Raw genomic sequence first — 72,089 nt, 5'->3', positions numbered from 1 at the left:
TTAGACTCCTTAGAATAAAATGTTTACTAAAACATTTGTTATGTGTTCCTTGCTTATTATTGCTTATGTTGTTTGTAATTTTATACTTAGTATTTGTTCCCATTGTATATATTTTTGTACTGGGTTTGGATTGCTCTTGTTTAGAGAAAAATGGAGATGATGGGAAAAACCTTGTTAGCCAATTAACTTTAAGAAGCCCAGATAAGGTGTGGTTTTTCTGGGACCTGAGGAAAAACCTGTGCACCTCTCAGGTGTGCTCTCTTTGCGCCATTTCTAAGAGACACTGTCGTGCCTGGATTTCTCGTTTTCTGCTTCATTAGTTTCATCCTTATAATAAATGAAAATATAATTGTTGTATCCTTTAGCTAGCCTGGTTATTTCAACACTAAGAAATCTAAAAGTCTCTATTTATTAGTATATCTCTGTTTATAAGAGGTAAATAAATAGTTTTGTGTTACAGAGATTTGTGTTTGAGATATGGCACTGGCTGCATTATTGGGAGATTTGAGATTAGTTATTTTAATTAGCTATTTTCAACTATAAATGTTCAAATAAGTTTTTTTCTGAGTAATTTAATTTCTGGTCATGGTGGAATTACTAATACAAGATGAGTTCTTTTCCTATATAATTATGTTGATAAATGGACAACATATATAATGTTACTGTAGAAAATTTTTGGATAATATGAATAGCAGGGTGGTTTAACCATTTGGGGTAGAAAAATATATCAAGAATTATCTTTTTTTTTCTAATTCTCTGCCTGGATCTATATCCTAGGGAACTAAGCAAGAAAAGGAACTCATGTAAGGATGAAATTATTGATTTTCTGAGAACTCAGAAAGCAAACACAAGAGAAGCAAAAGCTACTTTTGCTTCTAAGACTAGAGAATAGACTAGAAGAAAGATTATAAGCCCAAGAGGACAAAGTCCTCTTCCTTGCAGAGCTGCCACATGAGGTAAGACTGAGCCATGAGGAGGATAACAAGCAGGAGAGTGATACTTCCTTAAGCAACTGGCTTATATTGTCAATATTACCACTACTCACAAAGGGATGAAAAAATATTTGAGCTTCAATTGACTGGAGTAGAAATTTCTAGTTGAACACTGAAAACATTCACTAGAGACTCTAAAAAAGATACCCTTTAACAGTATAGCAAAGGTATACTAAAGTAAAATCTACTTAAAACTTGTCAATTTAGAATGATGTCTTTAAAATGACCAACAAAATGGGAGGTAGTAAAGTGTTTGCCATAAAAACATAAGAACCTGACTTATATTTCAGGACCTTTATAAAAGTCAGTTGTAGTGACACTTTTAATTAAATCCCTTTGATAGAAGGCGAGAGAAGGAGATTATCTTGTCTCACAGATTAGGCTAATCATTGCGATGTAGGAATATATGAGAGTCAAATAAAAAAAAAAAACATGCAAAGTGGCCAGTAGCTGAGACCAACACCAGAGAATCTCCTCTGGCTCCCACATGCACTTGAACACGTATGTGTACTAACCAACACATGAGCATGCAAACACACATATAAAACACATAGTCAACAAATGACTCTACTATGAATTAAATCAAACATAGTAAAAATTATTAATCCCCACCACCTATTCTATCAGATATGCATTGCAATGCTTAATTTCCAAAGTCAGTATGCTTTAACATCAAATCATGTTCATCATCCTTAGAACCAAACAGTGGATTTTACAAGGTGAATTGTAGCAATGCAAACCATTTCTTTTTACTAAGCAGGACCTAAAAGAAGCAGACTTCAGTGAGTTTGTCCAGTCACATTAAGACATTGGGAATAACTCAAAGTTGTCTGATGTTATTCACTAATTTTCTTATATATCTGAATGCTTCCAAGACCCAAAGATATAAAATAATTCATATATTTATAACACATATATTCATAAGTGCATATATATGCAGTTATAAAGATACAAGAACAGTAAAACATTTGTTGAACAAGTCTATAGGCTTCAGGGAGATCAATGGCATGTCCTTCAACTCTGTACTAGTGTATTGGTTTCTTTGCTGGATATTTGTTCAAAGACTAAGATTCCATGATTTTTCAAAGGCATAACAAACCAGAAATCATTACAGAACACACATAATTTCATGAGAAAAACAAAAACTTTAACTAGAATTAAAATTGAATGATCTGAATGATCACCAGTTCCTGGGATTCACACAACAACATAACTTAATTTTTCTTATAATAAAAGCACGTCTAAAATCTACTGTGCAACTTTTGGGGTATATGGTTTTAGCTTCTTTACTGTATGTTAAATTTAAAGAACACTAAATTTAATATATGGGTTCTGCTTAAGACAGTCATGCAAAATTATCTTGAAAAGGTATATATTTTAATTTAAATTTCTTTCTTTCTTTACAATTTGTGCTTAAATCTACCTTAAGAATTTTTTTTAGTTAACTCCAGTTCTTCCATAAATTGGTTCAGGTTCAGGAATTCTTTTTTGCCATAAGGTCAGGAACCTTAGCTTTATCTATGTAGAGGTTTCTGAAAATAATTCTTTAAGCTCATAGGCATCTCAAGACTTGTTTATGTTACATAGTAAACTGAATGTACTACAGGGTAAAACCTTATCATGATAAAAGAAAAAAAAAGACAAGGGTTAAAAAAAAAAAACAGAACACACATGTACAAACGCACAGATTCCTGAGGAAATTACTGCATGGATAAGACCTCTAAAAACTTTGTTGTTCACTACAGAAACTATTAGCCACAAAGCCTTTCACAGCGCTCCTAATTGTAACTGCTGCTTTATGGGGATTCAAATACAACAGCGTTGCAATTGATTAGACGCTGGGATTCCAGTGGAAAGCAAGACTCAAACCACCTGTAAGGGCAGCCTGAAATAACAAAGGGAGGCACTGAGATGAGCTTTGGAGGGACAAGCTGAACAGGGTAGATTTGCGTATTCAATAAAAGCAATGGCACTGTCCTAGTTCCAGCTCTATGGCAGGGATAAATTATCCTAATGAAAAAGCAACTTAGGAAAAACAAATCTTTACATCTGCTTACAGTTCTGTGTTATAGAAATTTTCTTGATTGATGTTAGACCCAGGAATGCCCAGCCTATTTTGGGTGGTACAACACCTGGACAGGTAGTGCTGGGTACTGTAAGAAGGCAAGCTGAACAAGCCATGAGAACCAAGTTAAAAACCTGCACTCCTCCATGGCTTCTGTATCGTCAGTCCCTGCTTTTATGTTTCTACTCTGATGTCCTTGGATAATAGCTTATGAGCTGTAAACAAAATGTATATCATTTCCTCACCAAGTTGGTCATGGTGTTTCAGCACAGCAATAGTAAACCTAACTTAATCAGAACATAATAAGAAAAGAGAAAACAAAACAAAGGAATATATTTCATGTGTGTGATAGAATTCAGCATATATTTTGAAAGTCATTTACTTATATGTAACACTAGACACTTTGAAAGGGTATTAACAAAGAACCTGACAGCAAGGGAAAAAAAAAAAACAGTATAAAATTTGGAGGAATGATGATAGACAAACTTTCCAAATAGAGTGGGGGAGGTAACAGAAAAGTGAGATTTTCAGTGTGGAGTGATGGAGGATAGGGGCTGGGGAGATGACTCAAAGATTAAGAGCACTGGCTGCTTCTAGAGGACCTGGCTTGGTCACCAGCATGCACATAGTGTCTCTCAAACACCTGCAACTCCAGTTCCAGGATATCTAATGCTCTCTTCTGACCCCTCTGGCAACAGAGGTACACATAGCAGAAAATAAACCTATTTAAGAAAAGAGCACAATGAAAATATATTCAATTAATCACAAAATGATGAAAAAAACTTAAACCTGTGATGAAATTACAGGATAGAAAAATAGCAATTAAAGTGTTTAGAACTGGGTAATTGAATGAACCAGGGAGATAAGTGGGAGGAATGGGTAAGATTGAAGTTTAAAGATTTAATGGCTTTTCAGTAATAGAGAGATCTTGATTTTTTTTTTCATGCATTTAGGTGTTTGTGGAGGCTGGAAAGATGTGTTAAGAGGGAAATGGATGTGGAGCTCGACTGGCAGTCTCTTTGCAGTGGAGGAGAAGATGCACTTAGCAGTTGCTTTCAGCCTACAGAGAAAACAAAAGAACAAGCCCATCTTCGAAGACTGCAGTTTCCTCCTTAATGGGAGAGTAAGGGAATGGCCACAGTGGCAACTGAGTGATGGAAAAGCACACAGAGAGAATGCTGGTATTGAGTGAGTTCAACAATAAGAAGCGATGAGAGACTGAAGGTGAGATTATTTTCAGTTATATTTGGTCTGAATATGAGCAAAATAACAGAAGCAAAACGTGACACCATGAACTTCAAAGTTTTGGTGAGTGATGAAACGTCGATGAAGAATGGGTAGGAAGGAAACAAAATGAGGCAGGTGAAATTTGCAGTCTTTTCTACTTTTTCTATATTTAGTTTGCTCTAACTTCGTTACTGTTGCTGTTCGGGTCAATTAACTATCAAGAGCAAAGAGGCTGCTTTAATTCTGAAAATATTCTTTATATTAGAATTCTCTGACTGGTTTTCATTATGAATTTCAATTACAAATTTTAGTAGTTTCAATATATACAGCCTCAGGAAAATTAATGTTTATGGTGAACATCTTAATATCTCCTACAAAAATAAAAACAGATTAAAAGGATTAATTCTGATGTATCTTGTGTGTCAGAGAATACAAAATTATCTGAAGATACAAAATACCACAGTGCATGGAAACCATTGTCGTAAAAATAAATTATATTCACTAATATGCATTCAGAATGTAGTAAATAAAGCTACTTATACAGAAAAGCACACTTTAAACTGAGGAAAAAAATCACAGTCATGCCCCCATTAAAAACAATACCCTCTTATGTTTTTGTAATGTAGAGACGCTAAGTAGTGTAAAATTACCACACAGTCAGCAAGTCTGAAAAGGCAGAGATCATGTTGGCATAAGATTCTAGTTGAATCCAACGTCATAAACTAGTTTATCAATAGGCTGATTTCAAAGAGTGATTTCAAGGACAGGCCAGGCTATCAAGTTTCATACACACACACACACACACACACACACAGAGAGAGAGAGAGAGAGAGAGAGAGAGAGAGAGAGAGAGAGAGAGAGAGAGAAACAAAAAGAATTCCCATACAGCAAGAAAAAAATCTTGTAGAAGTCTTGTTCTATCTACTATCATTCTTATGAAAACAATGTAAAAAAACTCACAGGAAGCCGATTTGACCACTGGAGTCAGAAAACTAGTATGTAAGCCTCCTGTTCACTGAGATAAGCACACACAGCAGGGCCACTCACCCCTCTCAGTGACGTTCAGCAGAACAGTGTGTAATCCATTTATTCTCCTTATCTCATGCTCCCTCAGAAGCATTTTCCTAAATGGGTAACTGGGTAAGAATACTAAATATATCTAATCTAGAAGTCTTTCTTTCAGGTTGGAACAAATAATATTGGACCATTCTTTAAATAATTTTTATCTCTGAGATAAAGTTTTGCTTGCATTTTGTTTTGTTTTGTTTTAATTTCAAGCTGTAGTTACAGCACATGGAAGACAGAGACAAAACAACGGCTATGAGCTTAAGGAAGCCTCTGACTTTTAGTTAGCTCCATGCCAACCTAGGTACAGAGCTAGAACCTGTCTTAAAACAGAATAGAATAGTAAGATTTTAATATCAGATTTCTCTCTTCCTTTTAGAAGTGGGCAATGGCATATACAGCATCCTTTTAGCATCAGAGTCATGCAGTGTCCTGGGTAGCATTCGTGTGAACAACGCAGCTGCTTAGCTACAGAATATATTTTCATTGGGTATTAGGAGGGAAGTAGTTACTGAGATGGTGACTACAGGCACTTTCCCTAGGCATTGGGGCTCTGACCTTTACTAGTCTGTAGTTTATAGTGCCTCTTTCACTTCTGTGTTCCTATATCAAGTAAGAATTCAAATTTTATGTCATGGTGATATGATAAGATACATGAGGTTATTTCAATTTTTTGTATCTGGTGAGGTTTTCTTTGTTACCTAGTATGTCATCAGTTTTTGAGAAGGTTCCATGAGGTGCTGAGAAGAAAGTATATTCTTTTATGTTTGAATGGAATATTCTATAGATGTCTGCTAAGGCCATTTGAGTCATAACATCTGTCCATTCCTTTATTTGTCTGGTAAGTTTCTGTCTGGCAGACCTGTCCAGTGGTGAGAGTGGGGTGATATGTCTCCCACTATTAGTGTGTAGAGTTTAATGTGTGATTTAAACTTTAATGGTATTTTATTATTTTGATAGGTGTTTCTTGTGAGGAAGTGCTAGAGTTTTAAATCATGTTTTGCAAATTCTTCTGCTTTTCCTTATCTTAAGACTTGTACCTTAATTGCACTCACCTTTAAAATGTGAACTGTGTTTAGTTCATATAATGACCAACAAAACACATAGAATATACAAAAATGATAGTGGGTCTTTGTGCTTTTGAGTTGGAATTCTTTCCCTTCTTCTATCCCTATTATTCTTAGGTTTGATCTTTTAATGGTGTCCCATATTTCTTGGATATTTTGTGCTAAGCCCTTATTAGATTTAGCATTTTTTTTTGACTGACGAGTCTACTTCCTCTATGGTATCTTCAACACTTGAGATTCTTTCTTCCATCTCTTATATTCTGGTGTTTATGCTTACATTTTTGGTTCCTGATCGTTTTCCCATATTTTGCATTTCCAGAATTCCCTCTGTGTTTTATTTATTGTCTCTATTTTGGTTTTCAAGTCTTGAATTATTTCTTTCACTTTTTTGTTTGCTTTTTCTTGGTTTTTCTTTAAGGGATTTATTGATTTCTTTCGATTTTTTTGTTTTCCTCCATTTCTTTGAGAGAATTTTTCATTTCCTCTTTAAGGACCTCAAACATTCTCCTAAAATCATTTTTAGGTCATTTTCGTCTGCTTCATATGCATTGGGGTGTTTAAGTATTGCTATTTTAGAGCCAATAGTTTGTGTTGGTGTTGTGTTGCTCTTAATAGCCAGGTTGCCTTTCCAGCATCAAACATTGTCAGTACAGAAAACTGGCAAAGAGAACACGTAAACTAAGTCAGAGTTGTACAAGGGGTATTATAGAGAAGTATTAGGGATAAATACTATGCTTAGGAGCTTTTTCTGTTGGGTTTTTTTTGGGGGGGGGTGGAGCCTGTCCTGGAACTAGCTCTTGTATACCATGCTGGGTCAAGATCCCAGAACCCACATAGCAACTCACTAAGAGCTATATTCCAGTTTTAAGGAATCCTGACCTTTAAAAGCACTGCATGCACAAGATGCACATATATACATACAGGCAAATACCTATAAGCACATTTACACAGAGAATATCTTACTGCTTCTCCTAATCTGCATATGCTTTCAGCTCCACTTGGACTTTGTCCATTGCCGTGGTCACAGCTTCATAGAAATTGACTCTCTCAATCTCTCCTTTAGGTGTTCCCGTTACGCTTTCACCTTCCCTACCAAAGGGCAACTTCGGGATCCAATTTGGTGATTCACAACTTGGAAATATGAGATAGCCAATGCCCTGATGGCAACTCTTGGGCAGGGTCACAGAGACTGCCATGTTCTTACTGCTTCTGCCCCTTGGATAGAGAAGTACCGGTAAACAGCATGCATGACTCAAAAGCTCAAGTAAACATTATCTGTAAACATAATCAAGAAAATGAATACTGTAAACTATTTTGAGTGCTAAGACCTGTAAACTTCAGAGGACAAAGTGGAAAGGCGGTCACTTTATAATTCCCAGTGTCCCCCCAAAATGAGAGAGGTCCCGAATTCAAAGCCACAAAAGATGAAACTATCAGATAACTAGGGGAATTTCAGCTATCTCCTTTTTTTTTGTCTATTTGGTTGTTCAGAAGACTGATCATCTATACCGAGTAATAAGGAAGGATCTTGTTGCTAAAATTACTTTTTAAAATACTACTAATATTCCCAAAAAATATCCTTAGTCATTTTCTAAAGTAAGGTTTTCCTAGTGATCTTTCCAACACTTAGGCTTCACAGTCTTTTCACAATAGCTCAATTACCTTAGCAGTATGTGTTTATGATTTTGTTTATGCACATGTATAACTTGAAAGATCATTTCACTCAATGAAATCCCATTTTATATATATGCATATATAAATATATTCATTTATATTTATACATTTATAATTTATATTTACATATTATTTATATATTTAAATATATATATAAATATGGATATTTCATTTCACTTTTTAGGGAACAATAACTGGTGTGTCCAGCTTTTTGCAACTATAAATTTACTTGCTATAGAAATTTGCATGCAAAAGTTTGTGTAGGCATATGTTTTAAGCCACTTAGTAAATACCTTGCAGTATGTAAACTATAGTTATTGTTAGCTTTATAAGAAACTGTCAAGCTGTCTTTTGATGCGCTATACCATTTTCTCACTATGAATGAATAATAATCTTTTGGCTCCTCCTTGGCAACATTTAAAATAATCAATTTGGGAAATGTATAGAGAATGATTTATAGATTCATTTTAATTTGAATTTCCTTAACTCTAGTAATGCTAATTTGAGTTTAATTAAAGGTTTGGAACATATTTTACACATTTATTTGCTATCTATAAAGAATAAATTTTGATGCATTATATTGCGTAGTTTTATACCAACTTGACACAAGCTAAAGTCATCTGAGAGGAGTGGACCTCAATTGAGAAAATGTTTCCATAAGATCAGGATAGCAAGACTGTGAAGCATTTTTTAAAATTAGTAATTGATAAGGATGTCCCAGCCCATTGTGAGTGGTACCATCTCTTGGCTGGTGGTCCTGTTTTCTACAGGAAATTAGACTGAGCAAGCCACGGGGAGCAAAACAGTAAGCAGCAACCCTCCATGGCCTCTGCCTCAGCTACTGCCTCCAAGTCCCTGCTGTGTTTGAGTTTCTGCTCTGACTTTCTTAAATGATCAAGAGTGATATGGGAATGGAAGGCAAATAAACTCTTCCCGAACTTGCTTTATGTACATGGTGTTTCATTGTGGCCCTAGAAACCTAGAAACATTCATCTATTCATGTTTTTTATATTTTTAATTTTTAATTGTTTTTACTGAGCTATATATTTTCCCCACTTCCCTTTCTTTCTCTCTTCTCCCTTTCCACGCTCTCCACCCCCTGCCCAACATGCTCCTGATTCTCTGGAGCTATGGATTGCAATCTGGTTATCTTATGCTTTGTTTTATATCTTTTATCCACTGTGAGTGAGTATATACCATGTTTGTCTTTCTGAGTCTGGTTTATCTCACTCTGCATGTTATTTTATAGTTCCATCCATTTTTCTGCAAATTTCATGATGTCATTCTTACAGCTTTTAATACTCTATTGCGTAAATGTATCACATTTTCTTTAGCCATTCTTCAGTTGATGGCATCCATTCTTCAGTTGTACCATAAAGGTACAATGGAAAAAGGTAAGCATCTTTAACAAGTGGTGCTGGCATAACTGGATGTTACCATGCAGAAGATTGCAAATAGATCCAATCTATCACCTTGCACAAAACTAAAGTCCAATTGGATCCAGGACCTCCAGATTGAACCAGGTCATTGAACCTGATAGAAGAAAAGTTGGAAGTAGCCATGAATACATTGACACAGGAGATCACTTCCTAAATAGAAGACCAGTAGCACAGATACAGAGAACAAGAATCAATAAATGGGACTTACTGAAACTAAAAAGCTTCTGTAAGACAAAAGACATGGTAAATATGACAAAATGGCATCCTATAGAGTTGAAAATGATTTTCACCAACCCCACATTTGACAAAAGGCTCATATCTAAAATATATAAAGAATGCAAGAAACTAGACAAGTAATACCAAATAATCCAACTAAAAAACCTAGACAAGTAATACCAAATAATCCAACTAAAAAAACAAGGTACAAATATAAACAGAGAATTCTTAACAGAAGAAACTCAAGTGGCTAAAAAGCATTTAAGGAACTGCTCAACAGCCTTAATCATCAGGGAAATGAAAATCAAAACATCTCTGAGATACCATCTTACACCTGTTAGAATGGCTAAGATAAAAAATACTAAGGACAGCTTATGCTGGAGAGGATGTGAATTCAGAACAGTCTTCCACTGTGGGTGAGAGTGCAATCTTGTACAGCCATTCTGGAAATCAGTACGGTGCTTTCTCAGAAAATTGGGAATCAATCTACCTCAAGACCCAGTGATATCACTCTTGGGCATATACCCAAAGGATACTCAATCATAACAAAAGGACACTTGCTCAAAAATATCAATAGCAGCATTATTCATAATTGCCAGAACCTGGAAACAATCTACATTCCCCTTAACTGAAGGATGAATAAAAAAATTAAAATCACAAATTAATAAATTATCTTTTATCTTAAGCGTTTCTTGAATACTTTGTTATAAATTCCTTGTCAAATATATGTGGGGGTTGTAAAATTTTTCTTTCTGTCTGTGATTAGTTTTTCATTGTTTTAATAATGTCTTTCATAGATCTGAAAAAAAATACTTAAAGTGGCTTTAGTTTTGAATCTGAAATTTAATCACCAAAGTCAAAATTAAATCAATTTTCTTGTGCATTTTCTTCTAAAATGCTTTAACATTTTAATTCACATTTTCAGATGTTTATTTTTATGACAGTCATACATGAGTTTGTTGGTAGGATTTCTTTCCTAGCTTTTGTTTTGTTTTACTAATTTCTCAGCCCCACAGATTCATCTGGCAGGAAATGAGATATTCTCTGTTATTTCTAGACTCTATTAATCAATGGAAGATTAAAACTAGAATATTTCCACTTTTTCAGTACATCTGAGAACTTCTAGGACCAAGCCTCATCTTAGTAATTTTGGGCCCTATAATTCCTCTGTCATGTACTTCCCATGTTTCAGGGTACAGTGATCCCTGGATCCCTAGAGAAATTCAAGAATCCTGTGGTCTTATATTGGTTTTTGAAAAGGCATCATGGTATGTGGTAGGGGGGTGGGAGGTGTAAGGTGGGGTTTGCAGGACATGCTTACTTTCTACTCTTTAATTGCCTTAATATTTGCAACTTAATAATGTACTTTGGTTTGGGGCTATATTTCTTGACTTTTATAAAGTAGGTTGTTTTTTTCTTATCAAGTGCAGTTGCTTTGTTCTTGGGAAAATTTTACATTAGCAGTTGAAACCGGCAGGAAAAATTGATTCCTTGACAACCAAAGCACACTTATCAGAGATACAGGTGGGTGGGCAGAACTGACATTTTAAAACCAGATTTATCATAGAGCCAATTTTAAGGTTGAAATGCTCTCCCTTGGGTTGGAATTGGGTCTTGTTAATTAAAAAGCCATTTATCTAAATTGCTTCAAGTTTCTCACAGTTCTAAAATGTGAACATCTGCAAATGATACTGACATTCTAAAGCCTGGGCTGCATAGGAATTTAGAAGAAATATGTATTATTTGCTATGCCGTTGGTCCAGATTTTCATGGGTTGAAATAACTGTTTAATATAGACAAAATGAAGCCCACACTCTCCTCTCAGAAGATGGGATGAATTTTTCGTAAAATAGGATGCTAAAGGATGGAAAAATCTTCATCCTAAATTATTTTGCTATAATATCTGTATGTGGTAGAATATTTTTGATGAATGAAAGCTCTGATTGTGGTTTATATGTACTTGTATCCAGTTCAAAACTGATTGGATCATTGATTGTGGATTACTAACTTAATTTTTCTGCTTTTTATGCTCACTTTCCTAACTTTTCTTTAATTGTTGTGGGCTTAACGCTTCTTCTACTCACAGGAAAATATCTTATTGGTTTTATTAAGTATTATCTTTGTAAAAGGAAGTGACTTCATTTAGCCTGAAGTCTTCTATATCTTTTCAAAGGAGAAATGTGGACTACTGAAGACCTGGCATTTGCCATTCATGTCTTGGAAGAGGAGACTCATGTCTCATCTCAGAAGTAGCTCCAAACCATACAGTGTCTTTGGTTAAGCTTTCGATGTCACATCCTTTGTTGTATCATTTCCCAGGTCTGCTTTATCTAAGTAAAATCTGTATATGGAAAGACATCCCTATCTTTCCTGTGGTAAAACAAACAGAATGAATTTGTTTTTCCATTTTGCTTTGTATTTCACTGTCAGAAGGAAAGAGAAAGAGTGTGCTTTGAACTATAAAATGTAAGCAAAGACTAGGGAGTACTGCCACACATGCTTTGGCAATAACCAACAATCTTTAATTGGCTTTAAGACCCACTCAACAAGAATGATACTGTGCCTGTACTGGAAAACCTAGCCTAATAACCAGAGCTAGTGATGTCATGGATCTTGGAGGAGCTCCTACAAGTTCCACTTTATTAAATCAGCATATTCTCTAACCACATTCTAAATATTTGTTCTTATATGCACAAATGAGTGTAGTTCTGACCCTTCATCAAGGATATTTCATTTTACAAAGATGGAGACCATTACAGAAAACCACAACTGATCAAATTGCTTAGTTATAGAACCCAGTACCAGTGGATACATCCACAATATATCCCCTGTTCCTAAGACTTAAAAACCATTGCAGAAAAAGGGATGTAAAGATTATAACAAACCTGAGCTAAATGCAGAAAACACTAATATGTTAATATGCTAATATGGATAAGGGAAAGCACACTATGCCTCAGGTATCAACCCTACACACACAAATCAAACAAACAAACAAACAAAAAGAAACAACAGAAAAGCAAGCAAGCAAAGAAAAAACAAACAAAAATACTAAGAAATGCTGAGATTGGGAGAAATAGTCTTATGTAGGGAATAGCACATCAACTGGCTATCCAATACTAAATTTTTAGACTTAAAAACGTGTGAGTTACATTATACAAAACAGACACCAAAAGATATCTGAAATTCTATAAGAATATTTCAAGGTCCCACTTTTTAAAAGGAGCAGTGACAATATGGAGGGCTCAAGCAAACAGACAAAAAAAATAGAATACCGTAAGACTCAGAGAAAAAGGTTAGAAAATTAGATGAAATAGTGAAGTTCATTAGATCATGAAAAAACCCTTCCAAATAATACTTTAAATACGAATATTCTCAACATACTATGTAAGGGAGCATAGAAGCAGACAGGATTAAAACTCGAGTCAACTATCCCTTGTTTCAAAAAGCCTACCTCTAAGGCAAAACCTACCACTAACTGGGAATCAAAGAATGGAGACAATCCTACAATGCTCTGTGAGGTATTGAAGAAATCAGGGAGAAAATCAACAAATTCATAGCTCAGGCAATTCTAGGGGGAAAATATAAGTATTGATACATACATTAACAATCAGGAAGGTTTCCTGGGGCTGGTGAAATTGTTCAGTAGGTATATTGCTTGCTGCACATTCTTGAGGAACAGAATTTGGATACCCAGAGTCCATGTAAAAAATTGGCATGTTGGCATGCACCTGTAACCCCAGTTGTGGGGGGATCAAAGAAGATCCTGGAGATATATTGCCTAGCTTTTATAGCTGAAATGGTAAACTTTAAATTCAGTAAAACTCTGACTCAAAATGTAAGATGAAGAGATATAGAGAAAGTTATCTAACACTGACATCTAACCTCCACACACTCATTCATAACTAAATGCAGCTGCATGCATATATGTATACACATGTATACAACACACATGCCCACAAACATGCAAGCCATAAATATTCCCAATAAATAATCCAACAAAATGTCTAAAATCCAAGAAAATCAAGAACAAATCAAATGCAACCTCAGTAGATGCCAGGGAAGAATAAAGATTAGAAATTAGTGAAGTAGGAGTTGAAACAACATCATTCAGTACAAATCTAAATGTTGCTTCTTTTTAAAGAGATAAGTGTGATTGAAAACTCCTACTGAAACTGCCAAAACAAAGAGAAGATCCAAGTAATAAAGCTTGAGGTAAAAAGGGAAATCTACAACAAAATACAATGAAATCCAAACAAGTATTAGCAAATATATTGAAAGCTAACATTTCATAAAACTGAAAAACCTAGGACCTATAAGATCCCCAAACACACACTTCATATCAAGTTAGTTTATGATAATATGAACAGTTTGAAAGACCCATAACACGCAGTGTCTGAAACAGTAATTAAAAATACCATCACACAGAAAAGTCAGGACCTAATGATCTAAGTAATTCTACCAAATTTTAATGAAGAGCTAACAACAATACATAGTCCACGAACTACAAAGAGAAGGAATACAACCAAACTCAGTCCATGAAACCAATAACTACCATAAGATCAAAAGTAGATAAGGTTCCAACAAGGATTAAGTTCCTTGATGAACATAGATCCAACATATATCCCGAATGCTCAAAAACCAAAAGGAAAGAAAAACCTTGCCAGCCTAATTTTAAAAACACATTAAGATTATATGTCACATCAACTTGTTCAGAAACACAAATAAATAAAAGTGACACTATGATGCTAATTATAGCTCTGTTGCTAATTATCAACTTGATAGAATCTGAAATTTCCAAGGATTTTGAATTTGGCATGTCTGTGGCAGATTTTCTTAGTTTAGTTAATTGATATGGGAAGAAATATCTTGATGATGGATAAATGAAATTAGATCCTTATCACTCACTCTGCATACAATTCTAAAGAGATCAAAGACCTCAATGGACTATTTGAAATATTGAATGTTCTAGAAAAGAAACTATGGGAAGTACTTAAACATTGGAGCACCGGACTGAAATCTCAAGGTCCAAATCAAGAGCAGGAGACAGAGCACGAGCAAGGAACTCAGGACCGCGAGGGGTGCAACCGCACACTGAGACAATGGGGATGTTCTATCAGGAACTCACCAAGGCCAGCTGGCCTGGGTCTGAAAAAGCATGGGATAAAACCGGACTTGCTGAACATAATGGACAATGAGGACTACTGAGAACTCAAGAACGATGGCGATGGGTTTTTGATCCTACTGCACGTACTGGCTTTGTGAGAGCCTAGGCAGTTTGGATGCTCACCTTACTAGACCTGGATGGAGGAGGGTGGTCCTTGGACTTCCCACAGGGCAGGGAACCCGGATTACTCTTAGGGATGATGAGGGAGAGGGACTTGATGGGGGAGGGGGAGGGAAATGGGATGTGGTGGCGGAGAGAAGGCAGAAATCTTTAATAAATAAATAAATAACCATATGTCATAAACAAGAGCTTTCTGAAAAGTGCTCCTATAGCACAGAAATAACTGCCCCCAATAGAATAATAGAATCCTATTAGTCTATGAAATTAAAAGGCTTGGAAAAGCAAAGGAAATCATCACCAAGGAAAAGGACTACTTATAAAATAGGAGACCATCTTTGTCAACTATACTTTAGAAGATTGATTAATATCTGGACTATAAAAGAACCACAAAAGTTAAATATCAAACCCCACACATTTCTAATCACTGAATGGGATGATAATCCAAACCCCACTCTACTACTTCCTGTGTCTCTCTCTTCCATATGCCCCCTGAGGCTTTATGATTATTGTCTGTCAACTAGTTGCCAACAGAGCCTCCTGATCCAAGTTTAATTTACGTAACTAATGTGAATGCAAACTCAGGATCCACGGTGTACTCAAATATCCCCCAACATTAGTATACTTGCCATGAAATCACAAGCTCCACAATAAATTAAAAATATAATTATATTATGATATACAAATATATCCCTTTGGTAACTACTTGAAGGACTCTAATTCTATCACAGAGATAATAGTAATTCCACATTTATTGAGGTATTAATCACAATCACTAAGATATGAAATAAGACTAAATGCCCATCACCAGGTGAATATAAATAAAATATGGTATGTATGCACAATGGACCTTTATTTAGACCTATAAAAGATGAAATCATGACACTCACTATATTAAATAAGACTAGCCAGACTCAGAAAGACAAATGCAAATGTTTTCTTTCAGACAGATCCCAGATTTATCAGGCACTATGTGCATTTGTTTTTGTGGTGGGCCAAATAAGTAGCAAATATAGTAAATGGAGAGAAGAAAAGTTCTTAAAATGGGTAGAAAGAAAACAGATAGGGTTGTAGTAGTCTTTCTTGATAACTCGCCCCCAACTCTATACACAGAGACTTGCTAATATGAAAGCTCAGCCTCTAACTTGGGCTTGTCCCACTAGCTCTTATGACTTAAATTAACCCATTTATATTAATATCCATTTTGCCTTGCAACTTTTTACCTTGCTACAAGCTTGCACATCCTGTTGCCTCTCTGTGTCCTCTGGTATCTCTTGTGTACCTAGATTATCTCTTTTTCTTCTTCCTCTGTCTGGAGTTCTACCTAACTTCTTCTTGACTAGCTGTTGGTCATTCAGCTCTTTATTAAACCAATCAGAAGGCAGCTTGGCAAAGACAAATCTTCACAGAGTACAAAAAAGACTATTCAACATTTCCCACTTTTTTCTAAATAAAAAGAAAATGTTTTAATTCTAATAAAATAAACTATAAACAATAAGAACAATTATCAGGTAAGAATTAAATTCACAATGCCAGTTCATTTGTATTTTGCCTAGTCAGAGACACTATTCTATCATTTGTCCTATCTTGGTGAGTCCAAAGTTTTGTACCTAATTCTTTTTGCATTCTAACTTGCATTTCCAACCCAAAATTAATATTTTTTTAGACCTCAAAACATTTTCTTTGATAAACAATTTAAGCTTTTGTGTCTCCCAACTTTATATACTTTACACCTTTTTTGTGAGTACCTTTAGGGTACCTGAGAAAATTAAAATAATAGTAAAGTCATGGGAAAACTAGCCATTATATTTATTGTCCAGTCTCTGTGTAATGGGAAAACATGAGATTTATAAATAAGGGCTGCTAGAATAGTCTGTGAGGCTAGACTATGTCAGCCAACAGCAACAACTTGAATTTGTTCTGGGTATAGAATTCTGAGGAAACTGCAGCAGAAGCACTCTGAGAAGCTGGATCACCTGGGTCACCCATTTTCATTGAAGTCTGGTTCCCTTGCTCTGAAAACACAAAAACATTTGAAGGTAACATAACTATCTGAATTAGCTCACATCTGTGTTGTACATACTCCAGCCATAGATGATAATTTTTGTTTTATGTTTGAGCAGGTAAAATATATTTCACCTGTCTTGTAGGTTTTGTAGGTTTATTTCTTTATGCCTATAGCCAGGATTCTCAGCGGTCTCCCCAATCAAACCTTATCTCTATCAACCTTCAATAAATCCACAGACTTTTGTTTCTATGGAAACAAAGGCCTAACCTCTTCCCCCAAAGAAATAACATTTTCTGACTTCCATTTTAAGCACTCCTAAATAATTTTTAGGCTGGCTTAATTCAGTAGTCCCTCTTACGATTCCATGTTTCTCAATTCATATGTTCATGTCATTCATATGTTCATCAGCAATAAAAAATTCTAATTCAATAAGACAACATATAAGTTCCAGATTTTATACTTTCCAACTTTATGTGGCTTACGCTTTATATATTATTTTATCCCTCTTTAAATACTTCATTTTATTATTTATAAACTATTTTCTATGACTGCTCATTTTCTTTTTCTTTTTAAGCCTATGCCCATTTTTTTCAAACTTCACTGTAATCTGCTCAGAGGTTTTTTTTCATTGTAGATCTGTCTTTACTGAATATATGCAGCATTTTCTTACCATGTGAGACAAATCTTACACTGCAATATCAGCTGCTACATGACTCAGCTAAGAACATGGTACTGGGAGCTACGTGAAGCATTGACCCATCTAAGACCATAGGTCTAGAAAGTCACATCTGGTTCCTTGTTCAGAATATTTCTAAGCTTTCTCAAGGTCTGTGTTTGGATATTCAAGCCATCATATTGGATGCCGCATATAACAGATTTTCTTGGACAGCCTCCAATTATGACATAGACTTATCGATGTCTCTTATCAAATTATGAAAGTTCTCCTGATTGCTTAAGCTTGACCCACTGTTTCTCATAACTGAAATTAACCCATTTAAATTAATTTTATCTTGCCTCGTGGTTTTTTACTTCTCTTCCTTTTTGCAGAGAGTATTAAGGCACATGAAGGCAGAACGGTATTGACTGGGTGGAGAAGGAGATCAACCAGAATTGGGATGGAGAAGAGAGCTGGCAAGGTCGAGGAATAATGAATCATATAAGAAAAAACGATAATGAAGCAAGTCCATTGCTCTGCATGATAATCTTAAAATCTGATTATTCAAAAAATTGATGTCTGGACAATGATCTCTCTTCAAAGACCAGAACTAGCTACCTCTGGAGATTTTAGAGTTTGCCATATTAAGGGCTTGTTTCAGGTGCCCTGTGCAGGACCCCTAAAAGGTTTCCCATTGCTAAAGTTGTCAGCCATCATTCTAACAAACAGGTGCAAATCCTCTCCCATTGTTACCTAATGCTGCTAATGAGAAAAACAATGTTGCTAAAAAGATGATCTCCATTTAAAGATATAATAAAATTGGAAGTGATTCATTTTATTTTGCAACCCATGGATCATTTTTTACATGCCCTATGGTTTGGAGTTAAGCACAGTGATGAAATTTTTACAAATTAGTAAGCTATAACCCTTTTTTATGTTTCACCAAAGCAAATTTCAACCAATATGTATTCTTTCAGTGTCTCAGTACAGTAGATTATCAACTTGGGACACCTTGAAGTACACTGGCATAATTATATATTTTTAATTTGTTTGCGCTAACTATACAGATTTTTACCAGTGAATCTTAGCTTGTCTTTTATATAATAATAGCATATATCCATATGCTTTACATGTTAATTTTGAATCTTTTACTCTCTTTGCTATAATTAAGGTTAGAACTTCATTATAAAAATCCCATTCCCTAAGTTTTACAGCATTACAGAAATTATTCCCTAAAGTCACAGTAAACTACCTAGCCATTCAAATTTCTATATTAAAATATTCATGTGCTTTTTTATACACATATGTGTGCTTTATCCAAACATGAACATGATTAAGAAATTCAGAAAGTTTTATATTATTATTTTATTGCTTAGTATCATTTAGAAATTTATTCCAAGTCTACAATTTCTAACCATGTCCAGTTACTTTATCCTTGCTGCAAGTAGCTTGGGTTATTTATAGCCAAAACAATGCTGTCTATGACAGAGACATGTTGAATCATATCTCCCAAATTTGACTTGTGTGATTTGTATGTATTTTCACTAGTTTGATCTTCTCACAGTAGAAGCACTCACCAGAACTTTGCTCAAGGGCTATGTTTGGTAAATCAATCAGAAACTTTAAAGACTTAAGGAGGTAGCTTCAAAATATTAAAAGCAATTTTCATTAAAAGTGTAAACCATATGTTCCTTCTTTTTCAACATTTATTTCTTTTTTTCTTTTTTTTATGTAGGAGTGTGTCTGTGAATTCACATGCATTCAGTGTCTGCAGAGGCCAGATAAGGTATTAGATCCCTTGGAAGTGGAGATGGCTGTGAGACAACACATGAGTGCTCAGAATTGAACCACAGACCTTCTGGAAGAGTAGCCAATGCTCTTAACCACTGAGCCATCTTTCTAGCTCATCATCCTTGTGCATTTATTCCATTTTTTCTTAATGTTGATGGAAATAGTCTAAAAATTTAAGGTTATTTGAATTTGTTGTCAAGAAACATAACTCCTAACTGGCATTCTGATCATGAACAGTCTAGTCTATTTATTTCTTTTAAATTCAGTTCAAAATATGAGAGTTCAGTGAAATGACTTCCAGGATGTTATATTATCTTAAACTTCTGAAATTCTTGGAATTAGAATTTCAGTATCACAATGCCATCATCTAAATCCCAAACACATTCAGATTAGTACTCTCAAATAACCAATTAAATCTTTAGAGTTATATTTTTTTCATGTATGAAATGAAAGGTTATTTGACCTTTATTGGTATTTCTTTTATAACCCAGAGGAATTATAAGTTGTAAGATTTGTATGTAGCCCTGAACAAAATGAAGAATAACACCTACAGTGATGATGTTGTGAAAAATATCTATACATGTGTGCATGTATGTATGCGTAATGCTTTGAGATCTTCTAGAAACTCAATAAATGATGCATAATATGACGTTATGAGGGTGAAAGATGAAAGCAGCAGATAAAAATAAAATTTGAAAGCTGAAAAGTGAAAGTACAGGTGTTACTAATTTGGTACGTCAAAGGAAAAACCTTTAATCAACAATAGGTATAGCAAAGAAACACTATACAACAAGCCCTGCCATATTGTCTGTTAACAGCTATTCTTGGAGATGTGGATCAACATCAAACTGCATGGTCCTAGTGAAAGTCATAGGTGGCTTCCTACAAATATACTTGTTCTACTTCTGCATCTGGTTGAAAGTTCTATCTCCTGCTAGACAATGAATAAGATTCTAAATTTCTGGATTAGCTAAAACTATAATGTATGCTCTAGGGTAAAACAGGACGAGGTCAAGGATAGATGAAAAGTCAATAATAAAAGCTTTTGCACTGATTGACAACTCACCAAACCTTCTCACCTGGCATTAAGGAATTCTTAGTTCTTTCCAAGATACTCTGACATCTGAAAGATGTATTTAAAATGAGAAACAGGGTAACAATTAACTTATAGGAAATAGATTCCAGATGAAAATATTCAAAATGGCTAGGATGAACTTTGTCAATTTTGTCAAAACTCTCTGGAGACAGAGAGAGAGAGAGAGAGAGAGAGAGAGAGAGAGAGAGAGAGAGAGAGAGAGAGAGAGAGAATAAAGTGAAGAAACAATGGAGCAAGACATCCAATGTCCTTTTGTGGCCTCTGGGCCTATGTACAGTACACACCACAGCAAAGTGACTAAGTTACCAAAAAGATTAAAAATATGAAGGGAAATGGAGCGATTGAGGAGTGTGAAGGGTGGTAGATAATGAAGTATCACTGCAAGGGAAGGAGGCTTGTAAATTCTTCTGGTAAATATTAAGTAAACTGGGGCCCATTTCCAGCAATTAATGGTTTCAAAAGAAAATTGTTCTATATTTTTTTGAGTTCTGGAAGCTATTTCATTTGTTTAATGTGGAGAAATCAATTGATGCATGTAATGGAAACGGTAAATTTCAGATGTAAGGGATATGCAGTGAAATCCTAACCAAAGACTTTGCCTTTTACTGGAAAGACCATTCTGCTTTGACCTTTTTGGCTCCACAGCCTCATTTGGTTGCTCAAAATTTCCATTATAGTAACTCAAATATACTGAAATCTTTCATTTTTTCTTGTTTGGTGACTAATGCCATTAAATTACTTTCTAATGTTTTTGTTTGTTTGTTTTTCTTTTATAATTTTTATTTTATGTGCATGGTTACTTTGTCTGCATGTATGTGTAACTTGTTGTGTCATGCCAATAGAGGCCAGAAGAGGGAGTCAAATCCCACAGATAAAGTTACAGGCAATCATGTCATGAGCTGGTGTGTGTGTGTGTGTGTGTGTGTATCAAGTTGTCTGGAAGAGTAGCCAATACTGCACACTACTGGGCCATCTCCCCAGCCCCTTGCAAAAAAATTAAGCAAGTTTGTATCAAGAATATTTCAGAAGGCTTTGCAGACTGTTCCCCAAGGGATGGTCCACATCTATATTTAAGGACACCTTATTTATTCCTTGTCATTCACCAATGTTATGGTGAGGAGAAAACCTGAGTGTTGGAAATGTGAAGTCAGTAGTGATCATACTACATGAGTGGTAATACCACACTCTCAGTTGTAAACAGTGAGGACAGCCACATTCTGTTGATGCTCTGGTACCCAAGCAGAAAGCAACTAACAGAGTTCATGAAAAGGAGTACATACACACAGCATGGAAGGCTCTCTTCCAGGTTTTACAAAACAGCCCTGTGCTTGATCTCATGTACCATGGAGTGTAGAGCCATGAAAACAAGACACAGGTCCAGCTTATTACTTTCCATCCTACCTCCAACAGGAGCCCTGGCTAAGTTAAGAAATGTAGTCACAAATCTGGTGGTCAATATTCCTATTTATTTACATAATGCTACTTCACAACTTCACCTAAGGTCTTATGGAGGTGCTAGAATACACCTCCCTGGCCATGGTGCAGTGGGGCTAACAGAAGAGGGAAGTGACACATATTAAAATATTCTCAAGGACATTGTGGAAAGGGAATCACTTTGTGTTCTTCATAAGTCTCCCTGATACTGCATTTTTATTCATACATAGGAGGGTGATGAATCTGCTGTAATCAATGGGCTTCTTGTTTCCCAGTTTTAAAGGGAGAAATATGATTTAACCATACAGTTAGCTATGATGATGTTTCTTCTTGCTCTAAAATTTTCTACTTTGCAGTGGTTGAGATGATTGTCACAGTTCAGTGAAGGATCCTTCATAAATTGCAAGAGCTCGTTTGAGAAAGCTGACATTTGAGGATCCATGCTGCGTTTCCATGGAAACCACTTGCAGTTATAAGAACAAATCTTAGTGCCAGATTTTAATCTGAGATGCAGGAAGCACAGAACTTCACCTTCTAAATGAAGACTAGGAATGGGGTACTGGAGCACATGCCAAGAGGAAGGCAGAGAGCGGGTTTCTAAAGTTCTTGCATTTTCATATACAGGTGTGCACATCTTAGGCATAACATTCATGTTTGATTTTGTTATGTTCCCAGGTGTTTTGGAAAAGCCATTCATAATGACTTACTGACTTTCATTTCTTAGAGGGAATCCAACAAAGCCATTAACAAGCAGGACAATTTTGTTTTCAGTACAAATTGTGAGGTTATGATACATTGGATTAGACTCAAAGATTCATTCTTTTGAAAGCATGACAGCAATTCCAAAATAGAATGAAGTACTGGCTGTGTTTACAATTATGTGGAAACTGCCGGTATTTGAGAAATATGTTAAAGACTCAGAGTAAGTACATAGAATTATTCTGTAATAATTTTGTGTTAATTACATATTAATTATATGTTATATATAAAAACAGTGGAAGACAAAGGGAAACTTTTTTGATCGTCTCAAAATCAAACATGGTAAGGTCAAAGGAAGTAGAAGGCATTGCCAATTAGACAAAGCCAAGTGCTTTTAAAAATATATGAAAAATCTTTTCTATGTATTTCAATCTTGTAAATATTAAAATTAATCAAAGGATTACTATGAGGTAACAAATTTATAAAATTTTCTAACAAATTATTTTTTCTTATAGAAAGTCCTGGAATACAAAATAATCAATTGATAATTTGAGACAGACAGAGATGATGTGGGAGCGATTTCTTTCTAATCTGTTGCTTTCATTGGTTAATTAATAAAGAAACTGCCTAGGCCCATTTGATAGGCCAATCCTTAGGTGGGTGGAGTAAACAGAACAGAATGCTGGGAGAAAGAAGCAGAGTCAGTGAGTCGCCATGATTCTCCCACTCCAGACAGACACAGGTTAAGATCTTTCCTGGTAAGCCAGCTCATGGTGCTACACAAAATATTAAAAATGGGTTAGATCAATATGTAAGAGCTAGCCAATAAGAGGCTAGAACTAATGGGCCAAGCAGTGTTTAAAAAAATACAGTTTTCATGTAATTATTTTGGGTAAAGCCATGAGGGCGGCCGGGTGCTGGGGATGCAGCCTGCCGCCACTCCTATTACAACACAGAGAGTGGGGGAGGGGGAAAACAGGGCATAGACCATTGTGAAAGATCCAATAGATAGAGGATGAATTATTTTAAGAAAGTCATGGCATTTAGAAATAAACTATTTGAATAGGAAAAAAAGCACCAAAAATTTTGAACATAAGAATGGAAGTGGGATATGAAATCAAGATGAATTCTAAAGATTTTGTCACAAGGAACAGAAAGTATATGAATCTACTCCTTTGTCGGGAGGTGGTGAAGAAATGTAGCTGGTTATTTTTCTCCTATTAACAGGTTCCCAAAATAACCACTCTGAGGCTTAATATTAATTACAAACTGTTTGGACTCTTAGCTCGGGCTTATTATTAGCTGGTTCTTACAATTTAAATTTAGCTCATTTCTCTTATTCTGTATTTAATAGGAGGCTCCTATTTTTTTTAACCCACATCTTACTTTTATAGCAGCTGCTAATATCTCCCAGATACTGCCTTCTTTTTCCCTGTATCTTTGCTTAGATTATCCAACTGGCTCGATTCTACCCCATTATTGGTGAAATCAGCTTCGTTGTTAACCAATGGTGATAGAATATATTAACAACATACAGATGGGAAAGCCACATCATCTTCCCTTTTCTATTTAATTAAAAAGGAAGTTTTTAACTTCAACAGAGTAAAATTACATATAACAAAACAGTTATAAAATAAGAAATACATTTACAAACATTAGTCTACTTGTATTTGACAAAATTAAAGAAAATATTCCATCATCTATTTTATCTTGGTGAGTCTAAGGTTTCATATCTAATTTATTTGTTTTTTCATCACTAAGGAAAGCTATAACTATCTATTCTTCAACTCCATCAAAGACCTCAGAGAATATAGTATTACCTAAGTAACCGGGAGGTCCATTGTAAGCAACTTCCAAGACTCTAAAATCACAGAGATATTTTGCTGCCTGGACAGTCTCCCCAAGTTCTGTAATGTTGGAGCATCCATCTTCAGCCTATAGGCTCATAGTATCTAACAGATATTTCAGTGAAGCAGGAGATTTGAAGAATTGTCTCCTCCTTTTTGGCAAAATTCATCACTTGCTTTTTTGTGTGTACTCAAGAATGTCTGGCAGACTCTTTCATGAAGTAGGAACCTAAAAAATGGTCTCACCTTGTTTTATAAAGTTCAGCAGTCATTTTCCTTTCAGTCTTGCATGTCCAGTTTTTACAGCACATTTTCAAGAATCAAGAATAGTTTCTTGCCCAAATGGATAGCCTTGCCACACTAAAAGCAAACTCAATAAGGAACTTCTTTGATACCCATCATCCTCTTGAAGAAATTGATGCTGCCAGGAGCAGACAAGTCTCACTGTTGAGAAAAGTCTAAGTTCTTAAAACATTTTTAATGCCATATTCTGTAGGTCTTAGAAGTGTTTGAAGATTACCTATCCATCTGAAATGTATCTTTCTTTGCATTTCTATAAAACCTAACTAACATGGCTATAAGTTTGACTATTATAAATAACTATTAATTTGTATTTCTTAACTATATATTATATTACATTTTAAATGAGTTGTATAAACATAATACCTTAAACAAGAGTAGAAGAATAAAAGACTTAACCTTAAGTTTATATCAATATACAAAAATCCTTTAAACAAGAATAGAAAAATATATAGTGTAATAAAATTAAATTTGTATCACCATACCAAAATCCATGTAACGTGAAATATCTGAGATTAATAGTTGTCTGTTTATCCTATATTCCTATATTTTTCCTAAATATAACAAACATTCATAACCTACCAAATACCCAAAGACCCTGCATACCCCTAAATACTCTTGGAAATATGGATATCATTTTCTTCATTCTGCTTACTGCTGTTTGTGGGCTAAATATCTTTAGGATCCCTGATAAAATTTTGATATAATGACCACATCCTGTGAGGGCCAATGGTAACCTTTATTGATAGATATCACCCATCGAGTTTCAGAAATTGTCCCTTGATCAATGCTTGGTCCATATTAACCTGGAATGAATCCCTATGACACTTAAAGAAGGACACTTAGAAGAAAGCCCACATGAGCTCAGAATTGAGTATAATAAAGGGTTATTTATTTAGGGGTAGACTCACAGATCACAATCCTCTGCTAGAATGTAGAACAGCAACCAAATCCCACAGCAGGAAAAGAGAGACTGGATGTGCTCATAGCATACAGAGGGAAATCCCACTCACTTCCTCTTTTCGGTTTAAATAAAAAGAAATGTTTTAATTTAGCATAGTAAAATTACATATAACAAAACAGTTATCAAGCAAGAATTACACTTACAACATTTATATCTACTTTATCTTTTATCATAACAAAGGAAAACTATAATAATGACTATTCTTTAACTCCATCAAAGACTCCAGAGGATATAATATTACCTAAGTAAACAGGAAGTGCATTGTAAGCTGTCTTCAACTTCTTCAGGATTACTGGAACTTAGTCCAGTTCTTGGCTATGAACCTCTCCTCATCTGCTTTCATCAGTTACTAGATATAGGCTCTCTGATGACAATTAGGGCAATTAACAATCTGATTGCAGGAGATGGTAAGTTCAGGCACCCTCTACACTATTGCTAGAAGTCTTAGCTGGGATCATCCTGTAGATTCCTGGGGATTTCCTTGGTACCCCTCATCACGACAGCTTTTTTATTACTCTCCCACTTTGTACTGCTGCCAACCCATCCAACCTTCATTGATTTATGATTGCAATGTTACTCATGCTTTACACAAATGAGAATTATCCCACAGAAAAATATAAATGGTGGTGGGAATTAATCTGAGTGACATTAATTCCAGAAACAAAGCCTTTGAGGAGGCATGGAAGGGAATCAAATCACAAGCACTTTGTTAGTCTTAAGTATATAGAATGCTATTTTATAGAAATAGACAGAAGAAGTATAGTTAAGAAAATTAAAGCTAGAAGTTTGGAATACTTATTAATGGAACATTAGAATGATTCTCTTCTAGTGAACTCTGTTCTCTCAATGAGTTCAAGAAAACAAAATTCTGAGGATTCAGAAACACATGAGTTTTATATTACTGGATAACCATATTATCACCAAATTTTATTCATTAAAATAATACATTTTATATCCCAACTTTATAAGACATTAGTCCATATTGTGCTTACATTACCCTCTAGAATTCTGAAATAAAGATGCCATACAAACTATGTTCAAGACTTAATTCAGCAAGTATTAATTTTCAAACCTATGGGGCTATAACAAGACTCAAGTCTTTGTGTAGTGATACACTAAGGACAGTAGCCTCCTGTTATCTGTTAATTTCAAATTAGTAGGAATTCTTTGTTACTGAAGTATCCCCAATAAAACTGTTCATTTCATTAAGAACAGCAAAGCTCTGTACATCTATAAGCTCTGCATTACTTAGCAAAAGTGTTTTACAGGAGAGATCAAAACAAAATGAAAAGGGGGAATGGGTTGTTCAATATCCTTAAGGATGGTTGAGGAAAGCAGTAGGAGTTCAGGTATCATTTAAGGGGACAGAAACAAACAGGATTATAGGAGCTCTTCCCATCAGCACCTGACTTTTATTACATCATCACCCACAGCAGATAATATCAACATTCAGGCAAAGTATATATGGAGATCCTGAGTAAGCTAGCTCTGCAGCCTTAAATGGGTTACCATAGAGTTTTTAATTCAATGAATATTACATAAATCCATTGTTTATTTCCCCTTAACAGATAAAAGAATAAAAATAATCTTAAAGATAATTCCACAGGGGGCTGGAGAGATGGCTCAGCGGTTAAGAGCATTGCCTGCTCTTCCAAAGGTCTTGAGTTCAATTCCCAGCAACCACATGGTGGCTCACAACCATCTGTAATGAGGTCTGGAGCCCTCTTCTGGCCTGCAGGCATACACAGAACATTGTATACATAATAAATAAATATTAAAAAAAGATAATTCCCCAGCTCTGCAAGGAGAGTTTGAAGGCATAGTTGGCAGGCAGTCAACACATACTAGCTATGCTTTCATCTTCATCCATGGTTAGTAACCAATCCACGTGCAACCAAAGTCAAATGAGCTCTTATTTCATTGATGTTTTCTAATTTGTGAGAACAGGGTAATGCATTTCAGCTCAAGTCAATTTTCAAAACTAACAGCTCAGGACAGACTAAAATGATAGTGTATATAAGAATTGAGCAGAAAATTTGAAAGATATGACATGCTTCTTGTATTTTACTTGTTCCCCCTGTAATATAAATTTGGTCTGGAGAAAGATTGCAATGGACTCTTTTTGGGAAAAGTGGAAGGGAATTAAAAGAAATATAGGGAAAGGGAAGAATGGGAAAGTAAAGTCCATGAATGAGGGGGAAAATAAAGAAAGCTTATAAAATAATGGAATTTATAATGAAAAATTAAAACCTGAAATAAAATGCATACAAACAAAGATACATACTAAATTCTTAGCAAATTGCCACTTATGAATGATCACCTCCCATGCAGCTAGTGATATCTATAAGTTTTTCCAATTCACAGTTGGAAAGATTCTAGCCTTGAACATCAATTACCTGTCAGGGTACACAATGTTTCCAAATGGTAAATGCAAACTTTAGAATTTTTAGAAAACTGGGTGCAGTAAAGAAGAAATGTTTCATCTGATATATGATTGGATTTGTGGTTATACAAGTAAAAGTTGGTAAAAGTATAAAATTTTGCAGGGCATCATTAGAGATGATCAATGCTTTCTGTGTTATGTTAATAATGTATGATGTCAGAAGCTGAACACAAAGGAGAATCTGCCAATTAATGAGAGATGCCTTAATTAAAGAAAAAAGACCTCCAGGCATTTCTTTAATGATAAAAGGATGACTGAGCAGCCTATGGAAATATAACCACATTGCAGAAATCAGATATTTGAATAAAATAAATGGCTTACTCTATAGGCAGAATATTTACTGCAGTAAAAAATATTTAGCATATTGAAAAAAATCTACATCAACTGGTATGAGGTGCTATTGGTGTTTGGAAGCAAGTAAACATGCTCTAAAATTCTCTCAATGTTGTCAGATTTTACAAAAGTACCTCAACATTTGCTGTATGTCCTTATAAAAATTAACATAGTATTTGTAAAAAAATCCCCTTATTATGCAAAGTCAAACTACTGAAGAAACGTCACTTAAAATGTTTCTCCATTATTTTTTATTTGTTTAAGCTGACATTATGAAAATATCCAAGTTCTGGCTCCATATTTCAGAAACTACAAAAAGAAATACTGATTCCCATAAGTATTTGTACATTCTTGTACTGCTCCATTCAGGAGTTACAAGCCCACTGAATCCAGTTAGAGTTTTCAATATATGTTTGTATCTGACTTCTTGGGACTGGATAACAAGTCAGGTGATTTGTCCATGGAGAAAACTAATTCTTCGTTTCAGCAGCTGTTGACAAAAATCCTATTTAATATTGACTATGTCTCTTAAGTACGTATCCTAATCTCCATCCACAGGTTCTATGATGAAATCCATGACACGATATTATTGTGTCTATAATAACTCAATAATTTCATATTACCTACATTATTGTCTAATTCAAAGTGATCTCTAACTCAGAATCAATGTCAAGATCCTTTAGTGACTATGGTAGTACACATATACCAATCTTCTTCCTCTTCAACCTTTACACAACAATAGTATCTGATTCTGCATGACTCACCAACATGTTCATGTCACAACACTATGAAGATCTTATGTATAGCCTCATTGTATCTTTACCACTGCTCACTGCTTTGTTTATTTCTGTTACAAAGATGAAATTTGTGAGATATGAGCCAAGGGAAGAAATGAAATAAAAACTTTACACATACATTTAATATATATCCAACAGTCCACTAGGTGTCTGTCATACATATTGTCTCACTGTAAAGGCTTTTCTGTTTGTTTTACAACCAAGGAAACCACACATAGTTACCATACAAAGTACCATGGCTCAGAAATATTCAAACAAACTATATTCTTCCACCACAGGATTAGTTTATAAAGAACTGCATTTCTACAGGTTCCCTCTTCTGATGCCCTTACAGACAAGCAGAGTAAACCATGTTCTAAAGCTCAGTACTTTGCAGTGAGATAGGCATTATTTATGGGCATAGCTATCTCAACTCTAAACAATAAGATCATTCATTTTGGTCCATACTTCTTGTGTTAGGGGAGGGTTAAAGTGTGTGTGTGTGTGTGTGTGTGTGTGTGTGTGAAGGCACAAAGGTATGGCAGTGCTCGTGTGGAAGTCAGAGGACAACTTGAGGAAGTTAGATCTCTCCTTTCTACGATATGGGCTCCAGTAATCAAACTCAGGTCATTTGGCTTGTAAGCAAGTGGCTCTACCCACTGCACCATCTTTTGATCCTATACATTTATAAAAAGATATGTACCCAATAATAATATTAATGGACTATACTTTGAAGACCTGTCTCCAACTAGTGACTATGTCCTCTACCTGGTATTTTCAGTGCATGAGGCAAAATAAATTATAGATTAAATAAAGTTGACCTGAAGAAGGAATCATAAGATACTTTACCTATATAAAAATATGTCACACAAAAGATTATCAATATTTTTTCTGTTATCTACTTAAATTTTTAGCTAATTTTAAGTGTATTCTGTATGCATTCCATGATGTAATATTTCTAGCCAGCTATTACACTGTCTAGACATTTTATGTTTATATCTGTTTAGTAAAATATTAAAAATAAAACAGTCCTATTTCATAAATTTTCTTAATGAGCCTTTTACATAAAGTCAATACCAAGAAAGTAAGGTTCTGTAAATGAAATAAACAGACAAATGAAAAGCACAAATGTCATTGCACACTGAAAAATAAGTCAATTACGTTGATTTAAGAAAAAGTAATATAAATTCTGGAAGCAGTCCATTATTTAAGCTACTTTCATCAGTCATACATTCTGAGTTACTTACATAGCTCCTGTGTTCTATGACACACTCTTTTGGTAACTTTAATAAAGCTATTGAAATATCATGTACCAGAAATCTTTTTAAGAAGACTATTACAGTTATTTTGTGTATATGGGCGTTTTTCCTGCATATATTCTATGTGCCATGATGGAGGAAGGTCATTGGTTAATTAATAAAGAAACTGCTTGGCCTCATAGGTTAGAACATAGGTGGGTGGAGTAAACAGAACAGAATGCTGGGAGGAAGAGGAAGTGAGCTCAGATGCAGGGCAGCTCCTCTCAGAGCCAGACGCAATGCAGCCAGCCGCCAGGTCAAACATGCTGAATCTTTCCCAGTAAGTGCACCTAGTGGTGCTACGCAGATTATTAGAAATGGGCTAAATTATTACATGAGAATTAGCGTAGAAGAGGCTAGATATAATGGGCCAGACAGTGTTTAAAAGAATACAGTTTGTGTGTTGTTATTTCGGGGCATAAGCTAGCCAGACAGCGGGCTGTGGGAAGCGCTCCCACAACAGTGCCATGTATGTGTCTGATGCTCAGGGAGCCCAAAAGAGGGGATCAGATTTCCTAGAATTGAAGCTATAGACAGCTACTCGTTGCCATGTAGGTGCTGGGAATGAAGTTGGGGCCCTTTGGAAGCAGAGCCAGTGCTCTTAACTGCTGAGTTACTTCTCCAGTCAACCAGAAACTTTTAAAAGTCAATATATGTGTTTTAGTCAACCTTGTGTTGAATATTAGCTTCACTTCTCCATAATTACCATCTTTTGTAATCAATATTGCAATCAATATCAATCCTTTCTTGTTGATGGCAGATTCCATAAACACCACTCAGAATATTTGTATTTGACAAAAGGATGGCAGTGGGTTGGGTCAGCCATTACCTTCAGAGCTTAGGAACCACACCAATTTTAAGAACTTACTTAATGTAAAAATGTGTATTTTTTTCTTATCTGTGTTGAGCCCTTTCCCATTTGCTGAAATCTGAACATCTTTGTTCCTCCATCCTCTCGCTCCACTGGCAACCTTGCTGCCGACTTAACTGAGAACGGTGAAGTATGAGAAGTGGACACACTTCAAGCCAGGCCTTAACATACTCCTATCCCATGCTAGGCAAGATAATTAATTTTTAACAAGGAGTTAAGTTGAAGAGAGTTTTGAGGATGTCAATGAAAATTTTAAGCAAAAGGTGAATAAGTCAGGAAGGTGAGCTCTGTAAAAGCATCATAGGCATTAAAGATTGAAAATAAATCTATCCTTCTGACTTTAAAGGAGTGGGCTACCAATACTACTGCAGTTTTAGGGGGAAGGGTTCTAGGAGCACCAGCATAGGCTTGGAAGATGACTGCACCAGTCACTATGAGCCAAAAACTACCTGAGAAAAGCAATTCAGAAAGTAGAAAACTATTACTTTGGTTCATTGTTTTTGAGCGACTGGTTCCACTAATTGTAAAAAAGGGTATCACGACAGAATTATGTAATATAGCAAAGCTTATCATATTACAGCCAGGAAGCAGAAAGGGGCTTTAGACAAAATACGTCTTTTCAGGACCTTCCCTCAGTGACCTACTTCCTCCATCCGGGCTTGACCTACTAATTTCTAACACTTAATAATTACATTAAGTCATAAATGCATATATGGATGAATTTGTTGTTTAAGTAAGAGCTCATCTCGCATGATCTAATCCCTTCCCTCAAACTCAGCCTATCACTTATGAATATTGCTGCATAGGGAACTCATGCCTTCAATGTATATAATCTTTGGGGGGGAATTCATATGGAAATTATGCACTTCTCAGAAGTCCTTAGTACTTGCGGACATCAAGAAGTATTGACATGTAAGATCCTTGCAGAAGATTCAGTTAAGCCACACCTGGCTACATGAAAACCCCGGAAAGATAAACATACATTGCTAAAAGCTGTTTAAACTGTAATAATTTGTTACTCATATGTAAAACAAGAAAAAAAGGTACTCAAAGCTCTCCTTAGGCTTTCTCTCATACTGTGTATTCCTGTGCACTGGCAGCCTTCCTTCTCTGTGAATGAACAGTCTATTTTCATCCAGAAGCAAGATTTCCCCCTGGGTTCTAAATCCTATTTCCTCTTTTCTGCTTGAAAGCATTCTGTCCTCTCTTGCTCCATCATTAATTTACCCTTTCTCTGGTGAGCAGTTATTACCTGCAAACAAGATTTGTTTTCTCCTGACTTTATATAGCCTAGCCAAGTTTCCTTTTCTTTCTCTATTCTTCTTTTCTTTTTCTTTTTTAAAGAATTCCTGCTGTAATACTCCTTCCCCAAACAAATAAAACCAAAGCAAATGAAAACTTTAGGCTGGTTACATTAAAAAAATAAATAGAAAATTCAAAATGTTGAATGTCCCAGAATCCATGTAAAAGATGTGCACAGAAATATCCAGATCATGAGAGAGAGAGAGAGCAGAGGAGAGAAGGAGAGAGAGAGAGAGAGAGAGAGAGAGAGAGAGAGAGAGAGAGAGTTGAGAAATAGACTAACTTTAAGCCATAAAGGGTCTCCTGACTTCGGGCATGGTGTAATAAGGTTCCTGCATGTTGAGTATAAACAGCAAAGACAATGAAAGAAAGAAGCTGGTATCTGAATAAAATTTTAGTGATTAATGTTGGCTTATTAGTCTTAATAATCTATTGTGATAAATCTTCACTTTCCCCAGATATTTGTTCAATTTCCTAGAACCTTTTGTGGTCACTGGATTTGCATTAGTTATTGTTTCTGTTTCTGGCAATAAAACATCATTGACCAAGGAAACTTGGGAAGGAAATGGCTTGTTATATCTACTATAGCTTGTAGTTCATCATCCAAGGGAAGGCAGGGCAGGGTTTAAGACAAGAATCTGGAGACCATGGATGAGAAGAGTGCTGTTTTCTGCTTTGCACCCTGACTTAATAAGCCTGCTTTCTTATACTGCCCAGTAATATTATTACCCTTGATGGGCTGGGCCCACCCACATCAATCATTAATTAAGAAAACTCCCTGAGGGATTGCCTACTGGGCAGTCTAGCAGGGGTATTTTCTCAATTAACATTTTCACTTCCCAAGTTGTTGTGCCTTGTGCCATGTTTACATGAAACTAAGAAGCACAATTGATGCCTTGTCAACTTGACACACAAACACATTACTATTCAACTATAACCTTTCCTTTCTCAGTTGTTTCCACTGTGACATGTTTATATTTATATCATGTAGTAAGGGCTGTGGGCCTCTTCCCACAGCCCGGTTCATGGTTGCCTGGCTAGCTTATGCCCCAAAATAACGACACACAAACTCTATTCTTTTAAACACTGCTTGGCCCATTTCTGTTCATGTATGTAGCACCCCAGGTGCGCTTACCCGGAAGATTCTAGCCTACGTCCATCCTGGGTCGGAGCTTTATCGCGTCTGCCGGGGAGAGGGGAGCATGGCGTCTGCTCCAGAGAGCAGAGCTGTCGAGTCTGAGCTCACTTCCTCTTCCTCCCAGCATTCTATTCTGTTCACTCCACCCACCTAAGGGGTAGCCTATCAAATGGGCCAAGGCAGTTTGTTTATTGACAAATGACCTTCCTCCATCATTTCCCTTTTTTCTGTTTAAACAAAAAAAAAAAAGGAAGGCTTTAACTTTAACATAGCAAAATTACATATAACAAAACAGTTATCAAGTAAAAATTACAATATTTACATCTATTTTATCTTTATCATAACTAAGGAAAACTATAACTATAACTATCTATCTATTATTCAACTCCATCAAAGACTCGAGAAGAATACAATATTACCTAAGCAAACAAAAAGTAAGCAACTTCTAAACTCTAGAAATGACAGAGACATCTCACTGCCTGGACAGTCACCCAAAGTTCCTCTGTACCGTTGGGGCATCCATCTTTGGCCTAAAGGTCCATAGTATCCAGAGACGTTTCCATGAAGCAGGAAATTTAAAGGCAGTTCAGTCACTATCTGCTGTGTCCTGCAGAATGTCTCGCAGACTCTTTCATGAATCAGGAACCCCGAAAGATCATCTCACCTTTAGGCAAGTTCAGCAGTCCTCTCTCTGCGGGTTCTTTGTGTCCAGTTTATAAAATTGCCCAAATGGCTATCAAACTCCATAAGGATCCTCTTCGATGCCCATCTTCTTCTTGAAGTAGATTGGTGCTGCCAGGAGCAGAGTGTCTCATTGTCATGAAAAACCCTAAGTTATTAAAACATTTAAAATACCATATTCTCTAGCCTTTGAAAGATATGATGAATGCCTATTTGAAATATATGCATGCACATCCAGAAAATCTAACTAACATGACTACAAACTTGACTATTATTGATAATTATCTATTAACAACCTATATACATTACATTTTTAAGTGAACTACACAATCACAATACCTTAATCAATATCAGAAATACATATACATATAATAAAATTGACCTTAAATTAATATCAGTAAACCAAGATTCATATCAATGTAAATTATTCACATCTATATCATCTCCCCCTTTAAATGTAAAAGAACATTTATAAACAATATATGGGAACATGGGCGCAGTTTTTTTCTCTCCAAACTGCTTCCTGCTGAATGGGGGCGCTGTTATTCGGGTCTTTTATGGGATAACCTGTCTGCTAGGTTCATCTCAGTTGGCAGTTGAGCAAAGTAATTTTTTGAAGGTGTTCACAGCAACCCTTCAGGAGGACGTGGTCTATCATACCATATTGGGATCGAAGAAGCAATCCAAAGAGTCTCATCCTCTGTGAAAACAAAAGAAGAAACTCTTTTCCAAAGTATCATATCCTTAGATCCAAATTCTGAAGTCAAGGTATTTTGAAAATATCTATCTTGGATTAGTTCAGCAGCATTTATAAACAAATATCTTTTTGCATCTGTTGCTCCTTCCTCAGCATTCAAACAATTCAAAGAGCGCATAATAGCATACAGTATCAAGATTCTCTGTGTAATTTCCATCTTTGTGCAGCTTTATTTTAACTCTATTTTGTTTACTTTTACTTTTGTTTTATATTCTCTGTATATATTTGTCCTGGAATAACTCTGTAGACCAGACTGTCCTTGAACTCTCAGAGATCCTTCTGTCTCTGCCTTCCAGGCATTGGGATTAAAGGCGTGTGCTACCACACCTTGAAGTCACTGAGGTAAATTTCCCTCTTGCCTCCCAAGTGTTGGGATTAAAGGTGTGTACTACCACACCCAACTACTCTCTTTCTTCCTTATTTTACTTTTAAGAACTTTAATTTTCAGCCTGTATATATTTTTAAACACACTGTAAATCATTTAAAGTTTTCTTTGTCTTTGAATCTCTCTTTACTGTATCTCTCTCTTTTTCTGACCACATGAGCCTTTAAATTACTGAGCAATATGGCTAGGATTAAAGCTGTGGCTTTGCCAGCTAAATCCAGGCCATTCCTTAGCTTTCCAGCCTCATGGCAGAGGTACCGGCTGTAGCCATGTTTATCACAACTCTGTGGCGTTTCAAGGTCTTTGCCAACAAGCAAACTGCAGCATTACATCCACAGACAACAATCAAGTCCTCTCTCTGTAGTCGGCCCTCCTGCCTCAAACAGTCAAGAGTTTTCCCTGGCAGGATGGCCCAGAAAGCCGGCATTTTAAAACAGCACAACTTTTTTCCTGCTACGGCTGAAAACCGAAAAGCATGCCTTCAGCTTTTCACCAACACCGTTTTAAGTATTTCGTGGCAGGACCTCTTAAATGAGCTGCAAAGTTTCACAGCTGAAGCTGAGTCAGGAAGCCTCTCTTAGATGAGAGCGCTTGCTTGCCTCTAGCAAGCAGAACAAAACCAAGAAATTGCTGCTACCAAGAAAACATGCTTTATTCTTTCCCAAGCTTTCTCAGGCTTTCAGTGGATTCAGTCATCCACGTCTGGGCGCCATCTGTAGTGAGGGCTGTGGGCCTCTTCCCACAGCCCGGTTCATGGTTGCCTGGCTAGCTTATGCCCCAAAATAACGACACACAAACTCTATTCTTTTAAACACTGCTTGGCCCATTTCTGTTCATGTATGTAGCACCCCAGGTGCGCTTACCCGGAAGATTCTAGCCTACGTCCATCCTGGGTCGGAGCTTTATCGCGTCTGCCGGGGAGAGGGGAGCATGGCGTCTGCTCCAGAGAGCAGAGCTGTCGAGTCTGAGCTCACTTCCTCTTCCTCCCAGCATTCTATTCTGTTCACTCCACCCACCTAAGGGGTAGCCTATCAAATGGGCCAAGGCAGTTTGTTTATTGACAAATGACCTTCCTCCATCATTTCCCTTTTTTCTGTTTAAACAAAAAAAAAAAAGGAAGGCTAGCCAGGCAACCATGAGCCGGGCTGTGGGAAGAGGCCCGCAGCTCGTACTACAATATCACAATAAAAGACATTTTAATTTTCAAAAGTCATAGATTTGTAAAAATTTAAATATATGTAAAATTCAGTTTTTTAATATATTCAAATTCTCTTTAAAGTTTAAAATTCTCTCTAAAATCAAAAAAAATTACCAAAAATTTTAAAGACTTTTTTAAAGTTCAAAGTCTTTCAACTGTGGACATCTATAAAATAAAAATAAACAAATTAGATACTTTCTTATTCTAAGAGAGACTAACTAGGGCACTGTCACAATCAAATGGCAGAAATAACAAAGTTCAGGGGTGTAAATAACTCAGTGTCCAGCATCTGGTATTCACTTATGAAAGGACTTGAACATCTCAGTTCTCCGACTTTGTCATTTATAGCATAAAAAATGTGGCTTATTCCACAGACTCAGGCCAGCTCCACTCCACAGTGGCTTCTGTACTTGGTGGTCATTTTATGGTACTGGCATCTCCAAAATGCTGAAATCTCTATGGCAACTGAGTGGCAACTTCACCAATGGCCTCTCCTGGGCTCTCTCTAAAAGTCTAATCCTGCCACATGGTGCCAGGCTTCAATATCTTTCCATCACCCCTTCATTGTGGGGCTTGCACTGCAACCGAAGTTTCCCCTTCACCAGTGGACTCTCCTGGGCCAAGCTTCATCTGGCTTCCATCAGCCCTTCCTGCCTTCAAAATGAGTACCACCTGGAAAACTCTTACACATTACCAAGTTGGGCTGCTAGTATGATGTACAGTCTTAGCCGCTTGTGAAAGAAAGTTGGGTGTTGATTCTCAGGAAACTCTTGCCAAAAATTCAATGCTACTCTCATCTTACTCACAACTGATTATTCGGTCCCAGCTGTCAAGAAACGCAGATTACTCAAAATATTAAATGGTCCCAACAGAACCTTTATGGAACTCTCAAATCTTTTTCCTGAAGTTATGTTCAAGCCATGTCTCCATCTTTGTTGCTCCTGTTATTATCTTCCAAGATCCCACAAAGTCCCATTAATCTCTGACCACTCAGCAGCTTTTCTAGCCAACAGTTCCAAATTCCTTCCACTCTCACCCCCCAAAATAACAAGGCACCTTTATTTTCATTTAACAAATAAATTGAACACAATGTGTTCATTTCTAAGAGTTTTAAGTTTAAATACATTATTTTTTCTGGAAGGTATCTATTGGTGGTGTTTACCAAATGTTTTCTAACACGTTTACACACACACACACACACACACACACACACACACACCTCTTTTAACTTTTGAGGATTCACAGTTCCCAATTCAGTGAGATGGTTAGATTTGTTCAACCTGTGTCCTTGGGCCTGGTGCACAGCTCTCTGGCAAACCGACCCACTCCCTTTGCTGTGAAATGGAATCATGGTTCTGTCTTTAAATCAAGCCTCACTTGAAGCATTTCACAGACACATTCATCTGACATAGAGAACAAAACACCGAGGGAGACAAAAGCATGATGAGAAGTAAAGCTTTGATAACATATTTTGAACACTCAAATTCTTCCCTGAATGTGTGTATCTTTGGGAATTTCTATTCAACTGTGAACTTTTCCTTTGTTGAAACTAATAGGAGTTGGATTTGTGTCCTGGAACTCAGACAGTTGTGATTTAACTAAGTGTCTGTGAGGACACATGGCAAGCAAAAGAACCTAACAGAGTTACAGAAATACTCTGAGTCCCAGATACTATCTTAATTCTACATACATGGTGGAATAGACTGTAATAATTGCTTCCAGTGTCCTACTTGAGAGGAGCAGTTAAGATCCAGGCCAAGCCAACCCCCGAGAATTCCAGCCTTGTCAAGTTTACCCATTAAGCATTTTCCAGAGAAACTCATTTTCTGATTTATCATTTGTGAACTACTTGCCATTGTGTTCTAAGATCTCATTACACTAGTATGCAAATTTTTACCACAGACTGAGATTTCTTACAAATGGATGTAATTGAGACCTGAAGCCTTCTTACTGTGGTCTAATTAAGATAAAGAATGATATGAAAATGAAAGAATAAAACAGAAGTATGACATAGGTTAGATTAGAAGGAAATATCTAATTTACCAGCATTCTACTGCCTGAAGGCTTCTAAATCCTGAATGAAGCAGTCACTGCCACACCTGCACAAATATGAACCAATAGTTTGGGGAATCAAGTATTTCTTCTGGTATTTCTGAAATATAAAGTCAGAATTGGGATACTGACTATAATTTCAACTGAAAAATGAAAAACATATAGAAGAAACATTTGAGTGAGGCATTTTTAGTAGTTTGGTTTTGAGTTATAAAGAAATTTTTACAAATGATGTATGAATTTTTATAAGGATAAGCAGCAAATGTTGACGTATGAGTCCTCCTACAAATGCTGAAAGATCTGAGAGAATTTTAGGACATTTTTGCTTGCTTCCAGAAACTAATTGTACCTCATACCAGTTGATATAGATTTTTTTCCTTTTCTGACTTTTACTGAAAATAGATTCTTTTCTCATACAATGCTTTCTGATTATATTGTCTCTCATTCTATTCCTTCAGCTCCTCTTCAACTCCTTTTGCCTCTACATTAGCTCTATTTCTATCTCTCATTTCAGAAGAATAGCCTTCTAAAAAGGAATAACCAAATATGACAAAATAAAACATAATAAAGATGGAGCAAAGACTATCCTTTTGAAGCTGAACACTGCAACCCAACAGGAAGAAAAAAGTTACAATAACAGGTACAAGAGTCAGAAGAAACCCACTCCTTCTCACCCTCAAGTGTCCCATTAAAAGACTAAGATCATAGCTATAATATACAGCAGAAAACCTGGTACAGATGCATGCTTCTGTGCATTCATATGCACCTTCCGTGGCTGATTCATAGGGCCTTGATTCCCTTGGGTCCTCCATCTCCTCTAAAAATCTCACCTCTCCAGTTTTTCCAGATTGCCTGAGCTCTGACGGGAGCTTGATGGAGGTCACCAATTTAAAATCTCTCTTCAGGTACTAAAATTTTCAGCAAAAATAAAATGATATAAAGAACTTTAGCAGTAACTGACACATTGAGAAGTCTTCCATCTCAGTAGTCTTTGTGATCACGACCATATTTCCACAATATTTAGTATTCTTAATGTACCTTGGAATTTTAATGGTGATACAAAAAAAAAATCTTTGGTTAGCCTTACTTTTACTTTGCAAACACCCATGATTCATTCTTTGTCTTATTGACTTCATAATTATTTGTAAAGGTCTTATACAGCCCTTACAATACCCTTAAAGGTCTTGAACTTTTGATGTAGCTGAAGATAACCTGAACTCATGATCATTTTACCGACCTTCCCACTAACTGCTGGAATTGCATACATGTCCCATCATGCTCATTTAGGCTGATTTCTTGTTGCTATGCAGTTTTCCACTGCATTTCAGAAGTCATTCATCTTCTCATCCATTGAAGAACATATGCTCTGTTCTCCCTTTAAAATGATAATAGCATCATTTGTTGAAGAATGCTGGGAGATTTTAGGTCTTCTATTGCTAGCATATTTAGTAATCACAACAATGGTAATTGAGAGCTAGAGAGTAGATAAATTCTGAGGGGATTAGACATGTGAATCTCACTTGGTACGGTATTATTGTATTATTAACTTACTAAAATTATTTATAGACATGTGGGAGAGAGCACATTTGTTTGTGTAAGTGTGCTTTTGAGAGTGAGTACATGTTCATGTGATTTCATGTGGAGGTCAGAGACAACCTCATCTGTCATTCTTCTCTTGCCATCTACGCAGCTTGGAACTTTTCAAGTAAGTACCTATTAATGTGGGATTCCCCTCTGTATGCTGTAAATATGTTTTATTTCCATTTGTTAATAAAGAAGCTACCACTTCTTTACCACTTGGCCTACCAGCAAGGTAGAATAAAACAAGACAAGAATTCTAAGCAGGGACAGAGGAGAAAGTGAGTAGGCGGAGTCAGTGAGAGGCCATGCAACTGCTGGAGGAGAAAGACATGAACCACCAGCTAGAACCTTGCCAGTAGGCCATGACCTCATGGTGGTGTACAAATTAATAGAGATGTGTTAATTTAAAATATAAGAGTGAGCTAGCAATACGCCTAAGTGATTACCAAGTAGTGTTGTAATTAAAATAGTTTCAGTGTGATTATTTTGGGTCTGAGCCCATATTGTGGCTTCCCTGTAAATGGTGAGTCCCAGCTAACAGGTCCCTTCAGGAAAAAAAAAAAAAAAAAAACTGTTTAGTGTATAAAGGTCTAAGCAGTACATCTAACTCCATGTTCCTAAAGGTCTAAGCACTACATCCAACTTCATTGTCCTTTGTGGAACTACTATCTATCTGCCCTGCTTGCTTTTCATCTTGATTATTTATGTGTATTCTTATATAATTAGATCTAATTAGGTATAAGTAATCAAATGAAGTCTGCATTTATTAGAACATAATACTTTATGATCAAAATCTATAATCATATTGAAAACAGAGCACTAATGTCAGACACTAAGTCCCATTCACTATGGAACTCTCTGGCATAAAGACTTCCTCAATTAACAAATACTCAAAATCCTCAAACAAATGTTTGAGTTAACACATTATCAATGACCATGCCACCACCACCCATCATCATCTAGTATCTACATCATCTGTCTTTAATGAAGTATGCATTATTGTGAAAAATATATTCTCAAGTTTTCTTTGAAACAAATACTATATTACAGTGTCATCATGAAGATCCTCAGAGGCTTAGGTAGATGAATTGATTGGTAAAGTGCTTGTTCCGTTCCCCAGAACCACGTAAAAAGCCAGGTGTAGTTGTATCTGTAACTATAAGTTCTGGTAAGGTGGATATGGGGAAGATCCCTAGTGTTTGCTATCCACCTAGTCGTGACAAATTAGTGAGCTGTGGGTTGAGTGAGCAGTCTTCTCTCTGACCAGGACGGTATGGGGAACAACTTGACATTGACCTCTGGCCAAAACATGAACACCTACAATTACATGTGCCTTCACCTGTACATGAGCATATGCACACACACACACACACACACACATATGCAGATACACAAATACATATACACACAAAGACATGCACATAGAAATTCTCTATGAACAAGGAACCCACATAATTCTTGATAACTTCTCTTAGAGGTGAAAACTGTTCAATGCATGAATAATATTTTTTCAAACTGGCAATTCAAGTTTGGAAGAAATTTTGTGACCATCAATTAGAAGTGAGTTTTACCACAGTAGGGTTGACTTTTTATATTAGATTCAAACTATATCTCCGTATTATTTTTATGTTTCTGAGACAAGAGTGCCATGCATTCTAATAAATCTCTGACATATTTCTGAAACAAAGGGCATTGAAAAAAATCAGTAGACTAAGACTAAGGAAGATAGACAGGTAAATTTGTAGTCAAGAAGTGACTGGGGATAAAAGACTTAAAAATGGTTGCAAAAGTGGGGCTAAAATGAAATGTATATGTCTTGTTTATCTCTTTGCAAGACTTCAAAAATAGGTGTATATTAGATCGCATTCTGTATATAAACACCATGTAACAAAAGTATGCCACATGACTCTCAGTTGAATAAAAACTTAAAAAGTATGAGGAATATTAGAGAATACTGATGAGATATATACACCTAGCTAATTTGTTTTCACTTCTGAAAGTACATTAGGTTAGCATTGGTGTAGGCTATAACAAATGCAGAACCCTTCTTGAATTATGGACTTGTCTCCTATTGTTATGGCTAAATTGTCACTTTTGTGAACTAGCGAGTACTATGTATTGACAAGGGATTTTTTTAAAAAAGAAAATTGCACAGTAACTGTAAGCATGCATTAGTGTCACACATACCTAGGTGGTAGCCAACAGCTTTCTAACTGAATTTAAGACCCACTCAACAAGAAGACGATGTCAGATATTGGAAATCTAGCCTAGTGCTAGTGAGGTCATTGTTACTGAAGAATCTACAACCAGTATGAGTTTTGCTTAGAGTTTTCACTTAATCCACTTTAAAAGCAACATATACACACATATGATGCATTACAAAATATAAAAATTACACTGAAATATAAGCAATATCATCACATGGCAATCCTCGCTTTGAATCATGAAGTATTTGTTTCAAAGCATTTTATAAAGACCATTTAACTTTAGAGTTGAATTTAGCTAGTTTTATGTAAAATATGCAACTCAAAATTTATATTTTAAAATAAAATCAAGGCTATGTACTTGGAAAATGCCATTATATTTTGATTTTGGTAAATTTTAGACTCATGATTTGCTTTTGATTATTTTTATATCATAATTTACATAGTAATTGTATGACAAAAACCCCTCAGTTCTGTTGAAAAATGCTTCTCCCTTCATTGACAGATTAGAATAGCAATAATGCTTAGCTCACTGATGTGACTAGAGCTGAGTCTCTATGAAGTAGTAAATGATAATAGAGCCTGCATTCTTAAGGATTAAAAAAACAGACTAAGATCAAAAATAATAAATGAACTTTAAGTAGCTATACAGCAAAGTGGTTTTAAATTCAATTTGGAGTGCATTTTTCTTTCAAAGGAATGCTCCAAACAATAAAGACCTTTGCTTCTACCTGAACAATCTTTTTTCTAAAATGGTAAATATTTATATAAATATATTTTGGCTGTATTTAAGTAAAATGTTGCTTTTCCACATAATGATTCTCAAGCGCTTGACTGTTAATCAAAATTCCACATCTTTATTTATTAAACATAGTAAGGTAGTTCTATCTAGCACGAGTCAAGAGAAACAAAAAATACACAAATTGGAAATTAAAATGCCATTGTGGGCACATGAAATGATCTTATGTACAGAGGTGACTCCTTTCCTCCTAATTCTACCCAGAAGTGCTTGAATACATAAATCTAGCACAGCTGTGAACCATGATAATAACATACAAACCAGCACTGTTTCTACATGGTAATAATAAAATATCTGAAAGAAAAATTAAGAAAACAAGCTGGTTTCCTACAGCTATGATATTTTGACAGTTTTAAAGGTCTGTTGCTGCAGCTCTATAAGCTTGGGAAGTCACCATTATTAAACTAAGTAACTGTCACCAGTTTAAAAAGCCCATAACTATGGGTGTGGGTCATTCAATTGAGGCTCGTTACTTCACTATTTTAGATTAGTTTTCATCGGAGGTAATGTATAATTGTACTGAAGCAAAAATTACAAAAGAATTTCAAAATTTTTAATAAAATTATTTTTTTATATTTTGTAATAAAATTTTAAAGAATTTAAGACTTAAAAAGTCACATCTCCAGAATTAAACAAAAATTGGCATTTATGTGAATACAAAAAGTTAAATATACTTAATTTGTAAGTGCTCCATCTCATACTGACTAAATACTATCTTTCCTATACTAATAAGAAATTAACTAAAAGTTATCACAAGTTAACAATAAACAGATTTTTAATTAAGAACATCATTTTTGTTTATGTTTTTATTAAACAAAATTAACATATTACAAAATAAATCATTTTCCAAATTACACACATAAATAAAAGAAAATAAACAAGTTAATACACAATTCAGATGAACATTACTATGGGGAGCCTTTTATAATTATTTTTTAAAAGCAGAAAAAGACCTGGTTATTCTCTACAATCTAAACAATTAGATGGGTTAATCCCACAAAATAAATACCTTACAAAATAATTGATTATAATCCAAGCATTGCACATATTATACCTTTTTTAAGTTTACTAAATACAAACATTCAGACTTTTAAAAATAGAAACTGGATCAATGGATTAAATTTACTTGTGATCATTGCAATCCCAGCTGTGTTTCCAGTCAGAAAGCAGAGGTAGCCATAAGGAACCTAAGGGGTGGGGGCGGGGTGCTCTGAAGGTGTTTCTCTAACAATCATTAGCAACAATTGCTAATATAGCCATCCCTTGGTACTAATGTCGAACTGGTTCCAGGACCCAGAGCTAAAAATGGCTGAAAATTCTCTGGTCCTTTGAAAAAGTCAAACAGTATATTTGAACATAGCCTAGAATGATCCTCAGGTACACTTAAACTCATCTAAGCTTACTTATAACAGCTAGAAAAATGTAAATTGTGGTTATACTGTACGGCTTCCAGGACAGAAACAACACCCTGAACATACTCATTATGTACAAATAGATCCCCCACCCCACAGAGTATTTCTGCTCCAAGTTGTTTGAATATTTGTTTGTGGAAACCAGAAGGGGGTAACTCTGGTGTTAGAGTGAGCTGCCAGAAGCTACAGTTGAACTGACAGTTGTGTGTCCTAATTTTCATAGACTTTCCCTTAATCACAGAATTGTTTCATAAAATTCACTTTTCGTCATGGGAGACTCAAATATAAAATGCAACATAAGGAATGAAGAAAGCAATATATACTATAAAATACTATGCACTGATAATTCATTTTTAACATAGTAGCAATTAAAAATCTACAGGTTATATTTCTGCTTATTCCAATGAAGATGCTTGGTAATATTAAATATTATATTATTACTCTTAGAATTTATCCTGGAAAATACCAGATTATTATTCTCATAACTTTCTGTGGCCTAATAATTCTATGATCATTGGAAAATTTAAATTTTAGAAGGTTAGTATTTCTCTTCAAAAAGATTTTATTTCAAGAGCATTGCTTGAAAAATAAGTTAAATTTCTCTCTGTGTGTCTGCAAATATTCATAAGTAACTGTGAGAGTAAATGTGACATGGGGTGGGTGTCCATGTCAGAGAACCACCCTGTATGTTGATCCTTGCCTTCCACGTTTTTTGAGTCAGGATCTTGTTTGCTGCTGTGTACAGCAGGCTAGCTGGCTCACACACTCTCGGGCTCTTTCCTGTCTACACTGCTCAGCTCTGCAGGAGCGGTGGAGTAGAACATGGATGCTAGTGAGCTCATCTCTATGTGAGTTCTGGCTGTTCATATCTAGGCCCTCACACTTGCACTCACTCACCAGTCTCCCTTACCCTAAAAGATGTTTCCTCTCTGTTGTGTTTTATGGCCAATTCCAGAACTAGTCTGTTTCGGAATGTCTCTATGCTTTGGAGACTGGCATGTATTATTTGTTAACATGACTCAACTGATTCTCTCAGTAGAGTTAATAAATAACATTTGTGTAAAATTAGCTAGACTAGCTGATTTTTCTATTATAATTATAAATATTGAATTCAGTAGATTTTTTAAAAACTTTTTCATTTTTACAATAATTTCTTTTTACCATAAAAGTTATCAATTTTTAACCACATGACAGCTATGGATAACTGATATTTTCTTTTTAACTTAATAGACACTGTAAAAGACTTTTTCATATAAGCATATACCTCAAAATTATGGTGCTACCTTAAAAATCATTTTTATCTATCTCTAATTTTGCAGTTATGAGTAAATATTCTGTATTATTTTTAGTAAAATTAAAGTAAAATGAATAAAATTCTAACACTAACATCATACTTTCATAGTCAATTCAGTAGTCTCTGGTGAACATTTAATTTTAACATATGAATAAGAAAATGAGACCTAGAAAGATTGACAAGATGCCCTAAAAATAGAGTATCTGAATTCCAGAACCTTATGATGACTGAGAAACAATTTTTTTTATAACATAGAAGCAGTTGCTACCATTTACTAAGCTACATCCTAATGCTTCTAGTCTTTTATTCAGCAGAGCAAACAGGGGAATTAAACATGCAAAAGCACTTGGCACTGCAGGCCCCAAGTCTTCAAGTGATGACACCATGAGTGCTCTGCACAAAGCCTGTCTTGCCCCGCGACTGAAGAATGGATAAGAAAATGTGTGCATTTACACACTGGAGTACTAAACAGCAGAAAAGTAATAATGACATCTTGAATTTTGCAGGCAAATGAGTGGATCTAGAAATCATAACATTGAGTGAGGTAACCCAGACCCAGAAATATAAATATAACTCATGAGTGGCTTTAGACATAAAGCAAGGAAAATCAGACTACAATTCACAACTCCAGAGAACCTAAACAAAGAGGACCCTAAGAGAGACATACATGGATCTAATCTACACGGAAAGTAGAAACAGAAACGATCTCCTGAGTAAACTGGGAGCATGGGGATCATGAGAGAGGGGAGGAGAGGGAGGAAGAAAGTGGAGAAAAATATATAGCTCAATAAAAACAATCTAAAAAAGAACATGGCTAACAGTCAGATTAGAAAATATAATAAAATAAAATAGCCTGTAATATAAACAAGTTTTTGCTCACAAGAAACTTGACAAGTGCATCTGATCACTAGGGAAACCAGCCGGCAAAGAGTTCAGAAATGATGCATATCCATCTACTGCCCTTTTGTTCTGTATTTCTGTGGTCAGATGTACCTAACATGTACATGCTCCTGTCTTTGGACTCAGAATACAAGTACAGCTTACCTGCATGTTAGCTAGTTTATAAATGCAAGCATTTTCTCTACTGTGAAACAGAAACCTAAAGGGCCATCCCATTCAAACTTCAGAAAAATATGCCATAAAGAATGCTACCGCATGACATCTCTCATGAGATACTTTCTTTGTATGGTTCTGTCCATTGTAGGACAAGTGATATCTTCTTTTAAAAATAAAAATGAAGTAACTGGTAAAGGGAACAGTAGTCAAATGCACATTAAGTTGGACAGTTTTCTCTTCATAATCAAAACATAGGATGTTTACTGAAGTTAGGCAATTTGATAAATAAACTGTAATATACATTACGAAGCAGGCAACTGTTGATCTAATGCGTATGTCATTCTTTCCCTACTGTATTTTTCTGACCATTTTCGGGTTAGTTCTAGATAATAACTTGGCTTATGAGGTCGGTAATCCAGGTATACTGTGTTAGTGGTTCTCTTGGGGACAGCATTTTCAATCTGAGTTCCTTCATGCCACTCATTGAAAGAGGTGATGGAGATTAAACTGGGGTGGGTCTGGAGTGCAGTGCTTAGACCGACTTCATAATACTTCCCATTGATGCGGTTCCTAGTGTTCTGAGAGTTCCATGGACGAATGTTTGTATCGATGTATCCTGGGCCTACACTTGGGATAAACATCAAGTTGTTCTCATCACAAAATGACTTCAAGTTAGCCCAGTTCTGATGTGATGAGCCATACGTGAAGCCATTGGTGGCAAAATATGTGTAAATTCCATCAAAACCACTTTGAAGAATATCATATTTATGCTTTTCTTCCACGAGAAGTGCAATAAACAATCCATCATAAGGAGTACCACGGACACTCTGAGATCCTGAAGGTGTTAACAGATTGGCCCACATTTTAGGCTTTGTTATATAGGAATCATAGACATAAAACATAGGCAGAGATTGCCCCGTACTTGTCTTGTACCTATAAAAGGCTGGATGATTTCCATATCTACAATAAAGAAACATTGAAAAGTGAGAATATGTCACAATAAAATTATACACTGAACTGACAATGATTTGAGAAGCTTGAGCACATTGTTCCCAATCTTCAGTGAGTCAGTTATGGAAGCATAATAATGCTAATGCAATCATACTTTTAATTTCATACATTATGAGACACTGGTATACTTCAAACAGGAGGTTAATTATCTCATGCCAAAGTTAACAAATGGTGATTAAAGCTATAAAAATCTATTATGAAGTACACAAATAGAAAAACCTATTTATCTTACCAATGACAGATGTCCATTTGTTGCTGAGCGGATTCTTTGTAAAATGAAATAGCTCAGAGAATCTTAACAGTAAAATACTTTATAAGAATGAAAATAATCATAAAATTCTTTTTTAATTATTCTAGATACAAATGAAGACAGATATGCAAACACTGCTATAAAATTAGTTCACATTTCATCTGAACCTTCCTTTAAAAGACAAAATGTATATTCATAAGATTTTAAAAACAGAAATGTAAAATGAGCACAAAAGGAAATCATACATAGCTTTTAAGGTATATAAAAATAGCTAAAGTAGCAACTTTTATTCATGCAAAAAGTGAACTGTAAGAACCTGAGAATGTTCGTCAGTTTACTTGTGGTAAAATTACCATAAATGAAAGATCATAAGCCAATTCCCATTACCAGATCATAGAGCGTAACTATGAACATTGAAGAAACTCACTTGTCTATAATATACTTGACATTTTTATGCATGTTTTGATCATCTCGATTGCTATACGGCTCTATATGAAAGGTGACCTAAAAAACAGGGAAAAAATCAATTAAAGAAAGCATTATCTATGAAAGTATATTTTGCATTGTTAATAAGCTGTCAATTCAACAACATTAAAGTGAAAATTTAGTGAGCTCAGCGGCTACTAAATAAATCTTGGTAGATAATACTGACTGAGAGTTTTCACGGCTAACCTAAGTGAAGCATCTCATACGCCAGCCTCTGTTACTGTGTAAGGTGGCCGCTGACTCGAATTTTGAAATAAGGAAGTTGGCATAGGTCTAGTAAGTTGCCAATAGGCCCCAGTTTGTTGGATACAATGTGTGGTAGCTACCTACACATATCAGTTGTACATAATCAAGTTGAACAAATTATGCCTAATAAACACGTTGGCTTTGTACACTACCTCTAACTAGTAAGATAAACAGTATAAGGAATAATGTAACTTTAAAAAGATAATCATAAAAAGTATTCATAAATTCACTGAGTTATCCATACCCAAGTCTATTTTATTGGTAATCTAATAAAATTATTGTTTGAATCTTATATTTTAAGTGGGACTGCCTGTTTGACAAGACTTTTACAGTACTGCAAGCTTAATTCTTTTGTTAATTACCCAATTAAAGCACAATGTATTTTCATTAGTTAATTTTCATAGAAGTATTTTTAAAGTCAGGTCATTCAGCAAATCAATCATTCTCTACTTATAAGAGCACAATGATGTAAGGTTTTGGCAATAACAAACTCAGATTAAGACATCCTTACAATCTGCTTTCAAAGCTGCAGGCCATAAATGATCAGCTTCTTCCATCAAGTGTAGAACTATATATTGCAAATTCAAAGTTATATATTTAGAACTTCTCCACTAATTAATTAATTTTATATTTTTTAATTAATAATGGATTTTTCACTATTTCTAACTCTTCAGAAAAATATTACACTAACAGTAAAATGAATTTTAAATGACAGAATTAGATACATAAAATTAAATTTGTGTGCATGATTTTTAGAGAATGTGAATCATGTAAGAATTCCATTTCACACTTCTGATATTGGCTTTACCCAAACTCTCTGAACCCTGTGGCCAAACTATTTCCTCCTTAATTCCCCCATCCCTTGACTTCACTGGGTACCACCCTTTATATCATACACAAGTGAGGCATTCCTCCTATATAGCTGGTAATGTCAAATATGTAGTAATTTTCTCTTTCCATAACTTAACTTGTATTTGGTTTTGTTCTTAAGTAGACTGCAAATCTGTTATATAGGAGACAAAATCTGTTTCTTTCTTTTCAGTTTTGATATGGTTGGCGTTGTAGCCCCCATCCTCTTGCCTCTACCGTTTTGTTCTTTAGTAAACTGCAAATTTGCTATATAGAAGACAAAATATGTTTCTTTCTTTTCAGTTTTGATATGGTTGGCTTTGTAGCCCCATCCTCTTGCCTCTACCTTCCACCTAACATTACAGGTGTGTACAAACATATCCAGCTCTCTTTCTTAATACTGCTCATACGTAGAACCGAATCTGCTGTAGAGTAGACACTGCATGAGTATCTGCAAGCATGAATTAATGATTTCAATTGTATACTAAACAATAGTCAAATTAAACTCTAGGTGGTCTACTTACATACCATTTAGGTATGTAAGTAGATTTGCCAAGTTCTCACTGTGAATGTATACTCCTCATTTAAGAAACATAACTGATTAAAAGCCATTATTATTAGACAAATGATTTACGCAAAGGTTAAAGAACTTGTTACTTCATAATAAAATGTTAAATTTATTGAAATACAAAGTATTCAACAACTGGGGTGTTTTTTTTTTTCCCTTATACTCCTCGGGGAAAGAACTGATTACTCCAACTAATTTTATGTTGTTAGGTCTTTGGTTTCTTTGGGATCTGATGTGATGATGTTGTATAACAAACACTCACAATTTTTAACTTTCAATTTTATTTGATGCACATAAACTCTATTTATTACTGTGATGGATTTATTCTAGACTGTGGATCACGTTTAAGTAAGTTCCACAGTTTTAGTCATTTGGATTCTTGGGAAGGGTGAAGTTTCTTGTTATACTAAAACAAGCAAACAGAAGTACAACCATGAAGCATGTGGCATACATTGTATTTTCTGACAATTCATTAGCCCAAGCAGGCCAGGCAAAAAACCTATCATTTACTGGACAGGAAATATTCATACTTTCTAAGAAGGACAAGGGAACAGGCCTGTGCTCAACAGTGGCAGTGTCTACCAATCAGCTCTTCCACATCTATAAAGGCTGCTTCAATGGTTGTTTTCTCAGGATGCTACATAGACATGACATAGTAAGCTGAAAGCATCCAGCTGTGATCCTTATAACTGTGGCTTCAGTGCTCTCTGGAATTACAGTTACAAGGCTTCAGGGGCTGCTCCAATGAATAATACAAGCACATACAAAAAATTACCTTTGGAGAAAACTAGTCACCATTTAGATTTTACTGATTTATATTTGGGAAAACTGTCAACATGTGCAAACTTATGCAAAAGAAGTCACTAATTCCTCAAACATGTTTTATTAACTGTGTTTCTTAAATTATAATTAAAAACATGACTTTTAGTTTAAAATAATCAAAACTGCAGATACAAAGTATTTAGTGACTAAAGCTATTATGTAATCAAACTAATAGACTATAACAAAAGATTAACTGTAAGGCAAAGCCATTACCTAGAACCTCTATTTCTAAACAAGTAATAACAAAACTGAAACTAAACACTTTTTAAATTCCAAACAGAGAGAACTGTAAAATCAACCCAACCAAAAATAAATAAATAAACAGAAATGTATTTGTAGAAGTTAATGTCACATTAATATAGTATAATTACAAAACAATTTTCAAAATAAATCTGGTAATTTGAAGAGCTACTGAGGGCAAACAATCTGTATTCAGCTTTGGGGAAATATGAATATTTGCAAGAAAAAAATGGAGAACAGTATTTTATCAAATTTTCTATCTTCTGGTCATTAAATATTAAATCTAAAGAACAGAGAGAACAAGTATGTTGCTAATGTTTAGAGAAACAATGATCGGTCAAGGTCTTCATTAATTTCCTCTTCCATATAAGAGCTTTCAGTAGAATTTAAAGCAGTCTATTTTCATGTATAATGATATTCTAACTACTTTATCTTTAAAAACCTCAGTAAATGAAAATGTCCAGTTTCATTACCGCCCACAACAGAACTGGGGCACAGACTGGACAGATCAGGGGCCTTGGATTTCTTTTGAGAAAAGAATAAACCACTTAATCAACCTCAGTTTCAGTTCCAGACTTGAAGATGTGACTACTGCAGATTCCAAATGCCGATGAGAATTCACTGAATGGCAGTGTGGAGCATGTCATGTGGTAGCTCCTGTCAATTCATTTGAGAGATACTATCAAGACTTTCTTTAGGGCTACGGAAATATTTAAGTTAGCTTTATATGTTTCTTTTAAAAAAGCCAGACTGTAATACAAACTACAAAAGAAAATCCTTCCTCCCCCTAATTCAGATCCATAAAAGAAAAAAGAGAAATTTCCAGAAGCAAAGACAGAAAGAAATTTTTTTTAAAGGTCAGACTAACAGACTGCATAACACAGGTGGTGGGAAATCTCTGCCTCTGCCCTAAGATGTCATAGTATGTTGGAGCAAGAGGGAGAAGGTACAAGCAATTAAATATATTGCTAGGAAGCATAGAAAACAGTACATACCCATGTCTCCAAACTCCAACCCCAAGAGAGGAGACCCAGAGAACCTCAGAACCCCTCATGGGAGTTCATCTGATCTAAAACTCTGTGGAATAAACAAAGTCATATTAAGACCACTGACACAGGCAGGCTGAGCCTCAACAGGATGAAAATTGTTAGCTGCAAAGTGACACAGGAATAGGGTGGTATATGCAACACTAAAATCTAGGCAAGGTTAATGAGATCACCAATTACACTTAGAATAAGGAAACTGGCCTAGGCAACAATACCCCACCCATGTCAAGGGTCAGAAATCATCTAAGGAAGGGTGATCTTTGCTTCTGAAACCAGGCAGAAATTCAACCCCACAGGCAAACTTATGAATCGCTATTGAGACTCTGCATAGTCAGATCTGAACTGCACAAAAAGGTAAACACCTCTCTCAGCAGCAATGATAATTTAGTAAGATTTCTCAGGCAGAAGAGAGCTTTTCCTGATGTTCTAATCATGGAAGAAATTAAACTGGTATTTTTATTTAATTTTAATTATTTTTAAATCCTCATTCTCGCATAAGTATTTGTTTTTATTTCTTATATTGCTCTATTACATTTAACACTATTTCCATTGTTTCCTCTCAAGTATTCTGTCTAACTTTCAGCCCATATACTTTCTCTCTCATTTCTACTTCATGTCATCTTGTTCTCTTTCCCAGCCCCTCTTCTACACACTCCCAAATGCAATTTCTAATATCAACAATCTTTAGGGTCTGATTTCCCTAACACTTTCCTAATTCTTCTCTTCTATTTACTATTTTATATGAGTTCCTGGTGACACTCAATTTACTGTCTTTCCATACCTACAGTTAGTAGGTGATATACCAGCAAATATTATCTTCTTCCTTTATTTCTTAGTGATCATTAGACTTAAGGGAGATAGCTGTTTTTAACTATTACTGAGTTTCCATAGTAGGTCTTCCCATCAGTGGCATTCTCCTCAAATACTCTATTGGAGTTGAGCTGGATATTATCCTTGATGCCCCCTTGAGGAAGTGAGCTATAAGTCTATCTAATACATGAGATAGAAGGCAAAGACATATTAACCCTGCTAAAGTGAATAGTGGTATATTATTTGTGCTTTAATAAACAAAGCTTTCTGAAGATCGGCGCAAAGCAGCTACACTACTCAGCCACACAGCTCAGGCCGTGATTGTACACACCTTTAACCCCATACTAGTTAGTCATTGAGGCAGGGTGGTGGTGGTACACACTTTTAATCCCAGCCCTAGAGAGGGATATAAGACAGGAGAAGACAGGTTTCAGTCTCAGTCTCAATCTGAGGATTCATGGAGGCAGGATCACCCATTTTTGGTCTGAGGTAGATGTAAGAGTCAGTGGCTGGCTGCTCTGGTTTTCTGATCTTCAGGTTGAACCCCAATATCTGTCTCTGGGTTTATATTATTCGTGCTACACAAACTAGTCCCAGAAGAAAAATGCTAAAAGAATTTCTAATTTCAATACAAGAAATAAAGGACATATAATAAAAATAAAAATCCACAATGACCTAATCTTAGATATGCAAATATTAACAAAGAAATAATGACCATGAAAGTAAAGAAAATAGGACGCCTCCCAAAATTACCAACTCAACAGTAATAAGATTTCCAAAAAAAGTATCCAAAATGAAATACCAGACAAAGAATTCAAGAGGATGATACAAAAGAAGATTGAGCAAATTCTAAAAGGACATGAATTCCCTATGGTAGGATAGCTTGCTTAGCTTTAATACAAGGTGGCAGGGGCTTGGTCCTGACTCAACTTGATATACAGGACTTTGTTGACACCTTAAAGAAGGCCTTACCTCCTCCAAGTTGTGGATAGGGATAGGACGGGGAAAAGCAGGAAGGTGGGAGGAAAGGAGGGAGGGGGAACTGAGGCTAGTATGTAAAATTAAAAAATTAAATAAAAAAGAGTATTAGCACCTAGATAAAAAAGGCGATCAATACATGATATGAAATAAATTTAATATGGATAAATACTTAAAAAAAACAAATGAAAATCTGGGAAAAGCTAACTGAAAAATTCAGTGTTAAACTGTTGCTGAAGATAACACTTGCATAATTCACTGAGCCTGGAAACGTTGACCTGTGGTTCCTTCACACTAGTGTTCATGGGACTAGAAGGTACTCTACACACTACCAGAGAAGAAAGCTAAAAACCAACCCAGATACAAATCTGCGATCTACAATGGTGACCACCTGCAATAGTGACATAAGCATTGTAGGAGTAACCAACCACTCTCATTTGAGGTCCACTCCAAGAGTTGGTAGCCATGCATGGCCCTGCTGGGTAGCCCAGAGCCTGAGACTGGATAGGCCATAGGTCTAGAGGAAAACCACGGACTACGGCTGTGCTCTATGGAGTAGAGTAACAAAATGATTTCTAACAAGATTTTGCTACATCCACAGATCAGTGTCTCAGCCATCATCAAAGAAGTTTCCTTTGGTAGTAGATGGAAATATACAGAAACCCATAACTTGATAATGTACAAAGAGTAAAAAAATTTTAGGACACTCAGTACTAAATGGGATATTTATCAAACACCTCCTCTCAGAGCTCATAAAAGGAGATGAAAAAGTGTAAGAACCAGAAAGGATGAATGACTCCAAGGAAACATTTTTAGACATAATAGGGTGTACATATGAATTCACAGAAAATAGGGAAATCACTCACTGTTCCTGCACAGGTTTAAGTAGACTGAGTCCCAGTGCTGAGTGGTGTAAGTGGATGTGAGTTATATAAATTCCTACACCTACCCAAGAAGTTATCTGCACTGACATCCACTTGCAAAGGAAAAAAGTATATCTCACTGGGTATATTGACCATGCTTCAGGTTGGCCCCATGCCCTGCAGTAGATGGCTAATACAAAACAAACTCAAAGCTTTTTATAGACTTTTCATCTCATCCTGTTCTATGTGGGCAATATTTGTCTTATTGGTCATCTGTGTGCATATTATGGTTTTTATTTGTGTGTTTATGTATGTATGCAAGTTTCTTGGTTTTGTTTATTAGTTTTTCTTTTGTGTTTATTTTTTAAAAGAGAAAGGACATGAAGTTGGGAAAGTGAGTAGAATCTGGGAGGAGTGGGGAGGAAAAAGCATGGTCAGAATATTGTATGAAAAAAATTTTCATATAAAATATATAATAAAAGAAGATTTAAAAAAATATCTTTAAAAATATCGTATAATCAAAAAAGCCTAAAATATTTTATATTTGGTTCATTTTAGAAAATATTTGTCCAACTATTATATAGATTTTTAACATAAAAATAAAACACAAGAAATAACTAAACAAAACAAAAAACCAAATTAGTAGAAACCCTTACCAATGAAAGGATCAAAGAAAACACAGAAGACCAAGGCTTGAAGAGAACATAAACAAGAACATTTATGCATCAATAAAGATAAAACAAAAAAAAAAGTATAAGCAAAGCAAGTGAGATACATAAGATATAATTGAGATACATAGGATATAATTAAGTGAGCTAGATAGGACATAATTAAGTGAGCTAGATAGGATATAATTGAGATACATAGGATATAATTAAACGATCAATTTACAAATCAAGGACATAGACACAAGTGAAAAATACTAAAAGTTGTGCTCCATAAAATAAAAATGTCAAATTTCCTAAATCTAGGAAGAGATACAGGCATTTCACAATTCAAATAGACAAGACTAGGAAAGAATATGTCACTTAATATTAACCAATATATAGATCAAAGAAGGAGTATGGAAATGACATACAGAAGACTTTAGGGCATACTTCCAAACATATGTTCCAATATTTTGTGTAATTTTGAAGTAATGGATACATTTCTAGGAACATATGTCTTCCTAAAATTAAAACAAGAAGATCATTAACATATCTACACACATAATAAGACTGAAGGAATACCTAAATATCTTACAATTAATCATTCTTGAAATGCCAATCCCAGACTCATTCATGGCTGAAAACTATCACTTTACAGATCTAGTCCTAATCTTTCTCAAATTATTCTATAAGATAGAAAGGGAAAAAATGCTACAAAGCCCATTTTATGAATCCAGTATTACATGGATATTCAAACCAAATAAAGACACAAGAGAAAAATATAAAAGTCAATTTTCTGTTGAATACAAATGCAAATATTCTCGATAAAATGTGAACAACCAAATTCTACAACATACTCAAAAGATCACTCTCATGATGAAGTTGACTTCATTCCAAGGAGGGAAGGATGGTTCAAAACATGCAAATCAACAAAGGTAAGAAATTACATAACTAGGTTCAAGGATAATAGATACAGAAAAAGCCCAACATTTTTTTCATGACACAGGCAAATAGGAAAAAGATTCCCTTAAACTCTAAGAAGAAAAGGTACCCACTTTGACATAATATGGCATATTTACATTCAACAACACACTAAATGGAAAAAGTTCAAAGCATCACCATAAAAGCGTATCAACCCTTTTTTTACATGCTGAAGTCAATAGAGAACTTTAACTCTTAGTTATAGAAATAAGATAAAAGATAGATATAAGAGATACAAAAGATTTATACTATTTGAAGAGAAACTAGAGCTGGGCAGTGGTGTAACAAGCCTTTAATCCCAGCACTCAGGAGGCAGAGGCAGGGAGATCTTTATGAGTTCAAGGCCAGTCCTGTCTATGGAGTGAGTAAGGTTTAGGACAGCCAAGGTTACACAAAGAAAGTCTATATTGACAAATAAAACAAAGCAAGACAGAGAGACATAAACAACTGAGAATTAATTTTTTAAAATGTTAAACTATTGACAATATTCTTCCATTCTTCATTATTCTGTACCCTAAAACTTGACTATACCATTTTTCTGATGAAGACACCACAAACTTCAGTTGTAGAATATAGAGAAATCAAGTTGGTACTAATCTGGAATGTTTGTCCTTACGAGAGAGCTTTAATAGTGCTGAGAGTTGCTATGCACACTACTGGTTGACACAAGAATCTCACCCAGCTATAGACCCCGTGAGATACAATAACCAGCCTGAAAACACATAATCACTGGTGAAACCATAGCATAAATGTCATGAGAGAAACAACTACCTTTCAAGGCCCACATTTAATTTAAGATTAAACTTCTACCTAGAACGTTTATGTATCCAAGAACCTATGGCTAAATAGGTTATAGGTCCTAGAGGAGAATGTACTACTATTATTCTGCTAAATGGACATGGTATTAAGCTAAACTCCTACTGATTTACTGTTATAACCATAGACAGTTCATTGCTCTACCCACAGAGATACTTGTTTCTGCAGTCCATAGTGAACCAAACTCCAGGGGAAGGCCAAACATCCAAGAATATATGGACAGCACAAACTGGACTTAATGGGAGGATGAGAGAGAGAGAGAGAGAGAGAGAGAGGGAGAGAGGGAGGGAGGGAGGGAGAGAGAGAGAGAGAGAGAGAAATAGAGAGAGAGAGAAAAAGAGAGAGAAACAGAGACAGAGATAGAGAGGGCAGGTAAGAGGGGGTGAATCTGACAGGAGATATTGTGACTATGAACAAAAAGCACCTGTACAAATTTCTCAAAGACTTAATTTAAAATTTCAAAAATAAAAATATATTTGGACAGGAATTTATTTTCTAACCACTTTTTAAAGATGTAAAGTTATATAGTTAAACACAGTCACTTTTGACATTTAGAGCATATCCAGACATAAACTTCACTAATTTCTAATAGTCTGTTTACAAAGGAATCCGTAAAACCTTTCTCTTCCTAGTAAACACAGATAAATGGGTGCATGTGTTTAATCATAGCACCTGAGAGGCAGAGATATCACAGAGAGGATTACTGTGAGTTCAATATCAATCTGGTCTACACAACAAACTCCAAGCCACTCAGAGCTACATAATGAGTCCCTGTTTAAAAGAAGATACAAAATGTAATAGATGAACATAACACACGCTTAGAAAAAAAAAAAAAAACAGCAAGGGGTATCTTATAATTGGATAAGCATTAGAATTTCAATTATTAAAACAAGTATTTTTTAGAATACCTCTTGCATAAAACAAACTTCTATGAAGTAATATTTTAAAACATTTCTACATGTATAAAATTTTAATTAAAAGGAGTAATTAACATAGTATTACTATCAAGAGGTAACAATGATAAAAATAGTTTGAAAACAAATTAAATACCTTCAGATTATATTTATGAGCTTTATCCATAATCGTTGGTACCAAGTGATCAGTAGCTTCTCCATTCTCATCACTTGAATCAGGTGGGTACCAAGAAAGGGCCAGGACTCCTAACAGTAAAGCATAACGAAGAATGAAAAGCAACAAGAGTGATCGCCATATGAGTTCCAAGTACATTCAAAGGGTATTTTGGTTACTTTATCCAATATTTATGAACTATTTTAAGCAACCGCTATCTTTTCAAATTAACATACTACACATTTTAGAATAATTAAGTCTCTCAGCAAGAAAGCACGTAGTCCTTCTAAACCGTCTCCTACAGACCACAACTCTCTCCTCCAGTTATTCACATTCACATACTATTTGCAGTATTTACTATGTTTGACGGATAGTACCATCATATTGTTAACTAAAGACCACAGTTTTTACTAATGTGAAGCAGTCCTATGGAGTCTAACAAAACTCTAAGTTCATAAGCTAACCATTATGGTACCAGACAGACTGAATTACTGAATTACCTAAACATTAGGTCTCCACCTATGTAGCCCTCCTCCCTGCTTACATCCAGCAGTGACTGATTTTTCACCCTCTATAATTCTGCCTTTGCCAGAATGTCATAGAGCTGAAATCATAAAGTATGTAGTGCTGTACAACTGGACCCATTTGCTTGGCGACTTGTATTGTAGGTCTTTCATGATGTCTCGTGACTCAGTCATAGTTTTCTACCGCTGCATATCCACTGTGTGGATGTTTAATGTCCGTATTAAAGGACATGCTAGTTGCTTTTAAATTTTGGCAACTATGAATAAACTTCTATAAGCACCCATATGCTAGGGTTTATTTTTAAACACATAAACATAATTTAACTGAAGATTTAATGCAGGCAAACTGATTGGAGTTGTTCCCCATAGTACTCACTTATTTCTGTACTAAGAAATTACACTTTAGGTATTAGAAACACCAGACTACAGAGAAATCATTAACTACAGTGAACATATTTAAGACAAACACTTCAAACCTCCAAATATAAATAGAGAAATGCAGGACAGTAGAAAGAGACAGCATGGGTATCTCAACTAATCAATATTTTTTTTTTTTACAAAAGGAAAGAAATAATCTTATATAAAGGAGAGCTTGTAGAATTAAGAAATCAAAGCAGCCAAAATTCTACCATGGAGAAGAGCAGGGCTAATCCAATGTCACCATTAGCTGAGGAACTATTGGCAATCTGAAGGTTGTTAGTGGAGCAAAAATCAGTTTTCTGCAGAGATGTGGTCCCTAAGAGGTGACCCATGTTTCAGGAGATGGCCTTATCATGCACATATAAGCTGCGCTAATTGGACTCAGTAGGTTTATAAAAAGAGCACCTAAGTTTGAAAATGAAAAGTGATGGTGGCTGGGGGCTAGGGGAAGAACTGGAGGGGAGAGAGTGGGGACTAGATTTATTAATACATATTAAATGCATGGATGAAATTCTTAAACAGTAAAGAGTAAGAAGCTGCAGGAGACCTAGATCTTAACACTTAATTTTCTCATAGTTCTAATACGTTAGAGAAGAATTCTAGCTGGAGGAACAAAGTGGTCCTTTCATTAAAGCTAATGGGGGAAAAGGCTATCTATGTTTTCTATCCATGGATAGCAAAAAAGCAAAATACTGAACAGAACAAAGAACTAATAGTGGATACGGATCCAGGGATGTTACGGCTATTGAAGAGGGGAGTTGCACCTAGATAATGATGTTGGTGAGAACAAAAGTTGGAAGAAAACTGACCAACATACAGCCCAGGAAACAAATTTCCTTCTCAGAAAAAGCAATGAAAAAAAAAACACACATAAGGGAAGTAACCCATATCAAAAAGCCACAAAGCACACAATAATTATAAAAAATGAATTCTTCCATATTCAAACCATGATTCTATTTCTAATAATTTCTAACAGCTATTGATCTAATAGCATAGAACCATCAAGCCTGGGCAAGAAGAAATACCATGACAACAAAGACCTACTCAATAATAAGGAGGTAAGCTAGTAATGACAGTGATCCCAGAAGTCAGTCTCCTCCAGTGTGCTAGGAGTGAAGCAGCTCTAGGAAACAGCAGCCTGTAGCCTGCCTTTCAGTGCTCACGTGTCTCTGCTGCACTTTCTGCAGATACTTAGGTGAGTCAGCATCAGCATTCTCAACAGCAAAGACAAAGCAGTCAATCAGGAAGCTATCTTCTTCTTGAGCTCAAAAGCATGTTTCAGAGAATAATGAATAAAATACAAACAAAGACAATAAAGAAATCTAAGGAAATAAAGCATCAGGCTTTACTAATGGAACTCCAAAGACAACAGACCTGGCTATGTAGAACCCTCAGATGCTGGCTCTAGAGACTCGACATTTCTCAGACACCAGATAATATACTGTGATTGGTAAGAGTTTATGACTAAAGATATGTACTATGAAATCATACAAAGAAAAGAGAAAGATGTGGGGTATGGGTGACATAAGAATAACCGATCACTTTTCACCAGTTAAGTTAAATGTTTACACTGCAATGCTATAGTGATATTAAAAATAAATAAGCATGACTACATGTACTAGGCCAAAAGAGACTGCAAGATTAAAAAACTCACATTAGTGTCAGATAAGGCATATAAAAGATGAAGAAAAGACCATAAACAGGACAAGTGGAAATGCAAAATGGAACATTTAAAACCTCATTACATTAAATAAAAATGAAACTGACACAGAAATTGAAAAGGAGTAGTTAAAGAAATAAAGCCACACTGTATGCTACAGAAAGGAAGAACAGTTGAAATGCCCAACACATAACTACAGAAGCAAACACCCTCAATCATATAATGAGATATTATCGCTAGTAACAATGACTAAAACTGTTATCTTTAACAACAGGTGAATCACAAAATTCTGTGCAATGCAAATCATAACAAGAAAACAGGGTAGCTAAATACATTTTGCTGTCATTAGGAAGGAAACAATCATAACTTCACAGTGACAGAAATCAGATACAGTTGCCTGAGTGGGGTCAGGATCAGCAGTAAAGAGGGCAACAGTGATCCCAATTTTAGCTAGGCAGGGAGAAAGGTCCCGCTGCACTCAACTCATGACCCTTTTCCTTCAGCTTTTCAAAAAAAAAAAAAAAAAAAAAAAAGTACTGCTTAATTCAGGGATATAAATTAAGATTGGAATTAATAAAAGTATAAAAACTGATAAGTAATTTATTTGCCCACCCACATTATTGATATATGTAAATAAAATAAACTAATTACCAACCAATCGAGGCTGAGCTCATTTGTCTCATGTGAGTTTCTATGACAGAAGGGTCCCGAGAGCTGTAACTTCCTAACTCAGGATAAAAGTTGGAGCCAATGTCATCTGGTGGAGTATGTCTCCCTTGTGGATAGTTCTTAGCTATTCTAGGATCCCAGTGCTCCAGGACGGGATGATTCCAGTGTATGTATTTGCCATCAAATTGTGGATTTCCATACCAACTGTAATAAAATACGTGTAAAAAATAATTCAGAGGAGGCAGTTCTTCCAAGGTCGCCTCAGAGGCTTTGGGTGGCCTCACAGGCATGTCAGTAGCTTTTGAATTCTTTGTATTTCTTTCCATGTTGATTCTATCACTCTTTTGGAAGTCAGCTTTGTTTCCCAAGGGGGCGTTTGGTAGATGAAGTTCTGGAAGAAGGTCAAGCCCAAAAGGAGTTCCAAAGGATGCTGTATTTGGCCTCAGCATCTTTAAGCCCATCATCAGAGAGAAAATAAATAGAATAAAAAGTGACAAAATGATGCAAGTCTTTCTTCGAAATTTTGCCATGATGACATTCTTTAAATTCCAAAATTGTGAATGGTTTGCTGCAATTCATTTTTAAAAAGATGATTAGTAAATAATATTAATGTAATAATTTCTACAGCATTTAAAATGAAAACTAAAATCCATTGACTACGTTAAAAAATAAAATATAATAAACCACCAAATACTATTAAAAAACATGCATGCACACAGGCACACCCACAAACGTTCATACATACACAAGAGATACAGATTTAGAAATAGCCCTATATACACACCAGTAACATTTAGTCAGGTGAACTCAGAAATCTGTTTAATAAAATATATTTTTATCATGTGAATAAATTTTGTGTATACAGAATATACAAAGTCAATAATTCATATATAAGAACTAAATTTTAAAATGGTAGTTAATGACAGGAAACACTTAATTGTCCACATTTATGAGCCTTTTCAGTAAAAACATAAAAACAGTGATAAAGTTTTAAAAAGGGTCCTAGAATTGTTGACTTAGGCTGGTGACTAAATTTTAAAATGGTAGTTAATGAGAGGAAACACTTAATTGCCCATATTTATGAGCATTTTCAGTAAAAACATAAAAACAGTGATAGTTTTAAACAAGGTCTTAGAATTGTTGACTTAGGCTGGTGAAATGCACTAGTCAAGGTATATAACAAAAACACAATTGAGTTTGGAATTTGAAAAATATATCAATGAAGGGACCCTAGATAACTCACTGAGACTCTTTATCAAGTTTTATCATTTTGCTTTTTGATATAATTTCTTTTATGCACAATGCAAGGTAATGTTGGCAAAAAAAATAAAAAAGACAAGTATTTAATTACTGAATATTACTTAAGATTTGAAGTAAATGAGGAAAGAAACATAAAAAGAACATTAAGGATTGTCTGTGTGTGTGATTTCTCGTTCCTTTATTAGATAGATCCATCAATGCATGACCAAAATTTGCATTTATGGACACTGCCTTTGTATCTCTGCCCCCATACTTCTTGCCTATAAATTTAAATCCTTAAGCTGTACCTTTATTTCTTGTATTACAGATTTTATTGATTTCAAATGACTATTATATCATCGCAAAACCAATTCCATCTTTAGCGATCAACCACGAAGGGTATCCCAATCTTCTTAACAAGTCACTTCAATCACTGTATTGAAAAGTCTGAGCTCTGCCCCTGCTAGGCCATCTTTCATAGTGCTGGCAGGTGCTATGAAGGTGGCTGGGGCAGGAAAGGTGTAAGTGGTCTTACCTGGTGCTAAACCCTGCATGCTACAATACTGATCTGCCAAAAATGCCTACTGGTACCTTCTGTGCGTAACCAACTGCTCTCTGGATTAGATTTAAAGTATGCTCTACAGGGATAAGTTCATGCCTGCTATCTGTAAACATGGTCAAAATCCAAGGCTAGGTAAACAGGTTCCAGGAGAGGTTTTGATGGTCAGACTTCTAAATATTTATATATTCATAGATTTGTGACGCTCTTAGCTGTACAAACTTCTTACTGTCACTGATTGTAGTTAATGAAGAGATTCATTACTGAACAAATTGCTAAGAATAACAGAAAGGCAGTGCTTAGTTGGAGCTATCTCCTTGTCCCTACAACATCGCATGGAACACTGCTGGAGAAAAGCAAAGAGAATGTAAGAAAGGAAAACTTTGAAACGCTGTCCTCTGGACATGGCCTGGATGCTGCAGCTAAAAACTCAATAGCAGCCGTGCTTAGCTGCGTAAGAACTAGAGAATTACAAATTCCAGCATGGAACAGTTCACCCAAGGCCCCGAATCTAGCTGAGAACTACTGGGAGTTGATGATGATTGGAGGAAGACAGTCTCATTTTCTTCGGGGCGTGGCGACCTCCACATTGCTCATAGCACAGGGAATGACCCCACACCCATGTGTTCTTGTGCAGCACCAAGTAAAATAATTAATTAGTTATGAGGTCATAAAGTTGGGAGATGGGACTCTGGGATTCTGGAAATTTGTAATGTGGAGTAGAGAGTAGGTAAGGTTAAGATACATTGTAAACATACATAAAATTTTCAAACCATAGGTAAAAATTATTATTTAAAAAATTTTAGCTCTTAAAAAAAAAGAAAAGAAAAGAAGGGAGGTAGGAAGAAGGCAGACAGGGAAAGAGAAAAACACAAAACCTAAAAAGTCAAGTATCTGTTCTTATTCTTGACTATTCCAACCAACTTGAGCATCCACCCAGTCAAGGGCATTTACTGAAATGCCCGCAGTGCAATGCCCCTGGACTATTCAGTTTAGAGACTGTACTGCTCTCCTTGGTTTTCAATTCAATGTTTAAATTTTAAACATACATTAAAAAATTATGCATGGCATTACAAAAAAAAAAATTTTAGCTCTGTAGTAACAATAAGTGCAAATTCCTATCTTTCCTTCTCTAGCCCGGTATTTCTCTACTTTTCTCCACTGCAGGTCTCTCACTCATAGGATTTTTGTCAGTGTGAAGACTTTTTCCCATCTGACAATGTATCACTAAGCAATTATGAACCATGAGCAATTTACTTATGATGATAAGGATGAAAAGATGGGGGGCATGACAACATCCCAGAAGTAGCACATGGTAGCTGGATGTGGTGACACACACCTTTAGTCCCAGAACCTGACACTGAGGCTGGCAGAACTCTATGAGTTTCCAGGCCACCCTGGAACTTCCATGCCAGCCAGAGCTACCTAGTGAGGCCCTGTCTCAAAATAAATAAACAAATAGGCTCTGTTTCAACAGAAATAATAATAATAATAATAATAATAATAATAATAATAAAAGCCAACCCAGCACTAAGCATGTCGTTCAGGTGTTAGAACATATGCCTAGCATGAACAATTCCTTGGGTTCTAGATTTGACCCTCAACCCTGCAGAATACAAACAATAAAGCATATTCTTTATTATCTCTAAAAATAATATTCAAGGTGCAAGACAAAGCAGAAATCTGCCTCCTCCTCCTGATTCTTCTCCTAAAGACTCCTGAGTAGAAAGCTCTATTGAGGCAGCAGCATTTTCCTTTAATGCTGGCATTTCTAACACTGTACACTGTAGTAAACTATATGTGAACAAGTTTTCTATCCCATAGAAATGGAGGTTATTTGTACTCTAGTAGATCCCAACAAATATGATCACTGATCATTATTTTTTTTTTTTTTTTTTTTGGTTTTTCGAGACAGGGTTTCCCTGTCGCTTTGGAGCCTGTCCTGGAACTAGCTCTGTAGACCAGGCTAGTCTCGAACTCACAGAGATCCGCCTGCCTTTGCCTCCCGAGTGCTGGGATTAAAGGCGTGCGCCACCATCGCCCGGCAACTGATCACTATTAAGCTTACTTTTTAGGCCCTCCTGTTTTCTATCCCATAGAAATGGAGGTTATTTGCACTCTAGTAGATCCCAACAAATATTATGATCACTGATCACTATTAAGCTTACTTTTTAGGCCCTCCTGTTTCTGACACTGTCATGTGTTTGGGCAGTATGTCTATAACATAATAATAGTCTATAATAAGCAATAGTATAAAAGAAAATTCATGAAAATTCAATGGTTTTAAAGTCCATCTAAACAAATTACTGTCTTAATATCTGTGCCAACACAATGCCTCTGGACTCTAAAACAAACACTAAAACACTAACAGTGCTTTAACACTCCCAAAACACTGTCTCGGAGACAGGCAAAGGAACTACTTACCTGGTTTTAACTACAAAAAGATTTCAGAAGTTCCTCGTGAGAAAAACAAAAAAGCCTCTACAAGTCAACTGCAGGTGTAGAGGATCTCAAAAGCAGAAAGCTCAAGGTACTGGCCAGTGACAACTTGTACTCATCAAAGGGAAGTTTACATGTCCCAGAGTTCCACAACTGCTTCTCCTGAAACCATGTTATTTTTATGTTTGGTGCTTTTAATATTTTAAAATGATAATGTGAAAGTCTAGTGATTTCCAAAAAAACACGTATTATATACTTAAACAGCTAAGAGATCTAAACGATTATTTTAGAAGTATCTGCTCATATTAGTAACTCAGAAACACCAGTTTCCCTTTTAAATTAATCAAATTATAAAGATTCCTCCTGCTTATTCTTCTGTATTCATACTACGTTCTTCTAATTTTATGCTAGAAGTACCTAGAGACAGACCAAACTAGTGCTAAGAACACACAACACATCTGAAACTTTTGGAGTCTTGCCCCAGGTCAGATTTACTGCAAACTTCATTCAGAAGTCCAGTCAGGCTTCCCTTTTGATCCTCACAACCATCTATGAAGCAGAACTTCATGTTACCGGCGATGGGACTAAGCAAATGAGGTTTTCCAAGCTTTTGAGCCAACTGGCAAACAGCCAAGTAACCTGCCACTAAGAATTCAGCAAGGGCAAAACATAGGGCTGCAATGTGGGCTCCTGCCTCTGGCCTAGGTGCCCTCAAGTATAGAAGACTTTACTACAATGATTTCTGCGCCTTGGAAGCTGACAGACGAAATAATCAATGGTTTCCTTTCTGAACTGAGGTCCACACTTAATGAGAAGGCAGCTCATGATCACATACAAGTTACTTACTATGGAGTAAGAGTCTCAGCTTTCTGTATTACACAGACTACAAGCCTAAAATTGAGGTTTCCGTGGCTTACAAACCGCTCTTAGAGTGCAAGAAAGTACTGCATAAAAGCGATTTAGAAATCTGAATTAGTTTTACCAAAACTTACATTAAATTTGCATTTTTTTCTTTAAAAATGCCGCCTACAGAGTACCGTCCTGTCCCACTTCTTATTTGTCTTTCTAAGCTCGTACAAACAGATCCATACGAGTGCTGATGTTAGTTTTTAGGACTTCTCCATCTTCCCCTCTATTATCCGTAAGCCCTTGACACAAGAAATCGAAAGTTTTAACCGCTTGTACCCTCAACGTGTTCCTCCGCAAATGGAAAAGAAACCGGGCACCCTGGTCCAGCGAGGGGAAGTCTACAGTACCGAGCCACGCGTGTTAAAGGGGAACAAAGACCTCGGAGGGCGGATTTGTCTTGGTCGCCTCCGGGACTCCAGCTAGGCTGGGACACGGGCGCCGCGACCGCCCGGGCCCTCCAGACGCACTCGAAAGGTCGGGGCTCTAGGCCGAGCGGTGGGGAACCGCCTCGGGGAAAACTTGCAGCTTGTGGGGTGCCGAGCAGACGCCGGCATTAATCTAGCGGGAAGCCGGCGTCCGGGCCGAGCGAGATTAGATTCCGAGGCGCCCGGGGCGCAGGGTCAAAGGGCGCAGCGGGAAGGAGGCCTACGATTGGCTGGCGGGCAAACGCGCAGGCGCTAGCTGTGGAGTCGGTGTGGGCCCTGGCTTAGGTGTCCCGCAGCTACTCACCTGGGGCTGGGGCCTGCCACCAGCGGGGACTCGCCGACCGAGGGAAGGAGTCCCGAGTTCTGCCAGGGAAGACTGCAGCGGCCACCGCCACCGCCTCCGCCTCGTCCCGCCTCCCAGAGGGCAGCGCGGGGCGCGGCTCGGGGGCGGGGCTCTGCGGGGCGGGGCTCTGCGGGGCGGGGCTCTGCGGGGCGGGGCTAGAGCCTCCAAGCCTGTCCTGGCATCAAGCAGGGGTCAGGGTGGAGGCAGCAGGAGGAGGGATGGAAGGCTGGAGTCCCATTAAGATCTCTGACACTTTAGCCCCTAAGACTAAGCAATGACACTGGTCAAGTCGTCATGTTGCTTGTTATTTATATTTCATTAGATGTTTCCAAAATTTTAAAGCTAAAAGTGTGTTTTAGTTTATAAATGGGCAAACCAGAAGTAGACAGACAAAGAGAGGTGGAAATTACAGGTCTACTAGGAATCGCATGTGTACAAGGACAATAAAAATAGAGCGTAAGTCAGGTGCAAGAAAAGAAAATAACTTTTGTAGCAGAGGCTACAGCTGGGATTTGCATCTTACATCAGCCTCAGACACCAAGAGGATTTTGTGTTTTGTTTTGTTTTGGTTTCATGGTAACCAGGAAACCTTGACTCAAAGACTGAAACTTGCAGGTGTGAGTATGTGAACAGTACTGTTAAGTCTCCTTTTAAAAAGTTGAGGGTTTTTAAAGATATATAAAATAATTTAGAGAATAATAATTAAAAATATGCCTTAGTGCTTACTCCAAAGCTTAAAACCAAAAATTCTTGTTTTCCTATCATCATTAGGCAGTATTTTGCTTTTTATTTTCTTCTTCTTCTGAAAATGCGTTTTCTAAAAATCCTGTTTCCCTGGTTTTGTATGTTATATAAGTGAAATTTCTCTGGGTTTCTATGCTAACATGTTTTGCTACATGTTTATGTCTTGAAATTCCTACACATACGAATCATATTGCATCAACTAGTTTACATTTTCCATGTAAACACTCTCTTTTAGTCAGCGCTCAGCAGTAAGAGCACTGACTGCTCTTCCAGAAGACCCAGGTCCAAGTCCCAGCTCGTAACTATCTGTAGCTCCAGTTCCAGAGGATCCGACACCCTCGCACAAACACACAGTCAGGCAAAACACCAATGTACACAGAATAAAAATAAATCAATAAATAAAAAACTTTTAATTTTTGCCTGAAATGTTATCTAATTTAAGTTCCTTTAATTTGTGCATTTTTCCCTCCATCAGGGAAATATGTACCTGTTTAGATCCCTATGTCAAGTACACCTTCTGGAAAGATGCCTGTTCTCAGCTTAGGTTCATTTTATTTTGGATTGTTGGCTTTTAAAAATTAACTTATATGTGAATAACTAAATTTACTTTATGAGTTACAAATACCTTCACTTCATGGTATGCACTTTTGTGGTATCTTGATAATCAAAATCCATAAACTTAGTATACTGCTTATTGTGTATAAGAATATTGTAGTCGCATAATCTTTCATTTACATCAGACCCAAAAATTTATGGCCAGACTTTAATAGTGGTGTTTTAATGTTAAGGCAAGATAAAAATGTTGTTAGTAAGTCTATTCAATGGGCTACTGAAGGCCATCTTATTGTATCGTTTTCAAAATGATCATGTATTAATGGTGGTCAGTCATTGAGGAAGCCATTAAAATGCTATAGAGAGGGAAAGATGAAGGGAAGCAGTCCATACGTTTTTCTCATTGATTCTTTTCATGTATTAGCCTAACATAATAACCTGCTGGCCTAACACAGTAACCCACAGCAGCCTTTGATTTCTACTCTCATTTAATTACGATAATAGTTCCAACCCCATAAGGTGCCTGTGGTTTCACTTATCGCATTAATGAAGCATCAGCAACCGTTATTTTCCTATGGGCATTAGAAATAAATAGCCTTCTTATTTTCTACTCCTACCCAAATTCTTGCATTTCAGGTATTGTTTGTCCTCCCTCTTTCAATGAGTCTTATCTATCATCTGAATATTGCATGTCCCTCACCCCCCTGCTTTTTCCAAGTTTTGGCCACGAAGTGTCATTTTAATAACTTGAAGCATCATTGCTCCTCTCATCTGGAAAACAAACTTACAGATCGCAGGAGCACATGTAGACTAAAGTACAGGGTGCGGGGAAGGCTAGCATTTTAGGCAGTGACAGAGTCCACTAAAGAGCTTCACATAAGAGTACACTTAGGCTCTTTCTCTTCTGTGGCTGAGTTTTCAATACAGTAGATCTGCTCTTATTAACCTCACACTCTCTGCATATTATGCCTTCTTCACAATTCTATTTTGTTGTTGTTGTTGAGAAAATCTTGATGACTACCTATGTTGAACCTGTTCACCAGTACTTCTTTAGTTTTCCCAGAGTAGAAGTCACTTCTTCCCAATAAGTGGCACCAAAAACAAAAAAAGCAAAAAGGTAAATCACCAAGGAAAAACCTGTATCTTTTTCAATCACAGTATGCTTCTTGAATTTCTTGTAAAATCTTCTTTTGTCCATGTGTGTCCTATTATATACTGTTTGATTCCTTTATTCACAGTTCCATTTATCGTTTTGCCACTAATTATACTTTTGTTCTTTGTGTCATATTTTACTTCATAAATGTTTGATTAGAGAGGCCTATGATAGAATTTGGCATATATTTCTCTAAGAAGTTCAGAGTAGAATTCCCCACTTTCTACTGGATGGCAGTGGGACTCTTTCTGCTATTGTAGCCCTTTGTTGTCTGTACAAGACCATCTGGAGGATGACCAACTTTCAGGCCACAAGGAATGAAATTTAACTCCAGGAATATGTACTCACCAATGTTGATGGGATCAAAGAAGATGTTGACCTTTCAAAGTCGTGACTGAAACCTGTAAGTGAGGTACATTTACAGAGTTTATAGTGCCCACAATTAGGCAACTTTTTCAACAAAGAATTTGGCTTTTCTAAGAATACACTCACACTTGAGGATTAAATTCATCATAGGTAACTCAGAACTCTAAAGGCCAAGCCTCTCTAGTAAATATTCTATGACTGCATGTTCCTAGGCATAGGTATTTCTGAGGAATGCAGGTTCCAGTGTCAATTTTCCCCACACTGATGAGTGCCAGAGAGCTCCTGCCTGGAAAATAGGTGCTGATAGATGTGAATGTGCTAATGGCTAGGTAGTGGCAATTTCTGCCGAGGGAGGATGTTCCACTCAGGAACGGTGACTACTGAGCAGGTGCATAGCTATAGAAGGAAGTTGACGCAGCACAGAGATTCAACATGTCCTGAGAGGGTAAGTTACTGCAAACGTGGGCACAGAACCTCTCAGCATTTGAAGGAATGAAGTTTCATCTACCATTTTCCTGCATCAGTGCCCTGACACATTCAACCAAGTTGCAGATATTACACCACTTAAAATGTAGATTTTTGCCTGCTCAAGGCCATATGATTGGTGCTTCTTCCTCCCCAAGAGATCATGGTTACGGAGTCAATGGCCTTACTCTATCTTCTATTATGAAATAGAATACATATATAAAGTCAGAAAATCAAAACAAGCCTCATCATGTCTCAAAATAGATGAATTCCCTTGTGTTCTGTTTCTATAGCAAAGACCAGAGGCAGTTCATCTCAACACAAAGATGCTTCAACATGGTTTTTCTGGGTCTGCTCATTCTAAGAGGTAGTTTATAATTCCTTATATTAAAATAGAAAAAGACAAATATAGATGTTTCTTTAAGAATGTTGTTCAAATACACATGCACTGTATACCTTTAAAAATCTATAATGTCAAGTTCCATAAGTATAGAAACATACTCCAGCAACCATGTCATAGTAAGTCCTTATTGTAAGGTAA

General features: G+C 36.0%; 1 protein-coding gene across 4 annotated transcripts; it reads right to left on the bottom strand.

Moving 5' to 3' along the window:
• Positions 1 to 43,693: 43,693 nt before the first annotated feature.
• On the bottom strand, positions 43,694 to 68,326 carry Manea (mannosidase endo-alpha). 4 transcript variants are annotated; one of them, XM_057790700.1, is made up of 6 exons: positions 67,777 to 67,988; positions 66,577 to 66,753; positions 62,341 to 62,922; positions 59,064 to 59,173; positions 49,089 to 49,165; positions 43,694 to 48,360 (listed from the first exon to the last, which is right to left on the bottom strand). In XM_057790700.1, the coding sequence occupies exons 3-6, from the start codon at positions 62,882 to 62,884 to the stop codon at positions 47,703 to 47,705; spliced, it is 1,389 nt and encodes a 462-aa protein (XP_057646683.1). In that variant the 5' UTR covers positions 62,885 to 62,922; positions 66,577 to 66,753; positions 67,777 to 67,988; the 3' UTR covers positions 43,694 to 47,702. The 4 variants fall into 4 exon arrangements, with proteins under 4 accessions (XP_057646683.1, XP_057646682.1, XP_057646681.1 ...); XM_057790699.1 differs by lacking the exons at positions 66,577 to 66,753; positions 67,777 to 67,988 and adding an exon at positions 68,230 to 68,326; XM_057790698.1 differs by lacking the exon at positions 67,777 to 67,988 and having other exon boundaries at positions 66,577 to 67,162.
• Between the last annotated feature and the right edge of the window lie 3,763 nt (positions 68,327 to 72,089).

Source organism: Chionomys nivalis, chromosome 16, assembly GCF_950005125.1.
Source record: "Chionomys nivalis chromosome 16, mChiNiv1.1, whole genome shotgun sequence".
NCBI classification, from domain to species: Eukaryota; Metazoa; Chordata; class Mammalia; order Rodentia; family Cricetidae; genus Chionomys; species Chionomys nivalis.
Note: the sequence above shows the minus strand (reverse complement) of the source record. Positions and strands in the feature narration are given on the sequence as shown.

Coding starts and splice junctions, on each gene's coding strand:
- Manea (XM_057790699.1), bottom strand. CDS start 62,884: ATGGCAAAATTTCGAAGAAAGACTTGCATCATTTTGTCACTTTTTATT. Junction 59,174..62,340: donor AATGAGCTCAGCCTCGATTG/GTTGGTAATTAG, acceptor CTTTACTGTTAG/GAGTCCTGGCCCTTTCTTGG. Junction 48,361..49,088: donor GTCAAGTATATTATAGACAA/GTGAGTTTCTTC, acceptor TCTTTATTGTAG/ATATGGAAATCATCCAGCCT.